The sequence below is a fragment of the Notamacropus eugenii genome, chromosome 2, assembly GCF_028372415.1.
Source record: "Notamacropus eugenii isolate mMacEug1 chromosome 2, mMacEug1.pri_v2, whole genome shotgun sequence".
In the NCBI taxonomy this organism is placed as follows: Eukaryota; Metazoa; Chordata; class Mammalia; order Diprotodontia; family Macropodidae; genus Notamacropus; species Notamacropus eugenii.
The window spans coordinates 4,438,807-4,510,895 of NC_092873.1; the positions used below are offsets into that span (position 1 = coordinate 4,438,807).

The 72,089-nt window shown below is 37.7% G+C and overlaps 2 protein-coding genes and 2 pseudogenes across 2 annotated transcripts; all 4 read right to left on the reverse strand.

The window, feature by feature from the left end:
- Positions 1 to 20,715: 20,715 nt before the first annotated feature.
- LOC140522064 (proline-rich nuclear receptor coactivator 1 pseudogene) lies at positions 20,716 to 21,724 on the reverse strand (annotated as a pseudogene).
- Positions 21,725 to 21,810: 86 nt separating this feature from the next.
- LOC140522065 (olfactory receptor 5B12-like) lies at positions 21,811 to 31,635 on the reverse strand (the record flags this gene model as incomplete). The annotated part of the gene is made up of 3 exons (XM_072637108.1): positions 21,811 to 21,897; positions 27,003 to 27,033; positions 30,716 to 31,635. Coding segments are annotated over 3 exons (1,038 nt in total), but the record flags the coding sequence as incomplete, so codon positions are not given.
- A 12,306-nt stretch (positions 31,636 to 43,941) lies between these two features.
- LOC140523353 (olfactory receptor 5B12-like) lies at positions 43,942 to 44,889 on the reverse strand (annotated as a pseudogene).
- Positions 44,890 to 56,238: 11,349 nt separating this feature from the next.
- On the reverse strand, positions 56,239 to 57,183 carry LOC140523354 (olfactory receptor 5B12-like). Its single transcript, XM_072638269.1, has one exon. It carries the CDS (start codon positions 57,181 to 57,183, stop codon positions 56,239 to 56,241), a length of 945 nt encoding a protein of 314 aa, XP_072494370.1.
- Positions 57,184 to 72,089: the final 14,906 nt, after the last annotated feature.

Here is a 72,089-nt window from a genome sequence, read left to right on the forward strand (position 1 = left end):
TATGAGGAGAATTCTTAATATCCTGAATATTAGCGCTATTCTTTTTTTAAAAATCTTCTCAGAGCTCCCATTTTACCTCCTAAACTTCCATCTGGTGCTGTCTCAATCTTCTTTGTACCTCTGATCCTTGAAGACACATGTCCTTAAGGTTCTTGCTCAATCTTGAAGGGAATGCCATAGTAATCATATTTTGAAGTTCAAGTAGAGCCTTTGACATGCTCCCTTTTAATATCCTCAACTTCAAGATGCAAAAAAAGACAGAAAAGAACACAGCATAAAAAATTCAGATTTTTTTGCATATACACAAGAATGATTCAATAGTGGCTCATTGTCAACTTGAAAGGTGATCTTTCCTTTGTCCTTGCTTTCTAGTAGCCACCCATACCGAAAAATCAGCTTTCATTCACTGTGTATATATGTTCTATTTCCTTTATATGTACATTTATTCTCATTCAATAAAATATGATTTCTCATGGACACACACACAAAATTCATTTCGTCTTATTATATTCATAACCTACCGTAGACCTTAATGAAAGTAGTGGCCTAACGAATTATTGTGGAATTCAACTGATTTGTCACTTACTTGGTAAAATCAGCATTGACATCCTTATCATATTCCCAGATGGAAATAATCCAGGAGGGAAAACTAACACACCGGGTGAGCTAATCAAGATTCAAAAATACCCCAGTGGGTCAGAATTTTTAGCTGAATCTAAAAAGATTAAATTTTGAAAGAAACATGCAAAATCCTACACTTTGGTTACTTGCTGTCCAATGCACACCCTCCCAGAAATTGCATGTTCTGTACTCAGATGATCAGGTTCAGGATATGTGGGTATGTTTGTGTGTTTGTGAGTGTGTGCATGTATATTTTATTTTATAACTACAGTCATAACTGCTGCCCCAAAATCCCATAATAAAAATGCATATTATTCAATTATGATTGTAAAATTCCAATTTTATTCTACCTACAATTCTTCATAAAATTATAAGTGCAAATTTATAAAACTTTAATTGATTCTTACAAATACTTTTAATGTGGCAAATTCTGGAAGCATTTTTTTAAAAAAGTAATGTAGGAAGAACTCAAATTTTTTCTCTTATCTATAAGATTTCGTGACAAATTTCTTTTCTCTCTACATTTTGTTGAATAAAAATTACATTTTAATAAATTACGTAACAAATAGTAGTATTTTCAACATTATATGGCATACATGCGCATTTGTGCATCTATGTAATTAACATTCAGTGCCAGACTTTTTAATGTGAAGAAAAGATTACAGTATTTACCTGAATATCTGACATGGTCTTAAACTTGATTCTGTATCAAATTTATGCCTGCTTTTTGATAAAAAAGAATAAAATAAAAATGCTTGCTCACATAAATATGAGATGTAATATGGTAGGAAAATTTTATAATTCAATTTTGTGAAGGAACTTTAAAAAAAAAATTAGCCACATAGCAATGACTGAAAATAACTAGTTATGACACGGACTATTTACTTTCCTACTTACTAAAAACCGGTAAGTCAATAAATATGTATTAAATACCCACTAGGTGCCAGACACTGTACTAAATAGTGGGAATACAAAAAGGACAAAAGACAGTGCCTGCCTTTAAGGACAAGAATAATGAATAAAAAATGAACTTGAAATTCAATTGTATATATTGCCTTTTTTAAAAACAAAATTTGAGTATATAGATTAACCTTATGAAGGAAATAATTTCTTCAGATATTACTTTGTTCTCTTAAAAGCTGCTTATTGGCGCAGTGGAGAATGTGAGTTCAAATGTACACAGACACACTAGTTATGTGACCTTGGGCAAGTCATTGAACCTTTGTTTGCTTCAGTTTCCTCAATTGTGAAAATAGGATAATAATAACACCTGTCTCCCAAACTTGTTGTGAGGATTCAATGTAAAGCTTTATGTAGAGCTTATATGTATAGCATTAGCTCAATTCCTGGAATACGGTAAAAGCAATATAACTGCGAGGTATCCTCCTCCTCATCATCATTGTTACCAACACCACTACCACCATCATTCTCATCATCATCCTTATCATAATTATACTAGTACTGTTACACTGGCTACACTCTCACAGAAACTCTATCGAATTTCTGACCAGTGTTACCAACCAAGTCATTTGAAAATTCACCAAATAGAAAAGTGTCATACGGAGAAAAATAGATTAAGTTGGCAAATTGCAACCTTAATACTGCAATGAGAGGCAATATAAGGTTTCTTTCTTTTTAAATTTTATATTGTTAGTCCCCCAATTACATAAAAAACCATTTTAACACTCCTTATTTTTTTTTTTTGAGTTGCAAATTCTGTCCCTTCGTTACTACACTCCTTCCCCACATTGAGAAAGCAAGCAATTTGATATAACTTATACGTGTTCAGTCATGGAAAACATATTCCCATGTTAGTCATGTGAAAAAATGCAGGTAAAAGAACAACAAAAATAAAGTAAAGAACAAGTATGTTTAGATCTGCATTCAGACTTCATCAATACTTTCTCTGGAGACGGATAACATTTTTCATCATAAACCATTCAGAACTATCTTGCATCATTGTATTGCTGAGAATGACTAAGCCAATCACAATTGATCATCTCACAATGTTGTTGTTACTGTTTACAATGGTCTCTAGGTTCTACTCTTTGCATCAGTTTTTGTCAGATATTCTAGGTTTTCCTAAGAGCATCCTGATTGACAATTCTTATAGCACAACCCTATCCCATTGCAGTTATGGACATCTCTTCAATTTCAAATTAATTAAGACCACTAAAAATGGCTATAAATATTTTTGAGTGTAAATGCCATATGTCTTTTTGGCATCTTTGGCATGCAGACCTCATAGTAGTACTGCTTGGTCAAAAAGCATCAAAGAATATACATAGTTTGTCCTTTTGACAGTTCCAAATTGCTCTTTGGAATGGCTGACTCAGTACACTACTTCACTAAGAAAGCACTAGTGCCTCCATTTTCCCACATGCCCTCCAACACTTAACATTTTCCTCTTCTCTCATGATAACCACACTAATAGGTGTGAGAAGGTAGTTCAGAGTTGTTTTCATGTGCAATTCTTTAATCAATAGGAATTTACAGCATTTTTTCATATGACTAATACATAACTTTTATTTCTTCTCTTGAAAACTGCTTGTTCATATCTTTTGATTATTTATCAATTGATGAATTATTCTAATTTCCATAGATTTCATTCAGTTCACTATATACTTCAGAAATGAGATCTTTATCAGAGAAACATGCTGTCAACTTTTTCCATGGTTATGATGGCTATATATTTTCCTCCATGCTACTTTTCCTCTGTTCATCCTACTCTCCCTCTCCCTCCGCCCATTATCAAAAGTGTTTTGCATATGGCATTAACCTCCCCTAGTCTTCTCTCCCTTCTGTCAGCACTCCCTTTTCTTATTGCCTTTGTCTCATATATTCTGGTATAGAAAGAAAGATTTCTATACTCAGCTGTGTGAGTTTGACATTATTCTCTTTTGAGCCAGTTCTGATGAGAATATGGTTCACATGACCCAGGGCTTCAACAGAAGTTCAAATATATGCAATGCAACTGAGTCCTGACTCTGCTGTCAGTAAAGGGACCTCTGCAATCTTCTTCTTTAAAAAATATATAACTTATTTATTTTTCAGTTCTAAACATTGCTTTCCACAAGAATTTGAATTCAAAATTTCCTCCCCATCTCTCCCCACCCCAAGAAGCCATGCACGCCATCCACGCCTTCATCCAGTCTGTCCTTCTTTCTATTAACTACCCTTCTTCCATCCACATTCCCCTCTATTTTCCTGTAGGGTAAAATAGATTTCTATGTCCATTGCTTTTATATCTTAATTGCCAGTTGCATGTTAAAACAATTTGTAACATATATTATTAAAGTTTTGAGTTCCGTATTCTCTCCCTCTCTCCCCACCCATCCTCCCTGAGAAAAACAAGCAATTAAGTATAGATCATACATGTGTAACAATACAAAGGATTTCCATAAAAATTATGTTGGAAAAGACTAACAACATTTCCCTCTGTCCTATCCGCCTACAATTTATTTCATTCTCTTTCTTGACTTTTTCTCCCACAGTATGTGCTTCTGACTATCTCTTTCCACAATTTGCTATTCCTTCTACTATCTTCCCTCTTTGATCCCCTTCTCCCTTGCCTTTTTGCCTGGTAAAATACATTTCCATATCCAATTGAGTATATTATTCCTCCTAAAGCCAAATCCCCTCCATTGTAAAAGTTCTTTCTTCTCTCTTTTATGTGAGATGATTTGCTACATTCTACCTCTCCCATTCTCATACTCCAAGTACATTCCATTCAACAGTAAATTTTATTTTTTTATTCTCCCTTCACGTTCATCTCACCCTGTGGCCTCTAAGTGTACACACACACACACACACACACACACACACACACACGTACACATACATGCACACATATGTATATTTATACGTGTATATATACATGCAAACATACAACCAAGTGCATATACATACCGACACATATGTGATGTGCACATGCATACATATCCATACACACTTACATATGCACCTACACATACATATGCATAGGCATATACATATGCATATACGTACATACATATATAGTACATATATGCATACATACATATACATATGAGCACATATATATGTGTGTATATTTTTAATATATACATATATATGTATATATATATATATATATATATATATATATATATGCTCTGTAACTGCACCAATACCGAGCAATGTCTCATGAGTTACAATTAACATATTTCCATGTAGGAATGTAAACAGTTGAACTTTAATGAGTTCCTTAAAGCTTCTCTTTTCTGTTTACTTTTATATATTTCTCTTGATTCTTATATTTGAAAGCCAAATTTTCTATTCAGCTCTAGTCTTTTCAACAAGAATGCCTGCAAATCCTTATCTCATTGAAATTCCATTTTCTCCCCTAAAGTATTATACTCAGTTTTTCTGGGCAGGTGATTCTTGATTGTAATCCTATCTCCTTTGACCTCTGGAATATCATACTGCAAGCCCTTAGATCCCTTAGAGTAGAAGCTGCTAAATCCTGTGTTATCCTAATTGTATTTCCCCAAAACTTGAATTGTTTCTTTCTGGCTGCTTGTAATATTTTCTCCTTGACCTCGGAACTCTGGGATTTGGCTACAATATTCCTAGCAGTTTTCCTTTTGGGATCTCTTTCAGGAAGTGATTGGTGAATTCTTTGCATTTTTATTTAACCCTCTGACTCTAGAATATCAGGACAGTTTTCCTAGATAATTTCTTGGAACATGATGTCAAGGCTCTTTTCTTGATCATGGTTTTCAGGTAGATCAATAATTTTTAAATTATTTCTCCTGGTTGTATTTCCCAGGCCAATTGTTTTTCCAATGAGATATTTCACATTGTCTTCTATTGTTTTCATTCTTTTGGTTTTATTTTATTATTTCTTGGTTTCTCATTAAGTCATTAGCTTCCATCTGTTCCATTCTAATTTTTAAAGAATTATTTTCTTCAGTTTGCTTTCAAATCTTCATTTCCATTTGGCCATTTCTGCATTTTAAAGCATTCTTCTCCACATGGACTTTTGGACCTCTTTTGCTATTTGGGTTACTCTGTTTTTAAAGGTGTTATTTTCTTCTGCATCTCTTTGAGTCTCCTTTAGCATGTGTTGACTTGCTTTTCGTGATTTTCTTTCATCGTTTTCATTTCTCTTTCCAATTTTTTTTTCCATCTCTTTTACTTGATTTTTAAAATTCCTTTTGAGCTCTTCCTACCTGAGACCATTGAGTGCATTTTTTGGAGGTTTTGGATGTAGAAGTCTTGACTTTTATGTCTTCCTCTGATGGTATACTTTGTTCTTCCTCATCTGAAAGGATGGAAAAAAATATACTTTCACAAATAAGGTAACATTTCATAGTCTTTTTATTCTCCTTTTTGGGCATTTTCTCAGTCAGTTGCTTGAATTTTGAGTCCTTTGTTAAGTAGAGGGTGTACTACCCTAGGCTTCAGAGTTTCTGTACAGCTGTTCTCGAAGATATCTCTAGGGACCTGTAAGTTCTCAGTTCCTGAAAAGTGGAATAATCAAGAGAGAGAGAGAAGTTTCCTACTGTCCTGGCCTGTGCTCTGGTCTGTGAGCGCCCACAAGCACTCTTTACTGCCCTGGAACTGTGAATAGGGATCCTTCTTCACAGCCACCACCAGTTCCACCAAGCCAGTTTTCCTACTCACCCTATGACTGCCACTCAAGTCTGAGACCCAGATCAACCACTCAATTTTCCCAAGGTCTTTAGGTCGAGGGCTCCAAATGTAGACAAAGTTGCCAGAGTGGCTACTGTCACCTTGGGGCCTTAGTTGGGGCTGGACCCAAGCTCCCTTCTCACCCAGGTGAGATAGCTTTCTTACTGACCTTTGAAGCTGTCTTTGGAGTTTTGGGGTTGAGAAATCTGGGAACTGAAACTGCTACCCATGATTCCGAGCCCTGAAGCCTGCTCTAGTCCTGTCTTTTCTGTGTGGCCCAGGCTGGACTTCACTCTGCTCCTAACACAGTGAGATAGACCCTTCCTGTAGGCCTTGCAGGTTGTCTCGGGCTGAAAACATACTTTTCTGTTGCTCTAGAATTTGTTTAGAGACATTTTTGCAAGTATTTTATGGGTTATGTGGGGAGAGCTAGAGCAGGTCTGTCCTTTTATTTTGCCATCTTGGCTCCACCTTCTGCAATCTCTTTTTTACCACTTGTTTGATCCTTTATTGTCTGTGGCCTCAGAGGTCCAGAAACCACCACTGCAGTCACTAATTGAATCACCCTCAAGACCTGCAGCATAGCCTGTGGTGGAATGCCCTTGACTCTTACCTTGGTGTTAAAAATCTTTTCTGTGTACCTTCTAAATTGTCTTTGGCTGGAAAATTGTTTCACTCCATCCCTCTGTGTGTTCTGCCACTGCAGAGGAAGTAAGAAAACCACAGATATAGCACCCAATTATCAAATGAGCACATATGCTGGATGTCATTAGGGTGGAGTAATGGAGGGGTTTACATACAATTACGTAGCGATCATAGGCCATTACAGCTAGAAGATATTTTTCAACAATGACTAAGCCCAGAAAGAACAACTGTGCAACACATTCGTTGTAGGAAATAATTTTGCAACCTGGGAGGAAACCAGCCATCACCTTTGGAGTAACAGCTGAGGAGTAGCCAAAATCTACCAGAGAGAGAGATTACTGAGGAAAAAGTACATGGTGTTGTGGAGATGAGTAGATGAGTATCCCAAGAGATCAGAGCTATCATCCCTAGGTTACCCACAAGTGTAATGAGGTAGATGATGGTGAAAACTATGAAAAGGGGCACCTGAAATTCAGAGACATCTGTTAGCCCAACAAGGAGGAACTCCTTCACCTCTGATCCATTTCTCATGGAGGATTTTAAGGATTTGGATGGTTCTCCTGGAAGAAAAAACAGTAGATGTAATCAATAATTTCCCTAGGTCATGGCAGCATGTATTTTACCAAATATGAAACTGTGAGTTTCTACTATGACAGTTTTACATTGATGAATTTAACACAATAATACCAGTTTTCCAATTATGAAATTTTTTAACACATGTTACAATAAGGAGCAGCCTCTTCCCCACTTTTAAATTCATTAATGAGCTTAGAGATGTTTATATACTTGATTGGGCCATTAGTCATAACTGTTTTACCCCCATGAATCAGAACTCTGAAATTCCTCTCTTTAATACCAATGTCTTGCTTTACATCACACTTTCTACCTCACCCCTCCTCAAAATAAACTGACTGCTTAGCCTCAATAAAGTTCTTACATCCCTCACTGTTTTGTAAGTCCATCAATGTTACTCTAATCTGTCTCCTTTACTTTCATAGTGTTGACCCCGTGTTTGGCTGATACAAAAATATTCTAATGACTGTATTAATATCCATGACACTTTGTGCTTTCATCAATCATTCCAACTCTAGATTATACCTACAATCCACATTTTCTGATCCTATTAATTTGCTACTGAGCAATCCCCATTACCCCGTTAACTGAGTTCACTATGAATTCATGTTATCTTTTCTCACTTGAGTCCTCATATGCCTACAGCAACCCACTTACTGATCTCCAACTAACTCCCAATGTTACCTTTCAAAATATAGTTTCTTCATGTATATTTCTGTCTTCTAAGTCTTCCTATGCTACTTCCTTCATCCTCCATCTTAGCAGAGCAAGATGCCTTCATTTGCATTCTCTCACATTAACTATTCCACACACTGATGTCACCTTCATAAATACGTATTCTCTCCTTTTACTTTATTTTCGGGGAAGAAATGGATCTTCTCCTTGCCATAGTTAACTTCACTTTTGTTCCTCTCTGAGTCCCCTCTCCTTTCTCCAATAACAATTTTGTTGTGGTTGTCCACTCACTTTTCATTCATATCTGACCCTTCCCCTTCATGACCTCATTTGAAGTTTTCTTGGTAAAGATTCTGTAGTGGTTTACAATTTTCTTCTCCATCTCATTTTAAGGATGAAAACACTGATGCAAAGAGGATTAAGGGATTTTTTTAAAGTCACAAAGCTAAATAAATATCTGAAGCCAGATTTGAACTCATTCTTTCTGACTCTAAGCCTGATGATCTACCTACTGGACCATTTAGTTGCCCTTTCCCCCTAAAAAAGCAATAGTCATTATGATAATGCTTCCAAATACTTCTTTTTAAAATAGTAGCTATTTTTATGTCCATGTTAATGTTGGGAGATAGACACTGTTATTATATCCATTTTACAAAGAAAAAAATTGTAACAGACAAAGTTTAAGCGATTTACCCAGAGTCACATACTAAATAAATGTCTGAAAACAAATTCAAAGTGTGGTCTGCCTGAGAACACTTGTAGCACAAAATGCACTTGAACATCTGACTTCCTCCAGGAATTTGTCCAACAATAATAACCCATATTTTATTGTTAGTCTCTCCTTTTCCACTTCCTCTTTCTCTACCATCTGGAATAATACACTTTCACCAGTTTTGAAAGAGGATCTTCCTTAAGAAAATGCACCTCCAATACAATTGTCTAGTATTCATGAAACACAGGTCTGCCTTGTTATTAAAATGCTACAGGACCTTCACTTTCACTGGATGCACACTATTTTGTGTGTGTGTGTGTGTGTGTGTGTGTGTGTGCAAGTGTGTCTGGCATGCCAAACCTTTTACATTTTCTCTTTACTTTATCTGTTCAGATGGATTTCAAATTTGTCCTGTCATGCATCCCACATTTCAGGCCCACTGATCTCACATATTTTGCTACTTGTAATCTCCCATCTTCAATCTATGGGCCTTTGTTTAAACTGTCCCTGAGGCATATTTTAACGTTTTAATTCCTTGGTATTTTCTCTGAGAATCCCTGATAGCCTTAAATATTCAAATGAGACAAGTCCTAAGCTCAGACCTTTCCTCTTCCTTCTGGGGTTAGTGACCCCATTTGAAGGATTTATATTGCCTTAGAATAGATGTTGGATTGACTTGCTTTACGAAACTTTCTCCAACTGGAATTTAAGCTGTTTGATGACTGGAATTGTTTGTGTTGGCCGAGGTGATCTTCTGATTACTGACGCTGTAGAACTTTCGTTTTGCTACTTTGAGATCTCTCTTCGGGTTTTTACCTCCTCAGGGGAGAGTCCCATACAAGCCAAAACCCGGATGTCATGATAAAACTCTGGCGCTGTGTCTGCTCCCAAATTCAGGTTGAGGGTGTCCCCAAAAAGGGATACAAATCCCAGACAAGCCCCTCAAACTGTGTGGGGTACAGAGACCCTTATCAATGAATCAGAGATTCAGAGATATTAGCAAAAAGAACAGTTCATTTGGTAACTTTCTTGAGAAAGGGTTCCCTCAGAGTGCCTGAAAGATGGAGCCAACTGAAGAGAGTGGAGCTGTGTTTAGCTCAACAGATTATGTAGGCCTTAACCACAATCTCCTCTCCCTATCCCCTTTACTCAGGGCTCATTGGTGCAAGCTCTGAGGATACAATCTATTCGCTGCACTCTATCCCAGCAACAAAAAACAAAACAAAACAAAAAAACAGTTTTACACATTAGTCCTAAAAAAAGAAGGGAGGGAGGTGTTATTCCTCCCTGCTATGTGCTTAAAAACAAGGTGAGGGGAAGGCTGGGAAAATACAGAAGGCAGTCTGGGGAAGTAAAGGAGTAATCTTGGGAAAATATAGCAAGTAGTCTGGAAAAGTACAGAATGTGTTGAAACATTTCTTCTACAAGGTCAGCCTTCAGAAAATGTTTTAAAAAGACAAGAAATAATTAAACACTTGAGGAGGCTACATTCTTTTTTTTTTAATTTATTTATTTCACATTCATTTTAACAAAATTTTGGGTTCCAAATTTTCTCCCCTTTTGTCCCCTCCCCTCCCCAAACACCGAGCATTCTAATTGCCCCTATCACCAATCTGCTCTCTCTTCTGTCATCCCTCTCTGCCCTTGTCTCCATCTTCTCTTTTGTCCTGTAGGGCCAGATAACTTTCTATACCCCTTTACCTGTATTTCTTATTTCCTAGTGGCAAGAACATTACTCAACAGTTGTTCCTAACACTTTGAGTTCCAACTTCTTTACCTCTCTCCCTCCCCACCCCTTCGCTTTGGAAGGCAAGCAATTCAATATAGGCCAAATCTGTGTAGTTTTGCAAATGACTTCCATAATAGTTGTGTTGTATAAGACTAACTATATTTCCCTCCATCCTATCCTGTCCCCCATTACTTCTATTCTCTTTTGATCCTGTCCCTCCCCATGAGTGTCGACCTCAAATTGCTCCCTCCTCCCCATGCCCTACCTTCCATCATCCCTCCCACCCTGCTTATCCCCTTATCCCCCACTTTCCTGTATTGTAAGATAGGTTTTCATACCAAAATGAGTGTGCATTTTTTTCCTTCCTATAGTGGGATGTGATGAGAGTAAACTTCATGTTTTTCTCTCACCTCCCCTTTTTATCCCTCCACTAATAAGTCTTTTGCTTGCCTCTTTTATGAGAGATAATCTGCCCCATTCCATTTCTCCCTTTCTCCTCCCAATATATTTCTCTCTCACTGCTTGATTTCATTTTTTAAAGATATGATCCCATCCTCTTCAATTCACTCTGTGCACTCTGTCTATATGTGTGTGTGTGTGTGTGTGCATGTGTGTGTGTGTAATCCCACCCAGTACCCAGATACTGAAAAGTTTCAAGAGTTACAAATATTGTCTTTCCATGTAGGAATGTAAACAGTTCAACTTTAGTAAGTCCCTTATGACTTCTCTTTGCTGTTCACCTTTTCCTGGTTCTCTTCATTCTTGTGTTTGAAAGTCAAATTTTCTTTTCAGCTCTGGTCTTTTCATCAAGAATGCTTGAAAGTGAGGGGGCGGAGCCAAGATGGCCGAGTAGAAAGACACACATACACATAGCTCCGAACCCACAACCCACAGAACGGCTAGAGGGGACCAACTCACGGTGAATTTTGCACCCAGAGGCCACGGAATATTGGAGAGAGGGAGATTTCTTTTCCGGAGAGACCTGCAAACCTCTCACGGGGGGTCCTTTGCGCTGCGGACTGGGCGCCGGGACTGGAAGCAGAGGGCAGCCCTGCAGCAGTCGCGACACCATGAGGAAAAGATCCGAGCGAGCTAGGGGGACGGGATCTCCAGCGGCCACTCGGGTCTCTCCACCCACAGAGGGACCTGCAAACCTCTCGCAAAAGGTCCGTCATGCTGCAGACGTGGAGCCCAGCCCAGACCTGCGGCGGGGCCAGCTCCGAGAGGTACAGATCCGAGCAGGCTTCAGGGACGGGATCTCCAGTGGCAGCACAAGCCCCTCCACCCACAGGTGACGGGGGTCAGTGAGAGAGTCTCTTTGGCGGGTCGAGAGAGGAGTGGGGTGCCCCCATGGCTAGGGCCCCCCCCCCCCCGGGAGATAGAAGCTGAGAGGATGCTGCAGACAGGGGCTCTCCAAGAGTGCAGAATCCTGGATCCATTGTGGAAGGTCTGTACATAAACCCCCTGAGGGAACTGAGCCTGAGAGGCGGCCCTGCCCCGACCTGACCACCTGAACTTAATTCTCACACTGAATAGCAGCCCTGCCCCCACCAAAAGCCCTAAGGCGGGAAGCAGCATTTGAATCTCAGTCCCCAAATGCTGGCTGGGAGGACCAGGAGGCGAGGTAGGTGTGAGGAGAATATTCAGAGGTCAAGTCACTGGCTGGGGAGAATGCCCAGAAAAGGGAAAAGAAATAAGACTATTGAAGGCTACTTTCTCAGAGAACAGACATTTCCTCCCTTCCTTTCTGATGAGGAAGAACAATGCTAACCATCAGGCAAAGACACAGGAATCAAGGATTCTGTGTCCCAGCCCACCCAATGGGCTCAGGCCATGGAAGAGCTCAAAAAGAATTTTGAAAATCAAGTTAGAGAGATGGAGGGAAAACTGGGAAGAGAAATGAGAGGGATGAAAGAAAAGCATGAAAAGCAGATCAGCTCCCTGCTAAAGGAGAACCAAAAAAATGTTGAAGAAATTAACACCTTGAAAACTAGCCTAACTCAATTGGCAAAAGAGGTTCAAAAAGCCAATGAGGAGAAGAATGCTTTCAAAAGCAGAATTAGCAAAATGGAAAAGGAGATTCAAAAGCTCACTGAAGAAAATAGTTCTTTCAAAACTAGAGTGGTACAGATGGACGCTAAGGACTTTGTGAGAAAGACAGATATCACAGAACATAGCGAGAAGATTGGAAAAATGGAAGATAATGTGAAATATCTTATTGGAAAAACAACTGACCTGGAAAATAGATTCCAGAGAGACAATGTAAAAATTTTGGGACCACCTGAAAACCATGATCAAAAGAAGAACCTAGACATCATCTTCCATGAAATTATCAAGGAAAACTGCCCTGAGATTCTAGAACCAGGGGGCAAAATAAATATTCAAGGAATCCACAGAATACCGCATGAAAGAGATCCAAAAAGAGAAACTCCTAGGAACATTGTGGCCAAATTCCAGAATTCCCAGGTGAAAGAGAAAATATTGCAAGCAGCTAGAAAGAAACAATTCAAGTATTGTGGAAATACAATCAGGATAACACAAGATCTAGCACCCTCTACATTAAGGGATCAAAGGGAATGGAATAGGATATTCCAGAAGTCAAAGGAACTAGGGCTAAAACCAAGAATCACCTACCCAGCAAAACTGAGCATAATACTTCAGGAGAAAAAATGGTCTTTCAATGAAATAGAGGATTTTCAAATTTTCTTGATGAAAAGACCAGAGCTGAAAAGAAAATTTGACTTTCAAACACAAGAATGAAGAGAACCAGGAAAAGGTGAACAGCAAAGAGAAGTCATAAGGGACTTACTAAAGTTGAACTGTTTACATTCCTACATGGAAAGACAATATTTGTAACTCTTGAAACATTTCAGTATCTGGGTACTGGGCGGGAGTACACACACATACATGCACACACGCACACATACATAGAGACAGAGTGCACAGAGTAAATTGAAGAGGATGGGATCATATCTTAAAAAAAAAATGAAATCAAGCAGTGAGAGAGAAATATTGGGAGGAGAAAGGGAGAAATTGAATGGGGCAAATTATCTCTCATAAAAGAGGCAAGCAAAAGACTTATTAGTGGAGAGATAAAGAGGGGAGGTGAGAGAAAAACATGAGGTCTACTCTCATCACATTCCACTAAAGGAAAGAACAAAATGCACACTCATTTTGATAGGAAAACCTATCTCACAATACAGGAGAGTGGGGGACAAGAGCACAAGCACCGTGGGGGGGAGGATAGAGGGGAGGGCATGGGGAGGAGAATGCAATCTGAGGTCGACACTCAGGGGGAGGGAAAGGATCATAAGAGAATAGAAGTAATGGGGGACAGGATAGGATGGAGGGAAATATAGTTAGTCCTATACAACACAACTAGTATGGAAATCATTTGCAAAACTACACAGATTTAGCGTATATTGAATTGCTTGTCTTCTAAAGGGAACGGGTGGAGAGGGAGGGAGCTAAAGAAGTTGGAACTCAAAGTGTTAGGATCAACTGTAATGTTCTTGCCACTAGGAAATAAGAAATACAGGTTAAGGGGTAAAGAAAGCTATCTGGCCGTACAGGACAAAAGAGAAGACGGAGACAAGGGCAGAGAGGGAGGATAGAAGAGAGAGCAGATGGGTCACAGGGACAATTAGAATGCTTGGGTTTGGGGGGGGGGAGGGGATAAAAGGGGAGAAAATTTGTAACCCAAAATTTTGTGAAAATAAATGTTAAAAGTTAAATAAAAAAAAAAATAAAAATAAAAAGAATGCTTGAAAGTCCTCAATTTCATTGAAAGACCATTTTTTCCCCTGAAGTACTATACTCAGTTTTGCTGGGTAGGTGATTCTTGGTTTTAGTCCTAGTTCCTTAGACTTCTGGAATATCCTATTCCATGCCCTTCGATCCCTTAATATAGAAGCTGCTAGATCTTGTGTTATCCTGATTGTATTTCCATAATACTTGAATTGTTTCTTTCTAGCTGCTTGAAATATTTTCTCCTTGACCTGGGAACTCTGGAATTTGGCCACAATGTTCCTAGGAGTTTCTCTTTTTGGATCTCTTTCAGGCGGTGTTCTGTGGATTCCTTGAATATTTATTTTGCCCTCCTGTTCTAGAATCTCAAGGCAGTTTTCCTTGATAATTTCATGAAAGATGATGTCTAGGCTTTTTTTGATCATGGCTTTCAGGTAGTCCCATAATTTTTAATTTGTCTCTCCTGGATCTATTTTCCAGGTCAGTTGTTTTTCCAATGAGATATTTCACATTCTCTTCCATTTTTTCATTCTTTTGGTTTTGTTTTGTGATTTCTTGGTTTCTCATCAAGTCATTAGCCTCCATCTGTTCCATTCTAATTTTGAAAGAACTATTTTCTTCAGTGAGCTTTTGAATCTCCTTTTCCATTTGGCTAATTCTGCTTTTGAAAGCATTCTTCTCCTCATTGGCTTTTTGAACCTCTTTTGCCAATTGAGTTAGCCTGTTTTTCAAGGTGTTATTTTCTTCAGCATTTTTTTGGGTCTCCTTTAGCAGGGTGCTGACCTGCTGTTCATGCTTTGACTGCATATCTCTCATTTCTCTTCCCAGCTTTTCCTCCACCTCTCTAACTTGATTTTCAAAATCCTTTTTGAGCTCTTCTATGGCCTGAGCCCACAGAATATTTAGTCTGGATGTTTGGGATACAGAGGCCTTGACTTCTTTGTCTTTGCCTGATGGTAAGCATTGTTCTTCCTCATCCGAAGGGAAGGGAGGAGATGCCTGTTCACCAAGAAAGTAACCTTCTATAGTCTTATTTTTTTCCCTTTTCTGGGCATTTTCCCAGCCAGTGACTTGACCTCTGAATATTCTCCTCACACCCACCTCGCCTCCTGATCCTCCCAGCCAGAGCTTGGGGTCTGAGATTCAAATGCTGCTTCCCAGCCTCATGGCTTCCACAGGGGCGGGGCTGCTATTCAGTGTGAGATTAAGTTCAAGTACTCAGGTCAGGGCAGGGCCGCCTCATGGGCTCAGTTCCCTCAGAGGGTTTATGCAGAGACCTTCAACAATGAATCCAGGCTCCTGCCTGCTTGGGGAGCCCTGGTCTGCCACTGCGTCAGCTACTGCCTCCCGAGGGGGCCTGAGTTATGGGGCCACCCCACTCCCCTCTCGACCTGCCAAGAAAACCCTCTCACTGACCCCCATCACCTGTGGGTGGAGGGACTCCCGTGGCCGCTGGAGATCCCGTCCCTGAAGCCTGCTCAGATCTGCTCCTCTCCGTGCCACAGCCGCGGCAGGGCTGGGCTGGGCTCCACATCCGCAGGGCGACGGACCTTTTGCGAGAGGTTTGCAGGTCCCTCTGGAACAGAAATCTCCTTTGCTCCACTGTGTTGTGGCCTCTACTACTCCAGAATTCACCGTGAGTTCCTTTTTACAGATGTTCTATGGGTTTTGGGTTCGGAGCTATGTGTATATGCGTCTTTCTACTCTGCTATCTTGGCTCTGCCCCCCTGGTATAATCTCTTTGCAAAAAAAATACAAGTAGATATTCTAACCAGCTAGGGTGACTAAATTGTTGCTTTTAGTATTTGTACACCCAAAACTTTCACTCAGAAAATATTTAGGGAATGATCATTTTTCTTCCTTTTGATTCTTCCTCAACCCCTATCATTTCCACAACATCTCAAATTTATTCCTTCTTAATCATTCGGTCACCTTTCTATTTCAAACGTTTATAAAGTCTTTTTTTTTGGAGGGAAAACTTAAGGCCCTTGATGTTAAGTGACCTTATCAATGTCACCCAGCTAGTAAGTGTCAAGTGTTTAAGACGAGTTTTGATGTCAGGCCCTCCCGACTTGAGGGCTGAAGCTCCATTTACTGTTGCCACTTAACTGCCCACATTCATAATCGTTGGTCTGAAATGTTACATTTGCCTACTCATTTGCCCTTTATTGTCAGTGTCTCCTCTTCAACCTCCAAAAAAGTTTTGAAATGGATTAGCTAAAGAGACTAGCCCAGATAAAAAGCTAAGAAAATTGAATCGAGTTGACAAGGTGTGGCTTCCAAGCATGGACCTTGGAAGCTTAATAATTAATAGCAATAGTTATAACTCACAGCAGCCACTATTTTTACTACAGTCAACATTTATTTTAAAATTCGATAACCTTCCATAACTTTGTCTATTGGTTTCCCAATCAGGCTAAACTTTTTCTGAAGTGAAATGGGGGAAGGGAGTAGCTAAAAACAAAAGGTCAAGCACATGGACACTATGGTCCCACCAGTATCGCCTTTCTTTTACATTTCAAATAAACTAAACCCTTAATTTCATCCAGCTTCTTTGTTCCTTTAAAATAGACCAGGAAGTTAAATTGCCTAACAGTTTACATTTCAAGAGAGCCACTTTTTTCTTTCAAGCCTCTGCAAAGAGCTTGTAACTTTTTACCAATTTTCAGCAGAGATCCTCCTTGTCTTTTTTCTTTCTTAGATCTTTCTTACTCTCGGTTGCCTGGGTTCTGATTCTCTATTAGTTCTAAAAGACCACTGGATATTTATTATTTAACTTTTAGTCTGGCATTCCAACTTGGTCAGTGTTGGAACGCAAAGGCAAGAATCTTAATCTTCCACTAAAAGTCTAAATTGGGGGTTCTCTCCCAATATATTTTTTCCCTAATTGCAGACCTTAGAAATCTCACCACAAAATATGAAACATTTCACAAACACACACAAAGACAAGACATTTGACAAAGCATTACAGAGTGCACATCAATCCTGAATTCAAATTCGGACTTGTCAAAAACTCAGAGTTCTCATTTACTCTGACTGGTCTTTAGCCAATTTCCTTTTCCCCCCTGAACTGGAAGCATCCTGCCAATATTTCAACATGTTCCCTGGAGGGGGAGGGGCTCTCTAGGTATGCTTTTCCTAGGGTTTCCTCTCCCCTCAGGCCTGAAATTCCTACCCCCCATTGCCCGAATCCACAGATTCCCAGGACTCTGAGTAGTCCAAGTTCACTTCTCAGCTTAAGGCTAGCATGGAATGAATTCCTGGACCAACAAATGGTCCTATGTATGACCAACAAAGAGGTTGCAATGCTGAACTTCACTCTCTGTTACTAAAAAACCGACCCAGAATGTAATTTCCTGCCCTATATCGGCTTGCATGGTCAGCCAACAGGTTTCCCTTTACCCCCAATTCCTCTTAACTCTGCCCATGGTCCGTGACAGCAGAGCTAAACAGAGCAGGTTAAGCCTACAGGGACATTTGAAATCAACAAAAGTTTGCCTTTCCAGTGGTATCTTATCTCATAATGCCCAAAGTCAGTGGGTCATGCCCCACATTAGACCCCAAAATTGTAAGAAACACACTTGACACTGGAAGGTATAATGGAAAATATATTAAAGTAGAATTCAGAGGAATTGAGCTCTTTGGCCACAGTGCACGCCACCTCTCTTTTTCAGGAGGAGGGAGAGCTGGATATATAAGTAAGGGCATTTTTATACTGTTAGCTCAGGACAGATGCTCCTATCAGAGGACAGATTAGTCCATTGCCCTTTTGTTCACAAACTTTGACATGCCCACTACACTTCACTCCTTCATGTGCTCCCCCTCCCAAAGATGTTTCAACATAGGACCCATGATCAGAAAATGGAGGGATAATTTCATGTAAGGTGTCCACTTATGTGCATAAGGTTCATTAGGAAAGCCCAGTTGGAATTGTAGCTCACCTTGTCATTGATTCCAACTGGTTTGAAATCCAGCAATCCTTATCTTCATACTGGATTTTTCTGAAAACCACTGAGCATTTTCTGATTGGTCATGGCCACCTGCAGTTTTCTATCAGCAACTTTAGGAGCTACCAACTTTTATGGACACTTTACTCTTTTCAGTCTCTTACAACATTCTGACCCTTTAACCTGACCATACTAGGTCACAACCCTGATTAATGACTCAAATCTGGGAGTTTTGACCCTGTGCAAACAGAACTCTTTCCTTTGTTTATTGCAAGTATGAGGAACAGTTTACAAATTCCCAGTATGAGAATTTCACCTTTCTGAAGTAAAAATAGAGATTATATTCATAAATCACAATGGAAAGAAAGGGAGGAAAGTAGATTGCAACCATTTTCCAGAACCAGAGTTGTTTCTCAAAACAAACCGACAAATGGAAGACAACACAGCAATTCTGGTGTCCTTTGGGAGCAATATTACATAAGTCTCTAGATTTTATTTTATGGTGAGTCAAAGGTATAGAATACTGTGATAGAAACAGGTTCTATAGTTTTTGCTTCATGAAGGTACACAGGCTCAACAGTGCTTGTCAGCATTGTTAAGGTTTTGGTTGATCATTCCAAGCTTCACTGGGAGCCTCAAATTCACAAGCTAGAAAAGGCAATTCTTTTTTTTCTGGCATTAAAGCAGTTAGAAATACTTTAAAATGACTGGATGTTAAACAAACACAAAGTTAACCTTGGTAAAAGTGGAAACAATAGTTCTTACCAATATGTGCAATCAGAAAGCAGAAATTTATTTTAGAGCAACACATAAACCCCATTATAAAATGATAGTGCCATCACCTACCCAGCAAAACTGAGTATAATACTTCAGGGGAAAAAATGGTCTTTCAATGAAATTGAGGACGTTCAAGAATTCTTGATGAAAAGACCAGAGTTGAAAAGAAAATTTGACTTTCAAACACAAGAATGAAGAGAACCAGGAAAAGGTGAACAGCAAAGAGAAGTCATAAGGGACTTACTAAAGTTGAACTGTTTACATTCCTACATGGAAAGACAATATTTGTAACTCTTGAAACTTTTCAGTATCTGGGTACTGGGTGGGATTACACACACACACATGCACACACGCACACACACATAGAGACAGAGTGCACAGAGTGAATTGAAGAGGATGGGATCATAGCTTTAAAAAAAATGAAATCAAGCAGTGAGAGAGAAATATATTGGGAGGAGAAAGGGAGAAATTGAATGGGGCAAATTATCTCTCATAAAAGAGGCAAGCAAAAGACTCATTAGTGGAGGGATAAAGAGGGGAGGTGAGAGAAAAACATGAAGTCTACTCTCATCACATTCCACTAAAGGAAAGAATAAAATGCACACTCATTTTGGTAGGAAAACCTATCTCACAATACAGGAAAGTGGGGGATAAAGGGATAAGCAGGGTGGGGGGGATGATGGAAGGGAGGGAATGGGGAGGAGGGTGCAATTTGAGGTCGACACTCATGGGGAGGGACAGGATCAAAGGAGAATAGAAGTAATGGGGGACAGGATAGGATGGAGGGAAATATAGTTAGTCTTATACAACACAACTATTATGGAAGTCATTTGCAAAACTACACAGATTTGGCCTATATTGAATTGCTTGCCTTCCAAAGGGAAGGGGAGGAGAAGGAGGGAGGTAAAGAAGTTGGAACTCAAAGTGTTAGGAACAACTGTTGAGTAATGTTCTTGCCACTAGGAAATAAGAAATACAGGTAAAGGGGTATAGAAAGCTATCTGGCCCTACAGGCCAAAAGAGAAGATGGAGACAAGGGCAGAGAGGGATGATAGAAGAGAGAGCAGATTGGTCACAGGGGCAATTAGAACGCTTGGTGTTTGGGGGGGAGGGGATAAAAGGGGAGAAAATTTGTAACCCAAAATTTTGTGAAAATGAATGTTAAAAGTTAAATAAATAAATTTAATATATAAAAAAAAGGAAAAAAAATAAAAATAAAAAAATAAAATAAAATAAAATGATAGTGCCACAGAGTTAAAATTTCAGCAGTTCATTTAGTAAATTGTTCACTTTTAGGTCTTCACCTTGAAATTAGATAGCTGTTTCTCCTGGAAAAGTTGTCAGAATACCTTGAACAAATGCATCAGTCATCCCTGTGCCTTAGCACACATAAAATTTTTCCATTTTGTATATACAAAACACCTGCCATTTAAGGTAGTGCAAAATGATTTCATAACAAAACTATAACATACCTCAAAGGATATGAACAATATACACATAGTATACAGTATTTACAAAATACAAAATTTGAATGACATTTTTAAAACTGTCTTTTGCACTTCTTTGATATTTGCACAAAAGGCAAATATCAGTCTCTGTACTGATTTTTCAAAGTACCCAGATACCTTGAAAAACTATGTACTTCTGTACGTAGTATGAATCTGGAGACTAAGCTTGAATTTTTTCAAATGTACTGCCATCAGCTCCTTGATTTGACTGGAATTTTCAAAAGTGCTCCCCATCCAATGACTTGGAGGTTTTGGAAGGACGATAGGAGATGGTGGATCACTAAACTTTGCCCCAGCATAATTTTCCTTGCTCAGTTCAATTTGAAAAGCTGATTTCCTCAGATTCATGTTTCTGATGTTCTCGGTATTTTTAAAAGGTTTCTTCTCCCGCTTCTGAATGATTTCCGATGAGACAGAATCCTGCCAAAAGTTATTTTCATTTCTTTTTGCAGAGTTTATGTTGGTTAGTGGTATGTTACATCTGCTTTTCTGTCTGTTAATCTTTGGTTGTTCACACAAATGTATAATGTAAACAAGTTGTCTAGGGGGATAGATAATCTTCTCAGACTTTCCCATCTTTGATTTGAAAACTTCCTTTCTGGCTGGCTGCCGGGGGCTCTGGCTTCAGGGGCACCAAGTAACAGGTTCTGCGAGTGGCAGCGGAGCTTGGCCCCTCGGCCGGTGCTCCCAGAGCAGGGCTGGGGGGGTGGGGTGGGGGTGGGGGGCGCGGGGCGCGGCAGGGGCGGGCGCAGGGGCTCTACTTGGGCTACCCCCACCCTCAAGACTCGGCCGGTGCTGCTAGTACTGGTGATAGAGGCCGGAGAGCTGTCCTGCCAGGCTGTGCAGGACCTTCTTCTTTTTTCTCTTCTAGCGAGCTGCCCGGGTTCCCGAGGGTTTCGGCTGCGGAGGCGGGATCCCTGGAGTGGGAGGCTGCGGGGTCGGACAGCGGCTGTCACCCAGAAAGTAGAAAAGGAGGTTGGGGGGCAGCACCCACTGGTCTGGGAACCCGGGAGAAGGGAGGCGGCGGGACCACAGTCATCACGGGGAAGTGTCCGAAGTAAGCCCGGAAACCTTGCGGAGCCAGGCGGCAGCCCTGGATAAACGGCTTCCCCTGCGGGACCCAGGAGACCATCATGGAGCTGGCAGGTGGCGGACAGTTAGAGGACGGAGGGAAAAGGAAAAAGGAGAAGAGAAAGACGGAAGAGAGTGGTAATTGCTGTCCTAGCGCTGGCTAAGTGAGTGCAGAACGAGCGCGCAGCATAGCTGTGGAAGGGAGAGCCTCGCGGGCGGCGGCGGTGGCGCAGCAACCTAGAAAAGACAATTCTTGAGAAGCATAATTATTAGTATATTATATACACATGTATATTGTTGATTATTACGAAAATCATAGTTCTTATCACATCAGGAACTGCCATGGAAAGAAAAGAATGCTCAACCTAAGTCAGAAGAATCAGACTTGGTGAAGGAAGAAGTGTAATCATGAGAAAATTCTGTCCCCTCTCTGAGTCTCAATGTATGTAAAATGGTATCAATAACATCTGTAGTACTTGGGTAATGGGGTTATGGTAAGGACCAAATGAGAGAATTCATGAAGAGCCATCAGTTCTATAGCAAGTATTAGGCCTTATACCTCCGATCTTAGATTGCATCTCTCTTCTTACAGTGTCATGTATCTGCCACTTCCCCTAATTCTTCTCTAACCTTCTAGTCCTCAAAGATCAATTATTTGACTCAAAGCATTTATCTTAGCTCAATTTATGTAATTATTCCCTCTTTTCATGTTGACAGAACCCTTGTTCTCAACTTGAACCTCATTTAAGTCTCAATATTGATGCCTACTTTTGAATCCTAAGATTTTGTGGATCATAACAATATGAGGGATGAAATTAATTATTTTATTTTCAATAATAATTAATGGTAAAACCTGACAAGGTGATAATCTTTTGTGGAACCTTTTATTTAACTCCTCATGGGAAAAGAAAATGTTTTACCAAATAGGTGAGACAAATGGGAAGAAAAATAGAATGATCCTTCTGGATTAGAAAGTCCCTAGGCAGAAAAGCAGCAAGTCAGCACTAGGTAGACTGCTACCTTGAGGAATCACATACTCTCTCCATGGACCTGACTGCAAAGAGAGGACTCATACAGCCTTTACAAATTCAGTTCTATCTATAATAAATAAGTAAATAAAGTACGGGGCTTGGAGTCAGGAAGGTTCATTTCTCTGAGTTGAAATCTGTCCTCAGACACTAACTGTGGGACTCTAGGTAAGTTACTTAACCGTGTTTGACTTAATTTCCTCATTGGTAAAATGAGCAAGAGAAGGAAGTAACAAAAAACTTTAACATATCTTTCAAGGAAACCCCAAATAGAATCACAAAAAATAGGGCGCGATTGAACAACAACACTCAAAGCTTTATATTCAATTCAATTCAATAAATATTTATTGAATATCTACTATGAGCCAGTCATTGTGATTGGAAAACATTGCTGGACTATACAAAAAGAGGCAAAAGATATTCCTTTCTCTCATAAAGCTTACAATCTAATGGGGAGAGAGACAATTTACAAAAAAAGTGTATGCAGGACACATAGAAAGTGATTAACAGTGGGAAGGCAATAAAGTTAAGACGGGATAAGAAAGACTTTCTAAAGAAGATTAGGGTTTTGGTGGGAAGTTAAAGGAGGCCAAGGATATCAGTAGTTGCAGCAGAAAAGTCAGTCTGCCAGGAATAAGGGACAACCAGATATAATCTTTGGAACTAAATAATGGAGTGTCTCATTTGTGAAAGAGTCAAGGGACCAGTGACAATGGATCAAAGAGGATACGTGGGGAATAACATGTAAGAAAATAGGAAAGATTGATAGGAGTTGGATTATGAGGGACTTTGAATGCCAAACTACGCATTTCAATTTTCCTCTTGGTGGAAATTGGAAGCCATTGGATTTTATTGAATGTCAGAGGAATGTTCAGACTTCCATTTTAGGAAAAACACTATAATAGCTATAGATGGAATGACATGAAGATTTACTTGAGGTAGAGGACATCCTGAGAAGAAAAGGAAAGGGGTGGTCTAGGAGTTGGTTTATTTGGGCATGAAACTAGAATGAATCCGTCTCCCGTATTAGAAGGGTGCTGTGCAAAAAGTTACCAAAGCAGCAGGGGCTAAAGTGTGTCCTAAAGAGTTCCCCCTCTCCACGGTCCTGACTGGTCAACCAGGAAAGCAATGGTTAGCATGATGTCATGAGGGTGGTATAATGGCGGGGCCTACATACAGCTGCATAGTGATCATAGCCCATTACAGCAAGAAGATAACTTTCTACAGTAGCTAAGCCAATAAAGAAGAACTTGGCGGAGCCAAGATGACAGAGTGAAAGCAACTACTCACCTAAGCACTTAGACAAATTCCCTCAGATACCTCTAAAAAGAGAATTTGACCAAATTTTGGAGGTACATATTCCAATAGGAGACAGAATGTGGCAGTTTCACAGCCCAGGACAGAGTGGAAGACCAGGGGGATGAATCTGTTCCATGAAAATGGAGGAGCATAAGGCACAGCGTCTCTCTCTTTCATCTATTCCATCCACTGGTGTCATCTACAATAACCCTTACTCTCTCTTTTAACTTCATGTTAGATGAAAAAGTGGGTGCTTTCCTTGACAATATCAGCTTCTTCATTTTTATTCCCCATTGAATCACCTCTTCTAACTTCTAAGAACAATTTTGTTGTGGATGTTCACTCACTTTTCAGTCTATCTGTCTCTAACCTTACAAGACCCCAAGTCGAGTTTTCTTGGCAGAGACTCTGGAGTTGTTTGCCATTTCCTTCTCCAACTCATTTTACAGATGAGGAAACTGAGGCAAGCAGAGTAAGGTGATTTCCACAGAGTTACAAAGCGAGTGAGTATATGAAGCCATATTTCAATTCTAGGTCTGGTGATCTATCCATTGTACAACCTAGCTGCCCCACAAAACAATAACAAACACCAGCACTGACACAGCATGATAATATTTTCAATTACTTTTGAAATATTAACTAATTTTATCTCCACAATAATGATGGGAGGTAAATTTTGCTATCACATCCATTTTTCTAAGGCAGAAACTGAAGCAGTCAAAGTTTGAATGATTCAAGGTTCAACACTAAATAAATGTCTGAAACCAAATTCGAAGTCTGGTCTTCCTGAGTACACGTTACACAAAGTCAGGCAGGACATGTGCATGCCTCCAGGAATTTGTGTAACAGTAATTCCCTATATTTTATTTGTATTCCCTCTGTTTCCACTTCCTCCTTCTCTACGATCTAAAATAAATCCCTGACTTCCACATGTTTTGAAAAAGGATTTTCCTTAAGAAAATGCACCTCCAGGGCAATTACCTAATATTCCTAAAGCACAGATCTGCTTTGTCAATATAATGCTCCAGGCCCTTCCCCTTCACTAGATACTCACTGCTTCCAAAGTCTGTGTTTGGGGTGGTGGTGGTGGTGGTGTTTGGGGGAGGTGATTGGCATTCCAATCCTTTTACCATTTCTCTCTACTTTATCTTTCCAGATGGATTTCACATTTTTCCACCCCAGTATTGTACATTCCCGAAACAATGATTTCATATAGATATATGAATCCCTCATCTTCAAATGAGCTCAAATGCTCTGTTTCCTTGACATTTGCTCTGAGAATGCTGGATGGCCTTAAATATTGAAATTATGTATCGACACCTGAACTTAAACATTTCCTGTTCCTCCCACTTGAATGTTAATGGCCCCACTTGAATGATTATTTCCTTGTAATAGTTGTTTCATTGACTTATTTCTGCACAGTTTGCTCCCAGTGGAGTGTAAGGTCTTTAATGGGAGGAATTATTTTGTTGTTTTATTCATTAATGTATCATCAGGGGCTAACATATTGCCTGGCACATAGTGGACACCTAATAAATACTCATTAAAACGAGCTATTTGAATGAATTTAATGGAATACACAAAAGGCATTAAATAGGGATCTCTGGCAAACAATAATGAAGTTTAAGAATGAAATCCAAAAGTTCTCATAGGATCCCCTAGATATAGAGCCAGAAATGTGAGAGTTCCTCTAGTGCTGGCAGGGGAAGCTGTGGCTCTGTAGGTCCTCCAGTGTAGCTCTTTGAATCCAAATGTCACAAAGCAAATCTTTGGGAATATTTTCTATGAAATTTGGGTTCAATGCAAGGGCCACATATGAGGACAAAAAGGTTCAAATGTGAACTCAAAGCCACAGGCTTCCCATCCCTTATTCTAGCTTAATCTCTTCATTTTAAAAACTACGTAACTTGGGCACAGACAGACTAAAATATTTGTCTAAGATCTAATGGCAGAACCAGTGTTTGAACGCCAGTACTCTAGTTCCTAATTCTTCACTCCTTAGGGAAGTCTGCTCTTGTGGAAATGCTAGTGGGTTTTGAGTTGGGAGAACTTGATTATATCCCTGCTACAACCACTAATTTACTCTCTTACTTTAGGCAAGCCCTTTTCTCACATTCTCAGAACCTTGGTGACTTCAGCAGTAAAACTGATAATTGACAAATCTTTTTCTGAATCAGTTCTATAGTCCACTGCTTTTCAGTTGGTTTGCTTGTACATTGTCAGAGAGTAACATGATGCTATAATGGAAAAATAAGGTGAAGTCTAGAAGAACTGAATTCCAATCCTGTCCCAGATGCTTAGGAACTATATATGAGCCTGCAATGCATTCAATCTCTCTCTACAAATCTACAAAATGTGGATGGTAATAAAAACCATCTCAAAATGGTTGTGTCAACGATAAAATGATTTCTTAAAAATTTAAGTTAGTTGGCCAAGATTAAAGTGCCAAATAATTACTATCTGGTTAATTACCATGATAAGCAAGAAATGATGCCTTGAAACTACCGTCACTTTGAAAAGAAGAACATTCTTTTACTTTTATGTGCAATTATCTGAGCAAATATCTCACTAGAGTTCTGATATCCAAGATTTCTCTGGTGACAAGACTCGAAGTAGAAGAACTGACCTAGCATCTTCACAAAATATCTTCAATGAGAACTCTAATACAGACAAGAAACAAGAGGAAAATACTAGGAGAAGATTTTCCCACTGTCTGAAGGTAATATTCAGTCTGTGAAAGCCTAAGAACACATTGGAAACAGTCTAGACCTTATCTCCTCCTACTTTATTGTAAGAAGTGAGTCATTTTTGACAGTAGTTATTTCGGGGTGGTTTCTAATCAAATGAAGTTGCAATGCAGACATGACAAACACTTTATCTCACTCCTCCTTTGAACTAAAGAGATGAAGGAACAATATCTTTCTCTCCATTAGGATCTTTAGAAGGTAATCTCTCAAACACTCGTGGCCCAGTTGTCTCCTGTGGACCAAGGCAGCAGAATGTTTCCCCTTTTACCCCGAAACCAGGAGACAATGCACTTTTTTCTTCCAACATCTGATTCTGTGATCTACAATTTTTAGAAACTCAAGAAGTCTTGATGTTTTCTCAAAAATTCAGCATTTCTTGGAGGACAATTTTTGAATTTTTTAAAATACTAAAACCTGTATATATTAACTATATACAAATACTTCTTTTTCTTTTGATTTTGTATGTGACTTGAATTGTATATCTCGGTAAAGCATGATATTAGAATTGCAATGTAGAAAGTCTATCTGTGTATTTCTCTGTGTGTGTATGTGTGTGCATATACATATATATGTACACATATAAATGTATATGTACATATATATGGTTGCACTACAAATGTTATAGATTTCAGTTCTTTCTCTGGATACAAAAATCATCTTTCTTCATGTGGACTTTATATTTATTTTAGGTATTTATTATAGTGAAAATTACTTATTCGTTCAAAGTCATTCTTATAACAATATTGCTATTACTGTATGCCATATTCTCTTGGTTCTGCCTGTTTTTCTCTTCCATATTTCATGCTTTCTGAAAAAAACTATAGATATCTCTGGGGAACAGGAAAAAGAGAAATTAGGTATGAAATGCTGGTCTGTCATAGGCAAGGTGAACGGAGTCTGGTGACTCACTTTCATTCAGTCTCTCTGGATAAAGAGACCCACGACTAAGAGGGATATTGCAAATCAAGCTCCACAGAGGGCTGAACAACTGTTCATATCGGGGTTTCACAATATAAAAAAGAATTTGACGAATTAAAGCTCATGCAAAAGGAAGGCAAGCAGTGTAGTGGAGGGCCTATAGTCCATTTGTTAAAAATTTTTTTTAACAGAATTGGGCATTTTTAACAAGGAGAACACAAGCATTGTTGAGGGAAGATGATCATTGACTGAGGATCTGAGGATCAATCAGATGTAGAATAAATACTCATTGTGTAGTTTGAGCCTGGAGTTGACAACTAAGAATAAGGGAGGAAATAAGAAATAAGGAAAGAAAAAGGGAAGAAAGTGGCAAATTTCGTTTTGGTATCACAAAAAATTCTTTCTATTAATAATGGCAAAAAGGAAATGAGAGACTTGAGAGACAATGGTTTTCCCATCCTTGAGATTCTTCATAGAGAAGCTGGATGATATCTTCTCAATAATTTCACACTAAACATGACTTTTTAAAATGTATTAGACTATGTCTCAATGGAGTTAAATGTAACACGAAAAACCAATATAAATAAAACCAATCCAAAGACCCTGCTTCCACATTTTGTTGATCTATGATTCTAATAGTAATAGTGAATATATTAAAGGTAACTATGAAGAAAATGTGAAGAAAATTTCTACATGTTTTGCATAAACGCCTATCCAGCTACATTAAAACCTTTTTTATTATCCAAAAACATGAAACTTTGTGACATAAATAATAGAGGATGGGTCTACATGCAAACTAAGGTGATAAAAATAAACATTTATAAAGTACTTTTTGCCACGTGAAATTTAAGCAAAAAAGGAAATAGACTCGTGTTGCTCCAAGCAATATAAAAATTTATTTTATTTTTTTTGAGGGGGGAGTGATTCTGTTATGTATTGATATCTTTTTGAAAAAGAAAAATGAAAAGGGAGGTGATGAGAAGTACACTGGGTGGGCGGGAGGGGAGGAGTGATGGAGAGGGAGACCGAGAGGATAATTAGGAAAAGTCATCACACAAACTTGGATGGAAAGATCAGGTGGCACTTGAACACCCCACCTCCGATTTGCACTGATCAAAGGAGGGAAGAATACAAATGTACATTTACACAGAGTTGACTACAGAAATACATTTCACTCAAAAGAGAAATGGGAGGAAAAAGGGAGAAGGGGCATTAGAGGAAGGATATAATAAGGGAAGGATTAGTTCTAAGCAAAACATATTAAGAATGTACAAAATTATTTAGAGGTCTTTTTTGTAGTGGCAAAGAATTGGAAACTCTGTTTGTGTCTTGGTTGGTTGGTTGGTTGGTTGTTGCCCTTTGTTCTTGAAGAGGACCAAAAGGCATCGCTATGCTAAAGTCAAGTTTCAACGTGTCCCACTGTGGCTGATCAGACCAATATGAGCTCAAGAGGCTCAACCACAGGTCGGGAACAAATAGTGCATAGGAGTATAAAGTTTTATTAACAGGGGTATATTAACTGGCAAAATAAGTCTCAGTGAGTATCTCAGTTTCTAGCCAAAGACCTCAAGCAAAAAGACAGCTCCCCTGCTATAGGTTTTGGGAAATACAGGAGAAAGTACAGAAGAGGGTAGGTGCTATGCGGGAATTAAGGGCAATATGATTGGATCCATGGCTGAGGCATGGGGAATATCGTAAGTGGCTAAAAACTTTTAATAAGGGACTAGCAACAAACTCTTCCTTCTCTCCTGAGACTAAGAAATGCTCCTTGTTTGAAAGGACTTGAAAGGACAAATATAAGGGATGAGACTTTTCAGGATCAAAATCAGACATCCTTATAGGATAGCTGAATAGTATAAAGATATTAGGCAAGACTCCAGCCTAGCAAACCACATCCCCCAATGTTAGCAGAATTTTTTCAGACAAGAATAGAGCAGTAATTAGCAAGGGGACTAGATTTCCAAACTGAACTCATTAGAGATCACCTGAACTATTAAGGACAAAATCAATTAACCACAAATAAGATCAGTAAAAATGATTCAAAGTAATTTTAAACTTCTCATATTGGATTGTAACCATGTTTAATTACTTTTATTTAATTGGTTTATTTGTCTCATCTTTAATCAGTCACTTCCATGACTTTTAAATTTTCTCCCTCTCCCTTCCCCCTCAATTTCTGAGACTGCATGCAATCGTATGCGGGTTCTCTACATACATTCTTGTTAAACACATTTTCACATTAATCATGTTACATACATGAATTAAAATGAATGGAAGAAATCATGAGAAAAAGCAAAACAAAACATACCATGTGTAATTAATTAAATCTCTCTGTCTGCTTCCTCACTTCCTGAAACTCACAAAAAATAGCAGTTGAAAAAATGAATAGACCATTTGTTAAACTTCTAAAACTAATCCTCAATAAAGGGATGCAGTTGTGAAAATCTTTCCAGACTGCTAAAATTTGCCAAAATTACAAATCACTTAATCAAATGAAGGAAAGCAACACTTGAACCTGAGTCCCAGGTTCTGGATTAAGAGGGAGGATTCAAATTGCCTGATCCATGTGAGAAATGGCATGTAGGGCATAGGGAATTTTTTTTTGTAAATGTTGTTATTCAGTCCTACAGTCTTTTTCCTTTCTTCATTACCCCACTGACCATAGTTCTCCAGGTCCTTCTATTCTCCACTATTTCCCACAGGTTGTCCAACTTCATGGTCAATGCTTCTAAGATTCTATCTGTTCATCTCATTCCCTGCTGTCCCCATTTACTCTTTCCTTCAATCTTTCTTGACATCCTGGTCTTTTACAATGAGTCCCGCATTCTCAATATGTGGCAAAAGTTTTTAAGTTTTAAGGGTGTGTGTGTGTGTGTGTGTGTGTGTGCGTGTGTGTGTGTGTGCATGCAGTGGACTTTAAAAACAAAAGTGGAACAGAAAAAAACTAAAAATTATTTTTTAAAATTTAAATCAATCTAAATTAAATTTTAATCTAAATTAAAATTTAAAATTAATTTTTAAAAAATTAATAAAAAAGAAAAAAATTATTATTTTCTCCCATCCATAAGTTTCTTGAAGGCACTTTTGACTTCTCTGTTCCTCAGGCTATAGACCAGAGGATTTAACATGGGGATTACCATAGTATAGAACACTGATGCAATTTTATCTGTGTCCATGGAATGACTAGAGCTGGGTTGTAAGTACATGAAGGTTGCTGATCCATAGAAGAGGGATACAGCTGTGAGATGAGATGCACAGGCGGAAAAGGTTTTCTGCCGGCCCCCAGCTGATTGCATCCTCAAGATGATGATAAAGATGGATAAATAGGATATCAAAATGACGAAAATGGTAAATAAGGCAGTAAGCAATATAATGAAGAAGACAACCATTTCATTTATGTCTATGTCGGAGCAGGACAGAGCCATGACTGGTGCAATATCACAGAAAAAGTGATGGATTACAGTAGACTTACAGAAGTGGAGGCTGAAAACGTTTCCTGTGTGAACGGAAGAAGTAAGAAAACCACAGAGGTAGCTCCCAAAAGCCAAACGGGCACAGATACTGGAGGTCATGAAGGTGGGGTAATGGAGGGGCTGACATACAGCTATGTAATGATCATAGGCCATTACAGCTAGAAGATAACTTTCAACAGTCCCTAAAGCCATAAAGAAGAATAACTGTGCAGCACATCCATTGTAGGAAATAATTTTGTCCCCTGGGAAGAAACCAGCCTTTACCTTTGGAGTAACAGATGAGGAGTAGCCAATATCTACCAAAGAGAGACTGCTGAGGAAAAAGTACATGGGGGTGTGAAGACGGGCATCCCACGAAATAAGGGCTATCATCCCCACATTCCCCACCAGTGTAATGAGGTAGATGATGGTAAAAACTATGAAGACAGGCACCTGAAACTCAGAGACATCTGTTAGCCCCACAAGGATGAATTCCTTCACCTCTGACCCATTTTCTATGAAGTACTCCAAAGATTTTAGTGCATTTAGGGTTAGGGTTAGGGTTAGGAAAGAAAAAAAAATAAGTTGTGACAATAATCAATATTTTATCTAAGTAATGCAGTCATAAATTTTATTAAAACATGAAATTTTGAGTTACTTGCATGGCAATTTTGTGTAGGTTAAACTTGACACGAGAATACCAATGCTACCATTAGGATTTTCTGTTATTTGTTTTCAGTTTTCTGCAGTCACTTTCATATACTTTGAACTTTCTTTCCCTCCTTCTCCCTTCCTTCCCACCGTCCTGCTCCCTCCTACCCTGAGAGGGCATGCACTCTTCTATAGGTTCTACCCAGACATTCTTATTAAATACATTTTCGACTTAGTCATGTTGCATAGAAGAATTAAAATGAATGGGAGAAAACATGAAAACAAAACAAAAGAAAACACAACATAAGGAAAAATGGCCTCCTTCATTCTATGATGCATTTCCATAGTTCTTTCTCTGGATGTGGAAGGCATTTTGCCTCAAGAGCCCATTGGGAATTTTTTAGGTCCTTGCATTGCTATGAAGGGCTAAGTCTACCAGAAAAATTCCTCACACACTGTGGTTGTTGCTGTGGAAAAATTTCTCCAGGTTCTGCTCCTTTCACTAAGCATCAGTTCATATAGTTCCTTCCAGACCTCCCTGAAGTCCTCCTGTTCATCATTTCTTATAGCACAATAATATCCCATTGAATTCACACACCACAACTTGTTCACCCATTTCCCATCGATGGGCATCCCCTCAATTTCCAGTTCTTGGTCACCACAAAGAGAGCAGTTATATGTATTTTTGTACATGTGGAACCCTTTCCTATCTTTATAATCTTTTCGGGATACAGTCCTAGTAGCAGTATTGCTGGTTTAAAGGGTATGGATATTTTTGTAGCCCTTTGGGCATAGTTCCAAATTGCTCTCCAGAATGTTTGGATCAGCTCACAGCTCCACCAACAATGAACTAGTGTTCAAACTCTCCCAAATCTTTTCTGACATTTAACATCTTGCTATTTTATCGTGCTAGTCAATCTGATAGGTGTGATGTTGTACATCAGAGCTGTTATGAATTGCATTTCTCTAATCAATAGTGATTTAGAGCACTTTTTGTGACTATAGATAGCTTTATTTTTTCCTCTGAAAACCCTCTGTTCATATCTCCGACCATTTATCAATTGGGGAATGACTAGTATTCTTGGGTACTTAATTCAGTTCTCGATATCGTTTAGAAATGATGCCTCTTTCACAGATATTATTTGCAAAAATTCTTTCCCAGTTTTCTGCTTCCCTCCTAATCTTGATTGCACTGAGTTTGTGCAAAAACGTTTCAATTTAATGTAATCAAAATTATCCATTTTGCATTTCACAATGTTCTTTACCTCGTCTCCAGTCAAAAATTTCTCCATTCTCCACAAATCTCACAAATACACTATTTCTTGCTCTCTTAATTTGTTTATAATATTAATCTTTATACCTAGATCATGTATGCAGTTGGACTTGATTCTTGTGTATGGTGCCAGGTATTTGTCTATGGCCAGTTTCTCCCACAGTATTATCCAGTTTTCCCAGCAATTTTTGTCAAACAGTGAGTTTTTATATCAGAAGCTGGGAACTTGGATTTATCAAAGATATTGAGATATTCATTGATGATTGTATCTTGAGTACCTAACCTATTCCACTGGTCTGACCTTCTGTTTTGAGCCAGTGCTAACTGGTTTTGGTAATTGCTGATTAATAATACAATTTGAGATCGGGTAGGACTAGGCCACCTTCCCTACATTTTCTTTTCATTATTTCCCTTGAAATACTTGACCTTTTCTTCTACCAGATGAATTTTGATATTCTTTTTTTCTAGCTCAAGAAAATAATTATCTGGTAGTTTGAATTGGTATGGTACTGAATAGCTAAATTAATTTAACTAGAATTGTCAATTTTATTATATTAGCTTCATCTGCCCTCGAACAACTGATGTTTTCCAACTTACTTAGATCTGACTTCATTTGTGTGAGAAGTGTTTTGTAATTTTGTTTATATACTCCCCGAGTTTGTTTTGGTAGGTAGATTCTCAGATATTTTATAGTGTCTACTGGAGCTTCAAAAGGAATTTCTCTTTCTGTCTCTTGCTGTTGGACTTGGTTAGTAATTTATCGAAATGCAGATGACTTTTGTGGGGGTTTTTTGTAACCTGCAACTTTGCCAAAGTTGTTTATTATCTCAAGTGGTTTTTTTATTTGATGCTTTGGGATCCTCTAAGTATATCATCTTATCATTTACAAAGAGTGATAACTTAGTTGGTTCTTTGCCTGTTCTTATTCTTCAATTTCTATTTCTTCTCTTATTGCAAAAGCTAACATTTCCAGTATCATTTTGAATAAGAGTGGTGACAATGGACATCCTTGTTTCACCCCGATCTTATTGGGAATTCATCAAGCTTACCCCCATTATATGTAATGCTTGCTGACAGTTTTAGGTAGATAGTGCTTATTATTTTATGGAAGACTCTATGTATTCCTATGGTCTGTAGTGTTTTCAGAAGGAATAGGGGTTGTATTTTGTTATCATGTGTTTGGGTTTGTCAAACATTGTCAAATATTTGTCAAAATATTGTTTTGTCAACAACATTTTTCTGCATCTGTTGAGATAATCATATAGTTTCTGTTAGTTTGGTGTTGATGTGATCACTAATGCTGCTACTTTTCCTAATATTGAACCAGCCCTGCATTCCTGATATAAATCCTACCTGATCATAATGTATTATTCTCGTGTTAAGTTCCTGTATTGTTTTGTGTAATATCTTATTTAAAAATTTTACATCTATATTCATACAGAAATTGGTCTATAATTTCCTTTGTCTGTTTGGCACTTCCTGGTTTAGGTATGAAAAACATATTTGTATCATAACAAGAATTAGGTAGGACTCCTTTTTCAGCGATTTTCCCAAATTGTCTATATAGTTTTAGAATTAACTGTTTTTTAAATGTTAGGTAGAATTCACTTGTTAGTCCATGTGGCCCTGTAGATTTCTCCTAAGGAGTACATTGATGGCTTGTTCAATTTCTTTTTCTGAGATGGAGTTAGTTAAGTATTCAACTACTTCTTCTCTTAATCTGTGAAATATATATATATATATGTATATATTAGATAGATACATATATAGATAGATAGATATTAGATAGATACATATATAGATATATATGATATTCATCCATCTCATTTAGATTGTCAAATTTATGGGCATACAGTTGGGAAAAGTAATTTCTAATTTTTGTTTTAATATCTTAAAGTACTTTCTAATTTTTGTTTTAATATCTTCCTCATTGAAGGTGAGTTCACACTGTCATTTTTGATAGTGGTAATTTGGTTTTATTTCTTTTTTAAATCAAAGTGACCAAAGCTTTATGAATTTTATGGGTTTGTTCATAAAAGGAACCCTTTGTTTTTTGTATTAGTTCAATACTTTTCTCAATTTCAGTTTTGCTAATCTCTCCTTTGGTTTTCATTATTTCTAATTTGGTATTTGCTTGAGGATTTTCAGTTTGTACTTTGTCTGGCTTTTACAGCTGCATGACCAAATAATTGATCTCCTCTTTCTCTACTTTATTCATATAGGCATTCAATGATATAAAACTTCCCCTAAGAACTGCTTTTTCTGTATCCCATAAGTTTTGGTATGTTGTCTCATTATTGTCATTCCCTTGAATGTACTTCTTCATTCTTTCTATGATTTGTTGTTTAGCATTAGGTTGCTTAATTTCCAATTAATTTTGGTTCATCATTCCATGGCCTTTTATTACATATGATTTTCATTGCATTATGATCTGAAAAGGATGCATTGACTATCTCAGCCTTTCTGCACTGGATTTTTTGACCTAGTAAATGGTCAGTTTTTATATATGTGCCTTATATCGCTGAGAAAAATGTATATTCTTTTCTACCCCATTCAGTTTTTCCAGAGATCTATCATATCTACCTTATTCAGATTTTTATTCACTTCCTTAATTTCTTTCTTGCTTTTTGAGATTAGATTTATGAAGTTCAGAAAGGGGGAGATTGAGGTCCCCCACTAGTATAATTTTGCTGTCTATTTCTTCCTGTAAATCTCTTAACTTCTCCTCCAAAATTTTCGATGCCATACCACTTGGGGCATATATGTTTAGTAATAATATTTCTTCATTGTCTATGGGGCTTCTTAGTAGGATATAGTTTTCTTCTTTATCTCCTTTGATTAGATCAATTTCTCCTTTTGCTTTGTCTGACATTAGGATTTCTACCCCTGCTTGTTTTACATCAGCTGAATCACAATATACTCTGCTCCAGCCTTTTACCTTTACCCTGTATGTATCTCCCCATTTCAAATTTGTTTCTTGTAAACAACATATTGTTGGATTGTGGTTGTTAATTCATTCTGCTATCCGCCTACGTTTTATATGAGAATTCAACCCACTCGCATTCACAGCTATGATTACCATTTGAGTCTTTCCCTCCATCCTCTTTCTCCCCATTTATTCTTTTAGTTCTTCCATCTGCCTTTCTCTCCACAATAGATTCTTAATTTTTGACCACCATCTCCCTCAGTCTTCCCCTCCTTTTTTTCAGCTTCCTTCCCTTTTACTCCCCTTTTCTCTTACTACGTCTTCCCTCTCTTTTATCCTCCCTTCCCTTTTCTATCTCCTTTCCCCTCCTACTACCTATCGACCTATTTAGATTTCTATTCTTAACTGAGTTTGTAGTTCCCTCCTTAAAACAAATCAGATGAGTGAATCTCAAATTGTGCTCATCTCCTCTTTCCCTCTATTGTGATGTGTATTTATGCCTTTTGCTGTAATGCAAATTATTTTTTTCTGCATTATCCTTTTCATATCTCCAGTTACATTCCTTCACAACATTAAGCCACATTTTTACCATCACATTTAATTTATACCTGCTCACTTTATGTAGATTTATTTCAAAAATCATGATAAATATAAAATTATCAAGATGAACAAGTATCATTTTCCCCTATAGGGATATAAATAGTTTGCCCATTTTGAATTACAAGTTTTTTTAAAAATTTTCCCAGTTTACCTTTTTATGCCTCACTTGAAACTTGTGTTTGAAGATCCAGTTTTCTATTGAGCTCTGGCCTTTTCATCAGGAAGGTCTGGAAATTCCTGATTTCATTGAATGCCTATCCCCTTGCCTGAAATATTATTCTCAAGTTTACTTGATACTTTTAGTAGTTGTAGTCTTAGCTCTTGGTTGTAGTCTTAGCTCTTTTGCCTTACAGAATATCATATTCCAATCCTTCAAATCTTTTAATGTAGAAGATGCAAGGTCCTATGTGATCCTTATTGTAATTCTGCAACTTTTGAATTGTTTCTTTCTGGCTGCCTGTGGTATTTTCTCCTTCACTTGATAGTTCTGGAATTTGGCAACAATTTTGCATGGTATTTTCAGTTTGAGATCCAATTCAGGAGGTGAACAGTGGATTCTTTCAGTGATTAATTTGTCCTCTGGATCCAGGACCCGTGGGCAATTTTCCTTGATAAATTCTTGGAAGATATTGTCCAGGATCCTTTTTATCATAGCTTTCTGGTAGACCAATAATTTTCAGATTTTCTCTCCTGGATATTTTTTCAGGTCAGTAGTTTTTCCAATGAGATAGTTTATATGTTCTTCTCTCTTTTCATTCTTTAAATTCTGTTTAACTGATTCTTGTTGTCTCATAGAGCCATTAGTATCAACTTGCACAATTTTGATTTTTAACAAAATGTTTTCTTCAGTTAACTTTTGCATTTCCTTACCTATCTGTCCAACTGATTCTTGCAAGGAGTTATTTTCTCCAGTTTGTCCAATTTTCCTTTTAAATTCTTCTGTGATTTCTTTTTCTATATATTTTCTATATATTTTTAAATCATTGGCCAGTTTTTCTTCTACTTCCCTAATTTGGCTTTTAAACTCCTTCTTGGGCTCTTCTAAGAATGCTCTGTGGGCTTGAGACTATTTCATCTTCCCTTCTGAACTTTCTGATGGCAGTACAGTCTCTATGCTGACCTCTTGGGTACTCATCTTTTGGTCCTTGTCCCTATAGAAATATTATATGGTTTGATCTTTTCTGATTTGCTTCTTGCTTATGATAATCACCCTTTTCCTGGCTTTTAAAGTGGGTCTCTGCTTCTGGGACATAGGGGGCTCTGTCCCACGGTTCTTGTGAATAGAATTTGAGGCTTTGTGTATTTTGACCTCTATTTCTGTCAGGCAAAAGATAGAATGCTGTAGCTTACCTGGTGTTAAGCTGGCTGGTGTGCTAAAACAAAGGTCAGGTGAAGTTTTTCTGAGTTTCCCAGAGTTACCCTTGTATGGTTGTCTGGCCACAGGAGGTCTCCTCTTCTGACCACAGGCAAGTTCAGTGGCTGGTGAACCCTGTTTGTGCTACTGTCTTCCCTATTCCCCTGGCTGTGTTGAGGCAGGCCTGGTGTCTTAGTGTAGATGATTATGGGCCATACCCTCCCCCCTACCCCGACACTCAGGATCTCCTCCTTGGTGCTCAGATGGAGCTGTCTGGTATAGCTCTGGTCCTGCTCTCCTCCTCTTCAGCTACAGCAAGCGGTACCCCCCTTTGTGATTTTCCAACCCTCAAGTGTTAAGAGACTGTTTACCCATTTGGCTGATCTCACTGTTCCAGGATAGTTCCTGGGGAACTCTGGGTTTTTCAAGGTCAACAAGGAGCGGGGTAGAGAATTTACAGATCACTCTGCCATCTTGATTCTCAAAAGTTCAAGTAGGTAACTTACAGACATGTAATCTATAGGCTGGTAGTCTCAGGAGAGGCTGTTGCAGTTATCTGGGGTTCTGCAGTTCTCTCTTGCTCAGTTCATCTGGACTCCTGTCCTGGGCTGATATGTTTGAGATTCTGCAGTGCTGTTGCTGCTTCAGACTGCATGGGGTTTCCTGTTGGGCTTTGCTATGGTGGAGTCTGTGCTGGTACATCCTGTGTGCTGTGCGTTCCACCAGCCCCTTGCAGCACATCCTTTCTTTCAACCCTCTAGTCTGTCCTGGTTTGGAAATGTTCCACACTATCTCCTATTGGATTCTACCACTCTATGATTTGTTCAGATTCTCTTTTTAGAGGTGTCTGGAGAAGGTTGTCTTAGAGCTTGGGTGAGTAGTTGCTCTCACTCCACCATCTTGGCTCCTCCCCCTATGATTTTTTTTCAAGACACGTTACAATAAAGAAAATCCCTTTCCACACTTTTAAACTCATTAGTGAACTTATGTGACTGAAACCAAACCTCGTCAATTTCTGTAACCTTGATGTTTATGAAATATTTGCATGCTTGATTGGACCATTATTCGTAATTGTTCTACCTCCATGATTCAGAACGCTGAAATTCCTCTCCTCCATAACAATGTTCCATCTTCCCATAACATATTTTGCCTTACCACTTCTGATAACAAATTAGTCCTTAACCTGAACACCATTTGCTACATTCCTCATTGTTGGGAAGTTCATCAACCTTGTGCTGAGCTGTCTCCTTTACATTCATATTCTTGACCCTGTGCTTGGCCAATATGCAAATATTTTAATGGCTCTTAGTATCACTGACACTTTATACTTTCACCAATCATTCCAATTCTAGGTTATACCTACCGTCCACATTTTCTGGTCTTACTCATGTGCGTATGAAAAATTCCCATTAATCCATTGACTGAGTTTACTACAAATTCATGTGTTCTTCTCTCACTTGAGTCCTCACATCCCTATAGTAATCCACTTATTCATCTCCATCTAACTCCCAATTTCACCTTCAAAAGTATAATATTCTCAAATTTTTTTCTGTCTCCTCAGATTTCTTATGTTAATTTATTCATCCTCCATCTTAGCAGATAAAGATGTTTTATTTCTTTAATTCTCTCTTTCATCTATTCCACACACTGAGGCCATCTTCATTAACCCACATTCTTTTCTTGTACTTTATGTTAGGTAAAATAAAATGTGTCTTCTCCTTGCCAATGCTAACTTCATCATTTCTATTCCCCATTGAATCATCTCTTCTTATGTCTCATAACAATTGTGTTGTGGTTGTTCACCCACTTTTCTTGGCGGAGATTCTAGAGTAATTTTGCATTTCCTACTCAAGTTCATTTTACAGATGAGGAAACTGAAGCAAACAGGGTAAAGTGACTATTCCAAATTTTAAAAGTTATTAAGTATCTGAAGCCAGATTTCAACTCAGTTTTCCTGATTCTGGGCCTGTGATCTATCCACTCTACCATCTAGCTGCCCCCCAAAACAATAACAAACAGCAGGATTGATACAGAATGATATTGTTTTCAAATATTTTAAATATTAGCTACTTTGATCTCCATGATAATGCTGGGAGGTTGGTGTTGTTATTGTATCCATTTTATAAGGGAGAAAACTGAAGCAGGTAAAGTTGAAGTGACTCAGGGTTACACACTAAATAAACCTCTAAAGCCAAATTTGAAATCTGTCTTCCTGAGAACACATGTAATACAAAATGATACAGGACATCTGCCTGCCTCCAGGACTCTGTCCAACAATCATTCCCCATATATTAATTTTATTCCCTCTCTTTCCACTTTTTTATCTATGATCTAAAATAATGCCCTGACTTCCACATCTTTTGAGAAAGGATGTTCCTTAAGAAAATGCACCTCCAGTGCAATTGCCTATTATTCCTAAAACACAGATCTGCCTAGTCATTGTAATGCTGTAGAACCTTTACCATCACTGGATGTCCACTGGTTCCAAAATATGTGTTGGGGAGGGGGAGTTTTGGTGCTGATGTATGGGGGGAGAGTGTTTGGCATTCCATTTTTCTCTACTTTCTCTTTTCAGATAGATTTCTCACTTGTCCACTCATGTATTGCGCATTCCAGAAACAATGATTTCATATATTTTGCTCCTCAAGATCTCCCATCTTCAATCTATGTGCGTGTAAGTGAAAGCACTCCACCTTCCCCCCAGTCTCCTGACTCAAAGTCTCTGTTTCCTTGATATTTGTTCTGAGAATCCTGAATGGACTTAAATATTTGAATTAGATACCAACTCTTAACTCAAACAATTCCTGTTCCTCCTGGGGTTGGTGCTACCACTTGAATAATTTGTATTTCCTTGGAATATATGTTGTATTGACTTATTTGTGCACAGTTTTCTCTCAGTGGAACATAAGGTCTTGGATGGCAAGAATTCTTTTGTTGTTTTATTCATTTGCGTATCATCAGAAGCTAACACAATGCCTGGCACATAGTGGGCACCTAATAAATCCATATTGAAGTGAATTACTTGAATGAATTAAATGGAATATGCAAAAGGCATGGAATAGGAAGGTCTGGCCAACAAAAACGAAAATTAAGAATGAAGTTCAAGAGTTCTCATAGGATCCTAGATGTAGAACTAGAACTGGTAGAGTTCATCTAGAGCAGGGGTGAGAAGCCCGTGATCCTGTGGGTCATGAAGTGTGGGCCTTTAAATCAAAATGTAACAGAATGAATCCTGCAGAACAAAGAACATTGGACTAGAAATCAGGAGATGTGAACACTTGCTTTAGCTTAGTCACTAATTTCCCTTGGGCAAATCACAACTTTTATATTCCTTAGTTTCCTCATCTTTGCTAAAATGGAATTTGACTAGATTTCTATAAGCTGTCATTTCATATGTCTATGATCAATGTGTTTTTAGGCAAATGATATAGGACAGAAAAAAAAGTCCAGGACCATATGTGCTTGAGAGTAAGTGAAGTGATGTCCCCAGTTATGAAACTTTCATTTTAAAATATTGGTGAGATGATCCAGCTTCAGTTTTCTCCTAAAGACTTATATGGGTGACCTAGTTAATCAAAACTTCTCTTAGCTAAAAAGGTAGTTAAACATTTCAAGCCAACACAGTGAACTAGTCCTTACAAGCTACCACCCCCCCCCCCCCGTACTCTTTCCTTGCTCCATATAAAGTCAATAACCTTTCCAAAAAAGGTCCAATCTAAAAAGACATATAATTCCTATCTTCACAAACAGAGCTACAACTACAGAGGTTTTATCTAACTCCTAGTCTATTCCAACAAGCAAGTCCAATGTAACTTATCACAATTCCAACTACTGAGACCAATACAAGATTCAAATTAGCTCAAATCTGACATTATAAACCGCACTTAATCGGCAGTTTTATCCCATAGAGATTCCATTCTCTCCCATCCCCTAAAACAGAGAGGTATCCTGAGAAGCAAAATAGCTTTGGTGCCAAGAAAGGGGTCTATCACCCTAGTTATTCAAAACCTCCACAGGTTCCATTGTAACACATTCCACTTAGTAAACAAAAGGTGTTCCTACTTCCATAAACTTATCTCAATTATGCTGGTATGAAGTACTATAGCTAAAAACTAGGCCAACCCAAGCACAGTAAAGTGAAAGACACACACCAAACAGATTTACCTGTTGGATAGTCTAGCCTCCTTTCCTCAATAGAGTGGAAAAGTTATAATAAATAGCGACAAAGCCATTCCCATGTAAAATCACAAAGAAAAACAGATAAGATAAAGCAGTCAAAAAAAAGTTAAGACTTTTAAACTGCTACTATTATAAGTCTCTAGAATTTCCCTTTGACATTTTTCATCACAAAAATAGTTTTGTACTTTTTCTATCAGCATCCTAACATCTTTCTCACCAATATATTCTTTGTAAATACGTTTGCAGGGCACATAAGCTTAAAAGTTAATGAATGGATATTAATGGTACAAAAAATATTTGAGAGAGTATAATGTGATGACCAGACAAGAAATACACCAGGCTGATATTACAAACTTTGAAATAAGCTTAAACGATTTAGCAAATTAGTTTGTCTTTTAAGAGCAATCTTAATGGTATATTACCATTATATTTTTAGGAAAAGTATAGTCATCCATATATTTTTGAGTAATCACACTTTTGTAAAAAGTTAAAAAAAAGTGTTTGTTTTTTTTTAATGAATGCTCCCTTACAAAATTGTGACCTAAGAAAAGTTCCCTTCTCAGCTAAACTTCCTCTTGAACCAAATACAAAACTGGCTGCTGGTATACTACATGAAATACTTTTCAATATACATAACCAAAAATGTCCATTTAAAAAATTTTTTGAAACTAATATGTAGAGACACTTTAGTTTTTTCTGAGTTGTTCTAAACATTTCTGCTTTTTTTTGCATATAGAAGAATATAATCCTCAAACACCTAAATGGAGAATTCTAACAAATTTCACTATATAGAAACTTATAAGAATAAACACTAATCCACTTGCTCCCTTAGCCTTTTGCAATTTTGGCATGCCTATTTCAATTTGCTACATAACGTATTTATAATCCCATGTTTATAATACTACAAATGTAACATTCCTCATTATTCTTCTTCCCCTACATACCCTATCCCTTCCCACAGGTCTAACTTATTTTTCACCACTACCTTGTTCTCCTATTTGTTACCACCCAAGTGTCCCTCCTTTATCCTCTCCCCCACTCTTCTATTTCTTAATCTACACACCTTCTGTTATTCTATTCTCTAACCTTCTTATTACTTTATGGATTTAGAAGTCTTTTCTACCCTTCAAGATGTATATGTTGTTCCCTCTTTAACTCATTGCTGATGAGAGTAAGCATTTAGTACTTTACTCACTTATTTCTTCTGTATCAGATCTTCCTTACATAACTAATTTGTATGAGATAATTGCTCCTTTTGATCTCTCTGCAACCAGTTTTGTTTTCTTAGAATCACCCTGTTATACTCAATTCAGCTACAGACTTTCTTTCAAAATATCCAAGAATGGCAGTCTTAAGACTACTGATAACATTTTCACATCTAAGAAGCAAATAGTTTGGCTTACCACTAAATTTTTCAACAAAACAATGAGAATGGTGATACCATGAGGGTTACTATCCTCAGCCAAGTCACTTAAAAATAGCTTGCCAAGGTTCACATGAAAAGGAAATGGCAGTCTCACAAAGGCTGATGTGTTCAACATGTCATAACTTTCTGTGGTAAAGGAATTTGATTAAAGCACCTGTGAAAAGATTAATAGATATTAAATCTTCAAAAGTATTTTTAAACTAAAATTTTAAATATAAACATATCCAAACTCTCCCAATTTCTAAAATTGTCACTCATAGAGTGAGATTCTGGAAGCCAGTGAAGGGAGATGTTTTTCAAATTCATGCTGGAAAGAGAGAAGTTATCATCTATAATGCACGGATAATAAATACTATGTCAGTCTAGGATAGGATATATTTTGAAGAGCATAGGGTAGAAGAAAAACAGTTGAATGCTTTTCTCCTTAGTTAAAAGGAGATGCCTAATGAAGGCATGGTCTTCTTTATGATTTTCCTAAAAGCATTACCGACTTGCTTATTCCTCAGACTACAGACCAGAAGATTCAACATGGGAATCACCATGGTATAGAACACTGAAACCATTTTGTCCATGTCCATGGAATGCCTGGAGCTGGGTTGTAAGTACATGAAGATTATGGTCCCATAGAATATGGACACAGCTGTGATATGGGAAGAACAAGTTGAGAAGGCTTTCTGGCGGGCCTCAGCTGAATGTATCCTCAAAATGGCAACGAAAATTAAAAAGTAGGATTACAGGATGAAAAATAAGGAAAAGGATACATTGAATCCTAAAGCAAAGAAAACAATCACTTCATTAATGTATGAGACAGAATAGGAGAGAACCATGAGGGGTGGAACATCACAGAAAAAGTGATGGATCATTTTGGATTTGCAAAAGAAGAGGCTAAAGATGTTTCCTGTATGAATGGAGGCGAAAAGGAAACCACAGATATGGGAACTAACAGTCAGACAAGAACACATATTGGATGTCATGGTGATGGTGTAATGGAGGGGCTTACACACAGCAACCTGGCGATCATAGGCCATAGCAGCCAGGAGATAACTTTCGACTGTGACAAAATATGCAAAGAAAAACATTTGTGCAGCACATCCATTAAAGGAGATGGCTTTGTTCCGTGGGAGGAATCCAGCCATCACTTTAGGAGTAATGGATGAAGAGTACCCCAAGTCTGCCAGAGATAGGTTACAGAGGAAAAAGTACATGGGTGTGTGGAGGTGGGAGTCCCACAATATCAGAACTACCAATCCCAGATTCCCCACCAGGGTGATAATGTAGATAGTGGTGAATATGATGAAGAGGGGGACCTGAAGGTAAGGGGAATCTGTTAATCCCACAAGGATGAACTCCTTCACCCCAGAACAATTCTCCATAAATATCTTGAAGAGATTTGGATGATTCACCTTTGATGACTGAAAGACAATAAGCAAAAGAAATCATTACATTTATGACTCTTTTTTGAGGGCTGTAGATTCATATTTAGTGTAATACGAAGCTACAAAGTTTTGTTAAATAAAAGTTGTGGGATATTGATGAATGATAAATTAACATCATACTAATATTGCAATTATGATTTTTCAGTACCATTATAATAAGTCCCCTTATACATATTAAGATCATTACTGAACAGGTCCTCAACACCTACAACTCTCATGACCTCCATCTTTTCTGTTCTTCAGTCATACATATTGTGGTCATACTGGTGAAGTCTAGAAGTACTGGGAATCCTGATATGCAAGGATACAGAGCATAGATCTGCCTGGAAATAATTCTACCACTCAAGCTTTCTTTCAGTCCAAGTAGAGAGTTTATTACGCTGCTTGAGATCTGAGTTTAGGGGGTTTGGCGTTCAGATTCCAAAGACAAGGTCTTTTTCTTTTAAGCATTCATCTTTAGTACAGCACCAATACTGGAAGGATGATATTGATCATCTCTTCAACTTCACGATCCGGAACTCTTAAATTCCTTTTAAGCACCATCCTACCATCAGTCCTTAATATAGTCTGTCTTACTTTTCACCTCTCTCAATGTACTCTTTATCATAAACACCTGCTTCTACAACCCTACCATGTTTCCAAATTTATTTCCCGTACTTTGGCCTCAGTCTTTCGCCTTCACAGTTTGAAGTGATGATTGAGTGTTTCATCAAGTGTCTCTCAGCTACCTGAAAATATCTTGGTCAATTGTCTTTCATCAGACATTCCAATTTTTAATTATGGTCACTGTAGAGTTTTAATGCTCCTACAAACATGGAACAGGACAAGGTCCATAAATATACTGAGTGGGTTCTCTATAGAAATGTTATCCTCTTGTCACTTGTACCCTCCCCAGGCCAAATGAACCCAGTTAATCTTCTCCCATTAATTCTCTACCCAATTTTCCTGTACCATTTTCTTCCTCTTGCATCAGCAAAGAGAGATGTCATCACCCTTGTTTCCTTACTCAACCCTTCAAACCCCTCTCCATTATTCCCTATTCCTCCTGCTTTGTCCCTATATTAGAGGAAGAGTTAGATTTTCTCACTATCAAGGTTAATCTCTCTGTGTATGGTCTTCTCATCTATCCTATCTCCTCAAAAAATGCAAATAGATATAATTTAGGTAACACTATTTGTTTAGGAAAGTGATTTATTAATATTATCTCATTTGATCTTCACAACAAACCACATAAATTTTACAGAGGAAGGAAGAAAAGCTGACAGATAAAAGACTTGGTAAGAGTTACATAGTAAGCATCTGGTGTCTAATTTGAACTCAAGTTTCTCTGACTCCAGGTACCATACTATATCCACCTTCAAGAATACAACCTTCCATCATTGTTTTAGTTTATTTTCTTCCCCTTATTCAATTTCTGGGTCCCTATTGTTTACAAAAACACCTATATTTTTAAATATTTTTAAAAAATCATCATTTTAAAAATGCATCTTCCACACAGCTACAATTTGAGATTACTAAAGTACAGATACAGTTTCTCTCTTTGATACTCAGTGGTATTCAATAAATCACTAATATTTCTCATATAAAATATGAATTCCTTGGTTTAACACTTAAAATCCTTTACAAATTTTCTCCATCCTATCTTCCTAGAATGATTTCACATCATTCCCCATTTCACTTGTCCCACATGTCTGGCAAATGCATATACATTCATTTCTCCCTCCTTGATCTCCCATCAATGTGCGTTTGTACAAATTGTCCTTCATGCCTCTCAAGCTCTCTCTTCAACACTTCTTCTTAGAATCCCAGACTTCCTGAAATAACCAGTTCAATAGTCACAACCATTCCTGTTCTTCTTATTTTTTACATTACCTTGGTGCATATTTTCTATTCATTTCCCTGTGCAAAAATTGAAGATCACTGAGGGTGAGAAATATTTGTGCTTGATTTGCATGCGTGTGTTTGTGGTGGGAGGTGGGAGGATTCTCAGAGAAAAGCACAGTACCTTGTACAGAGTCCACACTAAATACAGGGGTGTTGAATTAATTTCATGGATAAAATTGAACACATGAGAACTATTGGACAGGAACATAAGACAATAGTAAAGATTAAAAATTTCTACTTAATTCTCAATGAATCTTAATAGATAGATTCACTTTAAAATAACGGAGATCGTATAGATCATCTGGTCCAATCCCTTCATTTATAAGTGACCTGCCCAAAACCTACATGGTTAGTCCCAAGATTTGAACCATGGTACTCTGATCCCAGATTTTTCCTTCATTAAGGAGGCCTGATGAGGGAGAAAGACTAGAGCGCTCTTAGTTTAGAAAGTTGGATTCCAGTCCTGTTACTGACAGTACCTTACTCTAGAACTTTAGACACATCACCTTCCCACCCTGGGTCTCACTTACATCACCTGCAGGCCAAGGGAGAAAGGTCATATGACCTTAAAAAAAAAGCTTAAAAAGTCATATGACCTTAAAAGCTACAAAGGAATCTAGGCAATTACAACTCTTTACATCACAAAGCCTCTGAAAAGAAGATTTTTGCTACTAAAACAAAAGCATTATCTCTTGTAGTAGCTGGGGGAGATTTTTTTAAATTCAGAGTTCACAGTTCTTCATGAAGTGCTTTGAAATACTTAGGTGAACAATAAAAAATATATGAAAAAATAATGATTAGTGTTATGGCAAGACCATTCTTTTTAGGGTGAGAAACCCAACTTTGAATTCCAGTTTTGCTCTTTATTACATGTGTCACCTCAGCCTACTCTCCTTCCAACTCAGCGTGTCAGTTTCTTCACCTATAAAACTGGAAAATCCATAAAGTCTTTACCCATTCGATCTGAAGATCTAGTAGGCAAAGAAGTAGCAAAGAGGACACAGTGAAGGATGTGAAATCTGAAGAAAGTGAGTTTAAATTCTAAGAAACTTGTCACTTATATGACCCTAGACAAGTCACTTAACAGATACCTGCCTCAAGTTTCCTCATCTCTAAATCTACCTCACAGGGCTCTTGTGAGGATCAAACAAGATTTTAGAAGTACAGTGATTTGTGAACCTTGAAGTTCCCAATAAATGCTCTAGCTACCATTAGCACGAATTAAAATATAAAAACATGAAACATTATGAAAATAGCAGTTCCAAATCCTTGATTTTGAACCCTCTACGTTCTCATACTTTGAAGACAAAGATATTATTTTTCATTCATGTAACTCTCATATTGGAGAATTGGGTAGAACCTGTCACTACCTGGGTCCTTTAGGATGGTGACAAGACTCCAAGAGGGAGAACTTTTCGATGGCCTGCATTTAATGTTGTCTTCTATTAGATGCTTAATAGGAAGAGAAGAAGAATTGTAGAAACTGTGCCTAGTATCTGGTGCTAAAAACTCAGAGTTTTCCATGTCATGATCTGTCATTCTCAGCCACTGTTGCTCCGTGGATCAAGCTGACAGTCAGGTCACTAGATGAACTAAAACAATGTTTCTGATCTTATTAATAAATGAAGAATGACAACAACCAAAACCAGGCTTGTTCAATGGACATGGGTCCAAACTGAGATATAAAAAGCTTTCTGGGGATTTTGGTCACAAACTTGCAGTAGAGTTTTACAAGAATGGACATATTGGTGCTATTAAGGGCCAAAGGCTCCTCTGAGGACACCCAGAACTACACAGTGTGCATCTCTGAAAAGCACATAACAGTTTATCCAACGCTGTGGGGACTCAATCACAATAACTAAGGGAAGTCATGGGTATACTCAGATGTTGTTGTCAGGACTTCTCTACGGTGCACAGAGAGCAAGGCTACTCTCCAGAGACACTAGAAATCAGGATCATGACTTCCCTAGGCATCAACCTGATGGAACCTCCACATGGACAATAGAGAAATAGTCATGAAATGAGACAAGTCCCTTAGAGCCCAGGCCCAGTGTCTCTAACAGTTCAGGTTCCATTCTTTTATCTCCTTGAAGAAAAGTGTCTCTTGGGGAGGGATGATATATCACCATAGATTTAGGGTTTGAATAGGTAATGAAAATGATGCAAGAAAAAAGAAAAGAAATAAAAGAGAACCAGTGAATCCTTTTAAAAATACACAGAAAATAAGGGAAAGAATTTCAAATGGCAACATCAGTAAATAGTACAGTTTTATTATTGATATAATAGTAAAATTTTATTAATGATATATTAAGCATTTAAAACATGTCCATAATGAAATTCAACAGTTTCACAGATGAATTTCTTTTATTCCTTGTGCATTGAAATGATAATATCTATTACTGCTTATTCACTTCATAATAAAAAAGGCAAGTTTAGAAAAGGAAACATTTGCCTGCATATGTTCCAAGTACCTTCAGTGTTTTTTCACTCATTTCTGACTTTCCATAACCTCATTTGGATACTTTAATGATTTGCTATTTTCTTTTCCAGCACAAGTGAGGAAACTGATTCAAATAGGGCTAAGTGACTTGACTGGGTTCAAAGAATCAGTTAGTGTCTTAGACCAGATTTGAACTCAGGTCTTTCCAACTCTACTCCCAGCACTCGAGCCACTGCTGCACCTTGTTGCCATGTCTCAAGTAGCCAGTCCCTCAATATAATACTTATGTGCCAGGTGGAAAATGACAACGTAGCATAGCCTCCTCTCTCCACTCCTCTGCATTTCTTTGGTAGTTCCCCTAATCCAACCAACCAAGCCTCAGAGACAGCAACTATCCCTATTGTAAATAATCTCCAAGTTCACTATTTATTCCTTGAAGTGATAGGTCAGTCAATTGTAAGGCCAGTGAATCCCAATTCTGGCAACTTAGGATGGAATTTGATCAGTTGAAGGGCTACACATTTTTATTATCCAATTCTTTCTTACATATCCTCTGGCTTCTATAGATCTTCCATAAAAGCTATGCTAAAACATTCAGTTTCAGAATCAGATACTCAGATATATAAGAGACCTCAGAGTACATTGAGTCTTGCCCATAAAATAACAAGAATTCTTTTTCTCCTATGTAGGGGTGTTAATATAGATAGAATCAGCTGTCAACTGTTAGTCTAATCACAGTGTGGTGAGAAGACATTGCCTAACCAAAACCAAAATGGTTGGGAAGAATGTTAATAATGCTTCCTATAGTATTAAAGAATTATCATGCCCAATTCACTTAATAGAAAACTTAGGTTACTTGCACAAATTCATATAAAGAGCAAGTGGCATAGGTACATGGGCAATTTCCAGGACTCAACATCTTTCCCCTTTATGCTCTGAGAGATGACCTAAAGGCTCCTCAAAAAGATGAAATGAAAGTTTCTAAACTTCAAAAACTCATGCCCTGAGGACTTAAATTATGCCAAAAGGTTCAAATTCTTCAAACTTCTATAAACTACTTATCAGCATTGGAAATACGGATTTAATCATTGGAAAGTTTCGAGGGTATGATGCTTCTGAGGTCAGGAAAAAAAGATGAATCCAACTCTTGAGTTATATGGAGATGAAACAGGCTGTGGGTCTTGGAGAATTTGTGCACTAAGAGAATATAAATACAAAGAAAACAATATCTTAGGTATACTCCTTATTTAAAAGGATAAACCTAGTGATGACTTTGCCCCTGGAAATTCTAATGAAAAGGCATCTTTATTCTTCAGACTATACATGAGAAGGCTCAGCAATCATGAGCTGAAAACTGATACCACTTTCTTCGTGTGTGTGTGTGTGTGTGTGTGTGTGTGTGTTCGCCCTTCATTGCCAAAGAAGACCATGACATCAGAGAAATAATGACGTGACTTACACTTGACTTTGTTTTGAGTGAAGGAGAGCTGTGCAAGGTCACCAGCCTCACTTCTTCTCCAAAGCCATCTGAATCCAGTGACCAGATATTCATCAGGATGACTGGAGATAACCCAGGATGACGAAACTGGAGTTAAGTGATTTGCCCAAGGTCACACAGCTAGTGAGTGTCAAGTGTCTAAGGTGAGATTTGAATCAGGTCCTCCTGACTCCTGCACTGGTGCTCTATCCACTGCACCACCTAGCTGCCCCAGTTTCTCTGTAGCCATGGAATGAGTATAACAGAGCTATAAATACAAGAGGATTCCTGTCCCACAGAATATGAACTGCCAGGCCTAGAGGCCTGAGGGCTACCCGAGTCTTACCTTACCTATCGCAGGTCTTCGGCTGGCCAAACCGGATAAACGTATGAGAGAAGAGACTTTCCAGTGTCGAACAAGGGTTAGGCTTTATTCAGGGTCTTCGTTACATGTGCAGGGGGAACTCTTCCTTAGGAGAGAGAGAAATCTCCCAAGGAGGCAAAGATCTTACAGTAAGAGAATGAAAGCAGAAGTGGAAGTGGGGAGAGAGGGGAGAGGGAAGAAAGAAGAGAGGAGAGAAGGAAGACGGGCCTTCTGTCCTCTAAGGGCCCCTCAGCGCTAAGAGTGCCTTCAGGCTTTCCTGACCCTACTTAAGCTCTTCTGCCACATAGTTTGCACCTGAATACCGTGCCTGTTAGATAACAATAGGTGTGCTCAGATCTGGGCCAATCGAGAGGGCAGGGATGCTCTCTCCCAGCACTTTTCTCACGGGAAGAGGCGGAAATGCACGAGATAGCTCGGTCTCACACCTCAATTCCCTGCTGTTCCTTGGGGGGCCTCATGAGAACTCTAAGGTTTAGAAGTCCTCACCTTTACCCGCCCGAGACTGTCCACATGGAACTGAGCTTACACCCCCAACAATGAACATTGTTATGAGATGGCAAATACAGATGAAGAAGTAATGCTGGTAGCTTTCAGCAAGACAGAGTCTCATGATGATTTTGAAGATGTATAAGAAGACTAGTAAGAAGACAAAATGAGGTTCGGGAGATATCAAATTATACAATATATAAAACTGGTTCAGTGTGGTATGTCTCAGAGTGGGAGAGAGCTTCAAGTGCAGGAAACTCACAGAAAAAGTAATTAACCACATTGAAGTTATAGAAGTCGAAAGTGAAGAAATTGTCTCTGTAAATGGAGGAATTCAGAAGGCCACAAAAAGAGGTACTGATAGTCTAACTCCCATTTGTGCTAGATGTCATGGAAGTGCTATAATGGAAGGTCTCATATAAAGCTACATTTAGATTATTGGCCAAGAGAAAATTTGGGAGAGTGAAAAAAGTACACAGAAAATAAAATAAAAAAAAACAACTGCAATAGATCTATTTTAGTAGATGATAGTGGAAAACCCAGCCCTCATTCATGCAGTAGTAGCTAAAGAGTAGATAAAATCCATGAAAGATGTTTCTGTTTGGTGATGCAGGACCCAGGATATAAAGACTGGCACTTGAGCTGAGGTGAATTCAAAAGGAATTAGCTAACCAGGACAATCTTTGGTGTTTGAGCTCTTTCTGGACCAAATGACATTGGAAAAAGAGGAGATTCTGAGATTTTTTTTAGTAGGAATGGTCATTGAACCTTTCTCCTCCACTCTGATCCTACATCAAGTTAAGAATGCAAAGTTCTTCTCTGCTCTCCTCATTTCCCATTTCATACTAGGGGACTTCAACGCACAAATTGATGCTCCTTCAACTCCCCTAAATTTCATACTTTTCTACTTATTCATCTCCCATGACATATTCTTGCATTTTACTTCATTGGCACAGAAAAATAGACCTACCCGTGATCTTGTCACAACCCACTAATGCTGCAGTTATGACCACTGAAATCTCCTTACGTAATTACAATTTGTCATTACATCTCTCTATACTGACAATTTCAAACTTTGTTATTTATCTGTGACTGTCTGTCACTATGGGTAATTAAATTCTCAGTTCTCCCACACAGCTCTCTAAGAATAAGCATTAGGCAGTTTACCAATTTGTATCAGCAGAGGGATTTGCCATAGGAGGTCTATACACCAACTTTCTCCATTTGGCACCATCCAAATGCAAAAGTTTAAGGGGAATAATAGGTGTTTTTCTACTGGATTTTTGTTGATATTGATATCTTATTAATTTTTAATATAAATACAAAAAGAGAAGAAATAGTATTTCCACATACACAACAAAATATAAAAGAAAGACTCAATCTAAAGTCATGAATCTTCTTTAAAGACTTGTTACTTGAAAATAAACTATGCAAAAAGTTGTATGCACTGTTCTCAATGCTACCTGCTTTTCTGTGTTTCCTTCAAAGTTTTCTTTTATTCTCTGCCATGCTCTTTTTATTTATATTATAAATATTTATTTATATTTCATTCTATCTACTTTTTCTCTCCCTCCCCACCCCATCCTAGAGAAGGCTACAATTAAACACACACACACACACACATATAGGTGTGTATGTGTCTGTGTTAGGGTGTGTGTGTGTGTGTGTGTGTGTGTGTGTGTATACAGAGACATATATATGCAAATATATGTGTAAAACCATACTATATATATATATATGATGTATTATATATACTGTATGTTATACTATATATCATACTGTACATACATACACATACATACACACATACATACATATACATTATATATATGTGTGTGTGTATATATATATATGTGTATATATATATATATATATATATGTATATACGTATATCATTTCTTTCTCTGGAGGGGGATAACATCTTCCCTCATAGGTCCTGTGTAGTTGCTTTGAGTGTTTATGTTACTCAGCATGAATTAGTCATTCAAAGATGTTCTTAGAAAAATATTTCTGTTACTCTCAAAGTTATTTTGATGTGCATTTCTCTAATCAATAATGCTTTAGAGTATTCGTTCATATGATTATATGTATATGTGGATGTACAGTTTTATTTCTTTATGGAAAGAATTTTGAAATTGAAAGTTTTTTATTGAAAAACTGCCTGTTCATAACCTTTGACCATTTATCAATTGTACTACTCATATGATTATAAATTTGACAAAATTATTTATGTATTAAAGAAATGAGACCTTTATCTGAAAGACATTCTGTGAAGAATTTCCCTAATTTTCTGCTTTCCTTCTAATCTTGTCTACATTACTTTTATTTGCACTAAACCTATTTAATATAATCAAAATCATCCATTTTAAACCTCAAAATTCGATTTCTTGTTTATTCATAAATCACTCTCCTATCCACAAATCTGATAGGAAATATTTTCCATGTCCTTATAATTCTCTTATGATATCTCCCTTTATATCTATCCCAGGCATCCATTTCGACCTTGGTAAACGACTGAAGATACTGGTCAATGCAAAATTTCTCTCACACTGCTTTCCAGCTTTCCCAACAGTTTTTACCAAACAAGGAATTCTTATACCCAAAACTTAAATTCTTACATTCATCAGACACAAAGTTAATATAATCTTCCTTGTATGCCTACACTGTTCCTCTGATCACTCTTTGTGTTCCTTAACTAGTACCAGAGAGTTTTGATAGCTACTGCCTTATAATATATTTTAAGATCTGGTACTGCTAAACCATCTTCCTTTAATTTTTTTGTTATAATTAATTTTGAAATTCTTGACCATTTGTTCCTTCAAATCAATTTTGTTAAACGTTATAACATTTAATAATTTGTATGTGATGGCATCGAATAAATAGGCAGATTAGGTAAAATTGTCATTTTGATTATATCCATTTTGCCTACACATGAAAAGTGATACTATTTCAATGCCTTAAATCTGCCTTCATTTGTATGAAGAATAAGTTTTATAACGCATTCGTGAATTCACTGGGTCCATTTTGTCAGTTATACTCTCAGGTGCATTATATTGTCTGCAGTTATTTTAAAGGGAGTATCTCTTACTAATTCCTCTTGCAAGGTTTTGTTGGTGATATCTAAAATTGCTGATGCTTTAATGGGTTTATTTTCCATCCTACCACTTTGCTAAAATTATTAATTGGTTCAATTAACTTTTAATTGTATCTTTATGACTTTCCAAATATATCATCATATTGTCTACATACTTCATTTCCCACTCTGATTTTTTCAGTTTTTTTCTTCTCTTCTTATGATTGGTAGCACTTCTAAAACAATATTGAGCAGTATTTCTGATATAGTGTAGTTTCTCTCTTTTACCTTTTAATAACAAACACATTTTAGCTTTAAGTTTGTTGGAGATGATGATTGGTGCCCCTGCTTTTTTTTTTTTATATCAGTTGATTCATAATAAATTCTACTTTAGGCATTTATTTTAACTCTCTGTGTATCTCTCATTTGTATTTCATTTCTTACATTGTTGAATACAGATTTTTAATCAATTCTGCTTTTTCCATTTTGGGGGGAAAATTCATCCTATTTGCTTTCATAGTTATTACTAATTGGGTATTTCCATTCATCCTATATTTCCTAGTTATTCGTCTCACACTGTTTACCCTGTCTGTCCTCACAAGTGTAATTTATTGTGAACCACTATCTTGCTCTCTTATTTGTTAATCTACCAACCCATCTAAAGGTCCCTCTCTTATTCTCTCACTCCCACTCACTGCTTTAATCTAACTACCACCTAAAAGTCCCTGATTTATCCTCTCCCCTACACTTCTAATTCTTAATCTACACCTCTTCTAAAAGTCCCTCCCTCATCCCATTCCCTCATGTTCTTGTTTCTTTATAGATTTAGAAGACTGTTATGTCTTTCTAGATCTATATGTTGTTTTCTTTTTAGCCTATTTCTGATGAGAGGAAGCTTTTAGCACTAGCAGCACTCTACCCCACTTCCTTCTTTTGTATCAGTTGTTCCTTTCACAACTCATTTGCATGAGAAAAAAATCATTTCTTTTGACCTCTCCCAACGCAATTGTTTTAGAATCACCCGTCATACGTGGCTTAGCCTCAACTTTTCTTTCAAAATACCCAAATAATGATGACAGTCTTAACATTACTGATAGTATTTTCACAAGTAAGAAGCAAACAGTTTGATTTTTTACTAGATTTTTCAGTAAAATATTGAGAATGATGATAGAATGATGATGACTATTCCTTCCCACTTCACTTAATAACACCTTGCCCAGATTCAAATGAAAAGAAAATGGCAGACTTGTAAAAACTGATGACATCTCATAACTTTCTATGGCAAAGGAATATTTTTAAAGTTCCTGTTAAAAGATGAACAGATATTAAATCTTCAAAGTATCTTCAACTAAGATTTTAAATATGAAACATTCAGTTTCTCCAAATTGCAAAAAATTATGCATCATAGATTCAGATACTAGATGCCAGTTAGGGATGATGTCAAGCAAATTCAGGATGGAAAGAGAGAAGTTACCACACATGATGCATGAATAATAAAAATTTCATACCACAGAAGAAAAATCCTGGAATACTTTTCTCCCTAGTTAAAAAAAGATTCCTAAAGAAGACTTTGTCTTACTCATAATTTTCTTAAATGCACCACTGACTTCCTTATTCCTCAGACTATAGACCAGAGGATTCAACATGGGGATGACCATGGTGTAGAAAACTGAAGCCATTTTGTCTGTGTCCATGGAATGCCTGGAACTGGGTTGGAAGTACATGAACATGATTGTCCCATAGAATATGGACACAGCTGTGAGATGGGAAGCACAGGTGGAGAAGGCCTTCTGACGGCCCTTGACTGAGTGCATCCTCAGAATGGCAAGGAAAATTAAAAAATAGGATTTCAAGATGAAAAAAAGGGCAAAGAATACATTGAATCCAACAGCAAAGAAAACAACCACTTCATTGATATATGAGACAGAGTAGGAGAGAACCAAGAGGGGTGGAACATCACAGAAAAAGTGATGAATCATATTGGAATTGCAAAGAAAGAGGCTGAAGATGTTTTCTGTGTGAATGGAGGCAAAAAGGAAACCACAGATATGGGAACTAATGGTCAGACAAGCACACACACTGGATGTCATTGTGGTGGTATAATGTAGGGGCTTACACACAGCCACCTGGCGATCATAGGCCATATCAGCCAGGAGATAACTTTCAGCAGTGGCAAAGTAGACAAAGAAAAACATTTGTGCAGCACAGCCATTATAGGAGATGACTTTGTCCCCTGGGAGGAATCCAGCCGTTACTTTGGGAGTAATGGCTGAAGAGTAGCCCAAATCTATCAGAGAGAGGTTACAGAGGAAAAAGTACATGGGTGTGTGGAGGCAAGAGTCACACAATATCAGAAATACCAGACCCAGGTTTCCTATCAAAGCAATGAGGTAAATGATAGTGAATATTATGAAGAGAGGAACATGAAGTTCAGGGGAATCTGTTAATCCCACAAGGATGAATTCCTTCACCACTGAACAATTCTCCATGAATATCTTGTAGGGATTTGGATGGTTCACCTGAAACAAGGAAAACACAAAAACAACAAATCATGGTATTGGTCATTCTTTTCTGAATGGAATCATATTTACTATATAAAAAAAACATAAAATTATGTTACATAAAAATTGTGGGATTTTGGTGCAATTATGATTCCTCAGCACACATAATAAGTCCCCTTATAATCATTAAGATGATTACTGAACAGGTTCTCAACATCCACAGTTCCCATGACCTTCATCTTCACTCTGCATCAATCACTTACACTGTGTTCATACTATTGAATTGATCATTCCTCCAGCTCCATGACTCAGAACTCTGAAATTCCTCTTGATTACATCCTACTATCTCTCAATTACATATTCTTCCTTATGTTTCATCTTTCTAGATTTGCTCCTTCTCATAAACACCAGTTTCTACATCCCTACCATGTTTCCAATTTTCTTTCCCCTTCAAAGGATTGAACTGATGATTGAGTGTTCCAGTAATAGTCCCTCAGTTACCCAAGATTTTCTTGCTCTGTTGTCTTTCAGCACATTCCAACTTAGAATTATGCTCACTATGTACCTTTAATGGTACCACAAAGAGAGGGCAGAATGAGGTCCATAAATATGCTGCATGAGTTCCCTATAGATACATATTACTCTCTTGTCACTTGTACTCTCCCTGGTCCAAAGGAACCCAGTTATTCTTCCACCATTAACACTTTCCCACTCTCTTATACCACTTTTTTCCCCTTGCATCAGAAAAGATAGATGTCAACACTCTTGGTTTCTTTCATTCCGTACTCAACCCTTGAAACTCCTCTTCATTTTTCCCTGTTCCCTTCTCCTTTCTCTCATATCTCAGAGGAAGAGGTGAATCTTCTCACTGCCACTATAAATCTATCTGTGTATTCTCTTATTCTCATCTCCTCCTATCTCCTCCAAAAATAATCTTCACAACGAACCTGGTATGTAGGTGATATCCATTTTACAAAGGAGGAGGCAGAAGCAGACAGGGATAAGATACTTGGCAAGGGTCACCTACTAAGTGCGTGAGGCCCAATTTGAACTCAGGTTTCTCTGACTCTAGGTTCATTCCATATCCACCTTGAAGCTTCCAAGAATCCAATCCCTCCATCATTGTTTTAGTTTATTTTTATTTGTTTGTTTGTTTATTCTTTTGTAATTTCTCACTAATTATTTACAGCAATGACTAGATTCTGCCGCTTAAAAATTCATTATTTTAAATATGATTCTTTCAAACAGTTGCAATTTGCTGTTCTTAAAGCACAGGTGTACTTTGTCTGGTATTCAGTGGTATTCAGTGGGTAACTACTGTTTCTAGTATAAAATATGAATGCCTCTTTTTCACATTTAAAATATTTCACAATTTCTCTGCATCCTATCTTCCTAGATTTACTAGATTAATTTCTTCTTTACCCATGGCAAGCAGATGGATGGACATTCATTTCTCCATCCTTCGTCTCCCATCTGCCCTCCATATGCCTTTGTACAAACTGTCCTCCATGCCTGTGAAGCTCTATCTCTTCAACATCTCATCTTAGACTCTCTAGCTCTTTTAAATGTGCCACCTCCAATACTCAGGAGTTTTCCTTTTCCTCTTACGGATTGTGCCCCCCATTTAAACAGCATATATTTCCTTGGTGTGTAGTTCCTATTGATTTTTCTGTGTAAAAAAAAAGTGTTTTCTACCTGTACACTATAAGATAATTGAGGGTGGGAAATATTTGTGTTTTATTGCCTGTTTGCATTTGTGGTGAGGAATGGGTGAATTTGAACTCAAGTCTCTCTGACTCCAGGTTCCATAATGTATCCATCTAGAAGCCTCCAAGAATCCAACCCTCCATCATTGTTTTAGTTTATTTTCTCCATCTTATACAATTTCCCATTCCATATTATTTACAATAATGCCCACATTCTGCCATTTTTTTCTGAGAGAAAAGCACATCAGGTAGAGAATCCACAATAAACATGCTATTGAATTGAATTAATTTCATGAATAATATTAAACACATGAAAACTGTTGGCTAAGAAAACATAAAAAATAATAATAAAGATCAAATTTTCTACATGAAGTCTTACTGAATTTGTTCATTGAAAACTGCCAGTGACCTTAACGTTTATCTGGTCCAGTTCCTTCATTTATAAATAATTTGCCCAAAGCCTGCATGGCTGACCCAGGATTGAACCACAGTAGTATGATTCCAAATTCTTCCCTCATTAAGGAATCCTTGTGTCAGGGAAAGACTAGAGTGCTCTGAGTTTAGAGTTGGGTTCTTGTCCTGCTACTTCCACTAATTTTCTCTGGAGCTTTAGGCAAGTCACTTCCCCAATCTGGGGTTCAGTTATATGACCTTCAGGCTAAGGGAATAAGGCCACATGGAAATTTTTTATCCAAAATATATTGTGTGATTCTAGGCATTTGCAACTCTTTAAATAATGGACAAAACAGTAAGGAGGATTTTTACTACTAAAATAAAAACACCATCTCTTTCAATAGGTTGAAGATATTTTTAGATATTCAGAATCCATAGTTCTTTATGAAGTGCTTTGAAATACTTAGGTGAACAAATAATAAGTATATGAAATAATGACAATAGGTGGCATGACAAGACTATTTGATTTAAGTGAGATGACCTGGTTTTTAATTCCAGTTCTTCTCTTTATTATGTGTCAACTCAAGCAAGGTCCCTACTACTTCAGAGTCTCAGTTTTCTCAGCTGTAAAACTGGATGATCTTAAGATCTAGGAGGCAACTAAGTGGCAAAAATGGTAGAAGAAGGATATAGAAACTGGATGAAGGGAGCTCAAACTCTAACACACTTGTTACTCTGGACAAGTCATTAAACTTCTCTCAAGTGTCAGTTTTCTCATCTCTAAAATGGAGGTCATAATGACACCTACCTCACAGGGCTGCTGTGAGGATCACATGAGATTTTGAAAGTACAATGATTTGTGAACCGTTTGGTTCCCAATAAATACTAGCTAGCATTAGCATCTATTTGAATATAATAACACGAAACATTATGAAAATGGCAGTTCCAAATCTGTGACTTTTGAGTCCTCTGTCTCCTCATAGCTTGAAAACAAGAATGCTATTTTTCATTCGTGTGGCACTTATATCATAGTATTGAGTAGAACCTGTCACTAGTATTCTAATAGCTGGGACTTACCTGTCCTTTGGATAGTGACAATACTCCAAGAGAGAAGACTTTTTGAGTACCTTCCCCTAAGGCTGTCTTCTATTAGATGCTCAATCTGAAGAGAAGAAGATTTCTAGAAGCTGTGCCTGGCATCTACTACTAAAAGCTTAGAGTTTTCCATGCCATGGTCTATCATCCTCAGCCACTGTTGATCCTTGGATCTTGCTGACAGCAAGGTCACTAGATGAACTAAAACGGTGTTTCTGATTTTATGAATAAATGAAGGATAACAGCCACTAAAGTCAGGCTTATCTAATGGACATTGGTCCAAAGCGAGACAAAAAAGGCTTTCTGTGACTTTTGGTCACAAATGTCCGGCAGAATTTTACAAGAATGGGTATATTGACACTCTTAAGGGACTAAGGTTCATCTGAGGACACCCAGGGCTACTTAGTGTGCACCTCTGAAAAGCACATAGTGGCTTACCCAGCTCTGTGGGGACCCAATCAAAATTACTAAGGGAAGTCATGAGTGTATTCAGATGTTATTGTCAGGACTTCTCCATGGTGCATGGAGAACATGACTGCCCTCAGAAGAGAAGAAATCAGAACCTTGAGCTCATTAGGCCTAGACCCGAAGGAGCCACCACATGGACAACAGGAAAATAGTCAGGGGATGAGACAAACCCTTTAGGCCCGAGAAACAGTACCTTCAAATAGTACACCTTCCATTCATTTGTCTCTTTGAAGAAAAATCTCTAATGGAGGAGGGATGATGTATCCAGAGATTTAGGCAAGAAAAAGAAAAGAAATAAAAGTAACATGTTAATTATTTTTTCTTAAATTTCACAGAAAACAGCAGAAGGAATTTCAAAAGGAGACACAGACAAGCAGTACAGTTTTACTACTGACTAAATATAATAAAGACTTAAATGCATATAATGAAAATTAACAGCCTCGTTGTGATTTTCTTCTATTATTTGTGTTTTGAAATGATCTTTTGCAGTAAGAAGGCCCACACCTTTTGTTAATGAGGCATTGATCCTCAAGGGTTGTGATGCTCACTGGCTCTACAAAATGTGTAAATACCCTGAGGGTGAGGTTTTACTTTGGGGTTTAGTTTTTGGAAAAAGCTTTGTGTGCCAGATGAGGCTCTGGGAAGCTGCTAAACAGCCCCCTGGTATTGAAAACTCACATGTTGGTGCTTCCTTCTCTGGTAACTATATATGTATGGTCAGGCAGTTGCATGTGTCGATTTGTGATACATATATTGCTTCCTGTCAGACAGTTTAGAAGTAGTATCTATTGATTTAGATTTCTTTGTATTTTCTCTCAAGTTCAGGGTGCTGTCTTTTTCCCCCAGAGTCAGTGAATGATGACTTTTTCTTTTGAACTAAATGAATGATATTTGCTTGATTAAAATGATTTTTGACTCCTCAAAAATCGCCTTTTATTTTATAAATGCAGATCTAAGGACATGTGATAGCAGGCCCCCCTATGTATGTCAGAGTGCTTACTGATACATGATGTCTGGTAATGCTTACTGGGTTCATAATAAAAAAAAACCAACAAAGCAAAACATGTAAGTTCAAAAAATGAAGAAAAATCTGCCGTGTATGTTCCAAACAGTCAGTTCCCAAATAAGCTAGTTAGGTGCCACGTGAAAGATGATAACACAGCACAGCTTCCTTTCTTCACTCTACTGAAGTCTTCATTAGTTTACCAAATCCACCTACCAAAACAGAGAGTCACTGACCGTGTTGGAAACTATCTCCAAGTTTTCTCATTATGCCTTAAAGTTATAGACCAGTTAATTCTAAGACCAATGACTTGGAATTCTAGTAACTCTTGTTGGATTTGATGAGAGGAAGAGCTATTCAAGTTTTCTTCATTCAGTCTGTCTGGCTTCTATAGATCTTTCATAAGAGCTAAGTTCAGACATTCACATTTGTGATAAGGAGCAGAACCAGAATCTGAACTCATATCCTCTCACCCCCAATTAAATGTTTTAAAGCAAATTACAGTCTGAATTTAACTCTCTTAAACTCTTTCCCTTAATTGTTTAAAGGCTCCTATCTCATTTTATTGCAAAAAATCTTATCAAATTGTTATGTGATATAAATAGTTTTAAATATATAAGACATATAATGTTAAATACAGATTATAATATTTAAATCTACTTCATAATTTTATAAGTGAATCATTGATGTCAAAAGAGGGAAAGGAACCTCAAACATCAATGGGTAGAACCAGGACAATTACTGTGGTTTCCTAACACTCAGCTCAATGGTATTTTCACCCCGTCAAAAAAATACTTAAACAGTGTTGAAATCAGAGTACCTTATTATTTGTTTATAATCCTAATTTTACAAGTGAGGAACCTAATGCTAAGATAAACTGACTGAACTAGAGCAAGATCGAAAGTGAATGTCGAGGACAAAGTTGGAAATTATTTTTCTTGGCTCCAATTTCTTTTCCCTCTTCACTCTACTGGTTAAGAGTAAATTGTACAATTGGGTTGGGAAGAAGTCCTTGAGGTAAACTTGGAAGGAGCCATGGGTTTCCAAGAATCAGTTCCACCTGGTTTGTGCTAAATTTTCAATGTGAGCATTTATACCTTGAAAGCTAGCAAATGCTACAAATCAGGGATTGATTACTGCATTATTGAGATCAATATTGACAAGAGGAAGACATACTTTTCCCTCTGAAATAGGAGCAAAGGAGGAGAAAATAGGGGATAAAGAAGACTTACGGTTGAGGGCCAGGATGGAGTGCAGTTGATAAGTTCAGGATAGACCTTCAGGGAAACTGTTCTTTGAGACTGTGCTCATTATCATCTGGAATGGCTCTCCATGCCCCCTAGATGTTACTGTCTCTGTGAGATAGAGAAGAGAACTACAGAATACAAGGGATATGTAAGATAGATGCCCTCTAGGCTAACAGTCTTTAAGACAATAAGACTGGCCAAATCACTAGGAAAGGAGACGAGCAGTATGTCACGTAGACTTGCAGTTTCTGTCTATAAATATCCTGACCCTTGGATCAATAAACGAACTTGGCCTATTTACTCCTGCCTGCCTGTGTGTCTTTCTTCTTCACTGTTGTCACCAAGCCACGTGGGGACACAGGCTGTCCACCACAAACGGCACCTCAAACAGGGACCTGACCCAGGAAAGAGACTCATCTTTCGATGATAGTGGCCCCCTTGGAAAGGAATTCCGAGTTGTGACAAAGCAACTAAGGTAAGGGGAAATCTCGAAGAACCCCTGCAGGGTCATTTCACTTTATCCGAGGTTCATGCAGGCACAGTAAAATCTCAGCAATTACAGGCTTATGGGGAGAATTTGCTGTGTTAACAGAATCAAAAAGCAGATTCTGTTCATAAGAAATCAAAACTGACAGGTAAATAGCAAAAGTAAGGTTAACAATGGGTCAAATACTTTTTAAAGGCAGAAACACTCAGGTAGGGGCAGATGTGGAGAAGGAGGAAGTGGGGGGAAGAGGTGGACTCCTGGTCAGAGGAAGCCTCAGCACCCCTGGAACCCTTGGCTCCCACAGAGATGCTGCCATTCTATACTTTTCCAGAAACCCCAGATCCCATTAACCAGGAGGAGTTGCAAGAGAATTCACCCCTCTGGATTCTAAATTTTTAAAGGAATTAAAACAAGGGGCAATCAATTATGGACCAAGTAATCCTTACATTCTGTGTCTTCTAGACAGCATTTCTCAGACAGCTCTGTGCCCCACTGATTGGTGTAATTTACATAAAACCACTCTTGAAGGAGATTACTTAATATGGAAATTTGAATTTCATAAAGTATGTTTGGAACAAAGTAAAAGAAATCAAGCCATAGGTCTAATTTGTGCACAGGATTTCTGACAATCTTTTCTCGGTTTTTTGAATTCTTTTTTATTGTCTGCATATGTATTCTATCTCTATGTTCTGTGTGAGTGCATTTGTGTGTTAATCTCTTTTCCATATTTTCTCTTTCCTTCCCCCTTGTGCTTTCTGATGACTGCAGCATCAGGGAGAAGAATGAGAGAAAGAAACAGAGAAACTAATCTTATATTGCTAAAGGCACTTTCAGATAAGGTATACAAGGAAATAACGTTATGTGCAGTTTTAAAGAAAGCATAAAAGTTTTGGAAAGTTGTTGGTAAAATTCTCTCTTTCTACCTTCTAACCTTGGCCAGGTTGGGAAAGTGGAGAGAAAGACAAGAAGAAATCAGGGAAGCTTTATGCCTCATATCAGAGAGGCAAGCTGACTAGTATTTTAATTATCTCATGCCTCACCTAAAACAGAAACGTTTTTGTATAATGTGAAATAGCCAAAAAGTAGTTATTCTGGTCATATTTTAAGTGAAACATGTCACTCTTAATTGGATGTTTAAGACAGGTCAAAATTTGTTATATTATTTATCACTAAGGCAAATTGGAAAAATGTATAGATCTGAAAAAGAGACACCTCAGCAGACATAAAGCTTTTGAACTCTCCAGTAGAACGGAGGGGACTTGGCGCCACTGAATAGTTGTTCAGAAGTCCACTTTACTTCAGCTGATAGATTCAAAAGCCCTTTCTTTCAAAGAAGTTCTTAAGAAGTGGACACAGAAGTAAAATTTACTTGAGTAAAGGTTAGAACCATTAAGATTTTTTTTTTTGCCCTGCAATCCCAACTCATCATCCAGTTAGGACTACAGTGAATTATAACTCTTATCATCCCAGATTAGATCAAGGGAAGAGAATGCTAAAGAATAGTAGGGAATTTAATTTACCCTCCCCAAGAGTAGGGGTTGGGCCACAGCAGTATGAGATCACAAGCCAACCAGCCCCTACATTTAATAAGTCCTGTCTTCTATTAATATTTATATGTGATGGTTTGGAAATGTAATTAATGACACCTGAGGTTCACTATTTGTGTTGCTGTTGTGCTCCTAAAGTGTTATAGTCTTGTATTGTAAAAATTGAGTAACCCCTGTAATCCAGAAACAGTGTTAGAGAAACCAATTTCTAATCTGAATTTTGTTGAAACTAAAAGATGTTGGGAAAATTGTGTAAAACCAGTTAAGTTATTTCTTATCAGTCCTGCTAACCTTGTCTTATAATATTTTGGTTTTTGTAATTGTCATTTAGAAAACCAGGTATTTTCACCTTTGCCTGTTAAAGAAGTTTCAGTTAAAACAATTTGGCTGTCGCTTTAAAATTGTAGGATTGTAACAAGTTATTAGGAGTTATTGTTTTAATGCTAAACCTAAAATTGTTAATTGATTTCTGTGTGTAGAAAGAAAGAAAGAAATTGAATGAAAACTTTATTTAGATTAGTTCTGCCCATTCAGAACAGTCCTCCTATATGCTTGGGGGTTGGTGGGCTTAGGTGTGATACCAGTCTCCTTTATTTTGTAAAATTGCTAAGGCCCCTGGAAACCATTCCTGTAGGTACCATCATCAACACTAAGAAAGAGCAAATTATTTGGCTTAATTTATTAAATTTATTAAAATTATTTGGATTAAGCAAATTATAAACAATGAATAGGACTTGCTCAGAAGTTGTAATAAATGGAGAGGATTTTTGGCAATTGGCTTTTACATCTGGACAAGTTTTAAACTTGAAAAGGAAAAATCGTATATGGAATTCCCTTATGCATATGAGTCCTGGTAAATCTTTATTGCTTATTGTAACTCCATGAGAATAGGAATGACTATCTGGCTCTGGGTTGATTAGTGAATTTTGCTGTTTAAGGCGAAAGACATTTGAGACCATAAATACTTTTGTTTGAGTTTAAATCTGAGTGTGGTTGTTTGCAATCAGTATCTGAGAGAAATACATGAGCTACTCAAAGGGAATATTTCCCACCTGACTATTCCTGAGTCTGGCTATGAAACAGATACTACATGATTGGAGAATTTTACGCTTACCTGAATTCAAAGTCAAGGATTTTTATCCTGTCATATTTGCTATGTCACATGTCCCTGCTTCCTCTTTCTATACAGCAAATTTCTATGATCAATAGTAAGTGACCAACAAAACATGTGAGCCCTTTTTGTGTAATCTTACTGGGAAATCCAATATTATTTGTATCTGAAATTAGAACATATTCAGCAATCTAAGTAAATTCAGCAATCTACTTAAGACTCACCTAATATGTCTGCATTGTTTTAAAGGATTTTATAAGCAGCAGTGTTTTTCTGTAATCAGTCTCTTACTGTTGTGAGATTATATTGCACCTTTTTGACTAAAGCATTTTTTGTTATCTAGGAATTCTGTGATAATTAAGAATTTGATTTGTTCTAATACTTTGGGCATTCATATCACTTAAGGACATTTTCAAACCAACTAAGCTTTAATGGATTTATATTTTAAAGGTTTATTTTTGTTTTACAGTAAAAAGAGAACCATCATTTTAAAGGTTTTCAACTAATTTTCTTTATAACAGTTTAGTGACTGTTAACATCAGGACAAATTTTAAACTGTTTCAAAATAAAAGAAAACACTTTTAGAAGAAATATTTTAAGACAATCTCTTGTAAAGGCTACTAAGTTTTCATTTTCAAGACAATGTATTGATAAATTAATATATAATGATCTATAAAGCAGAAAAGATCTTTCTATTTTAATCTGAATTTGTAGCCATTCCATGGCCTAAGCAAAAGTTAAAATTAGTGTTTGAACTTATTAATAAGTTTTTCTTCCAGAGTAAATGTAATCAGAGAAGGAGAAACTAGTCTGTGAAACAACAATGTACATCTATTCAGTTGGAAGATTCAAATTTGAAGTCTCTTTTAAGACAATACAGTTATGCTAGTGAAGAGTGATAACTTATAAACTATCTTGTCTATGGTAGAAATATGAAGAAGAGTGGAGCAGTCTGAAGGATGGGGTTCAGATTTTGGCAACCTCCCAGAACTCCCCTTGAATCTTGCCACTTAACCTGGCTTTTCATACTCAAATTTGTAGCCAGGTGTTCCTGAATCTTCCCATTTAATCTGGCCTTTCATATTCAAATCTGTTGCCTTTGGCCTAGCCTGGCCTTCTTTTGTCTGTTATGCCAGGGAAATTGTCTTTTATATTCCTTTTGTGCTTGTTTGGTCCTTATCTAACCTCCATGCCAGGTTTGTCTTTTCCAGAGTGCAAGCCATCAACTTCCAGATAACTGCTCAGGTTATGTATCCCCTGAATAGAACCCATTGAGGCAGGGACAGCCCTACATCCAATCTCAGCAGAAAGCAGTTTCAGAAGCTGAGACCTTCATCTCTTACCCAAAAAGATCTTGGGTCTCATCTCATACACAACTGCCAGGGCCTGTTTTAGAGGGAAATGGACAAGCAGACAGCTTGCCCGCACTGACAGTTTTAGAAGCACAGCATTCTCACAACCAATTTCATCAGTCAGCTCCATGCTTCGTGGGCAATTTCATATTACTAGGGAGCAAGCAAGAAGCATTGGAGTAAAGTCTTGTCCACATTGCATTCCATTTTTGCCAACTTTATCAAATACATCCATCAATCCTTGAGGATGCAATCCTCTTGAAATATGGCAAATGGATGTTACACACATCCCAGAATTTGGAAGGAATAAATACTTTCATGTGACTAGACACATATTCAGGTTATACTATTGCCACCCCACTGACTGGGGAATCAACAACACTTGTTATTGATCATCTGTTTAGGTGTTTTGCAACTCTAGGTATTCCACAAATTATAAAAACAGATAATGGTCCAGCTTAAATTAGTCAAGCATTTACTAAGTTCTGTCTGTCATACAGAATATAGCATAGAACTGGCATCCCATATAATCCTACTGGTCAGGCTATTGTAGAACATCACAATCATGACATAAAAACTCTTCTCCAAAAACAAAAGAAAGGGGGAGAAGAAGGCAAAAGAATAAGGAGAAGAGTTGACATGGTGTTGTATACCTGAGGCCAGATAGAGAGAAGCTTATACCTGCTCAAAAATGTTTCAGAAAGGCAAAATACACCTCACTGATTGGGAAAAAGTGAAGGTGAAATGGAATAACTCAAGGACAGGCCCTGTGTTAACATGGGGGCTAGGGTATGCTTGTATTTCCACAGGAAATGGTGATGAAACAATCTGGATACTGGAAAGAAACATCTGACCTGCCATACACTGGAGAAGATATGGATTGAGGAAAAAGAAGAAGCCATGATCATCGGACTGACAAGACAATGAAGACACTCATTCTGCTTCTGGGCACTCTCCAGCTGACCACTGCAGCAGAAGGAACTGATCAAGAGGGAGATAGATGGACTTTTTGTACATAATCTGCCTTGGGTGAGAATGGTGACATGGGGAGAGAAGATAGAGGAGGTAATTATGGTAGGATATGGGTCAAAGGTTTTTGGGAAACAAATTGATATAGATAGAATTTTTGCTTTTATGATTGGGAAATAACATGCTTTAATTGTACTATCACTGAACACATTGGCTTTCATATAGCTAACACTAGCATTATATCTGTAATTATGTATCCAAGTTTTTCTTTAATGCCTGCCAAAAGTAAAGGCTGGTATATGTGTGTATCTGATCAAAGTTTTAATCCATTAATGTTGAAAGTAAGACAGAAAAGATGTACAAGTTTCATTATTTTAGGAATTGTAAGCTTTGTGGCAGCATTGGCTTCTTCTGTATCAATTGGTTTGTCTGTACATACCACTTAATGGATGCTTAAAGGGAAATTATTGTGGTGGGAAATGAAGTTGATGGTCTTGAAACAAGATTGTCCATGAGATGAGAGTACCAGTTCATTTCTATTTGTTACTTTTGTCTATTATAATAGCTCTCTATATAACTGGACTAAGATTAGAAATCATTTGAATGGGTTATAGGGAATAGCAGTCTTGCTTTGTTTATTGAAGATCTTAATCACATTGTTAATAATATAGATCGGGCCTCCAAGGAAAATCTTGACCCCGATGAAGCTGAGGTGTGATTTGGAATTATTTTGGTAATACAAATCCCTTTGTGTCCTTGTTCCATTGGCTTATGTCTATATTACCTCTATCCCTTTGTTTCTCTGAACTGGCCACCTATTCATAGGTGCCTTCTCTCTCATGGGAAAGGTCTTCAAACCCAAGTACCTTATCTCTGGTTACAACAAAAGAAAGGAGGAATTGTTGAGGGCCAGGATGGAGTGTGGTTGACAAGTTCAGGACAGACTTTCAGGGAAACTGTTCTTTGAGACTGTGCTCATTATCATCTGGAATGGCTCTCCATGCCCCCTAGATGTTACTGTCTCTGTGAGATAGAGAAGAGAACTACAGAATACAAGGGATATGTAAGATAGATGCCCTCTAGGCTAACAGTCTTTAAGACAATAAGACTGGCCAGATCACTAGGACAGGAGATGAGCAGTAGACTTTCAGTTTCTGTCTATAAATACCCAGACCCTCGGATCAATAAACGGAGTTGACCCATCTACTCCCGCCTGCCCATGTGTCTTTCTTCTTCACTGCTGTCACCGAGCCACATGGGGACACAGGCCATCTGCCACAACTTACAGGGGTCATGGAGTTGGGAGAAGAGGAAGCCCCAAAGACATAATATCTAGATCTGCTCAGATGGATGGGGGAAGTGACATAATATATTTTAGAAGACAAACATGATTTAAATAGTCTCTTGGATTGTGTGATAGTGTTAATTATGGAAGAAAAAAGATTGCTTTGGGACACTGAGAGGTCAAATAAGGTAATCTAATATAGATTTCTAGTGATCTCAGTCAGTGTGGTTTTGTGATTTGCTCAGTAGCACATGAGTAGAGTTTAAGTATAGATGTAATGCAGAATTTGAGTGACTTGAGAAAGTACAAAGGTGGTATGCAATTCTAGGGTAGCTTATTGATAAAGATGAAGCAGTCAACTACAGGGTCAGATCTATGAAGGGAAAAGAGATAGGTTACAGTAGAAGAGATGCACTTTGAAAATGGGGAGGGTTGTAGAAATCAGTGTTTGCAGTTAAAAAAAGAAAATATTCTGCATGCTGCTGTTGCATACGAGTTCCTCCTATAAACCTCTCCGTTATAACACTACTATGATCCAATGTGGTTCCTACATCTATAATTTTCTTACTTCCTCCATTCACACAGGAAATACCTTCAGCCTCCACTTTGTAGTTCCAGTGTGATTCATCACTTTTTCTGTAATATTTTACCCTTCCTGGCACTCTTCTGTTCTTATACATACAACAATGAATTAGTTGTTATCTTCTTTTGAAGGATTCAGTGTCTTTTTGACCTCTTTTCATTTTGAAATCATACTCAGTCATCTGTGTTGCCATTCTGAAGATTGCAAGAAAGCATATTCTCAAAGTAGTATCCTTATTTATAGGACAATAATCTTTATGTATTTACAATTTGCCTTGAATTATTCCATGGATGCAAAAATGGCTTCAGTGTTCCGCACTATGACCATCCCCAACTTGAATCTTTCAGTTGACAGCGTAAGAAATGGAGATATCAACAGAGATCTTAGGGATGTTCTTGAAGGGACAAATTCTTCATTGGGCCTCTCCTTTTAACTGGGAAAATCTTGTAAGTATTTTCTTCCCGTCTTTGAACTTTCAGACCCACATTCTAAATCAAGGCTGGAGAACCTGTGGCTTTGAGGCTATGTGTGGCCCTCTAAATCCTCAAGTGCAACTCTTTGACTGCATCTGTTTTATTTCCCATGAAGGAGAGTTGAATTCTCCCACTCCATTCTGAGAATGGAAATTTTAGCATTCATTGTTTTAAGCATCTGGTTTTGAAATATGCCACTTTTAGAAATGAGAGGAAGTTGAGTTTTTCCTCAAAATTCCCCTTCTCAACTGAGGATGCTGTTTGAAGTTTGTAGATAATCAATTCGTCTTTTCAAAAGGAATTTAACCAAAATTTCATAGCAGAGAGAGAAGTGTGATATTCTTCAGTAGAAATAGCCCTTGTGTGCCTGCAATTTGCTCTTTGTATGATTCTAGGCAAATCACTGTTATGTGACTTAGGGGACATATGTAATCCATGAATTCTCCACAGTGTTCCTGAAGAGTGCAATAGAAAATCATGCTATTATTGTCCCTAAGCCTCATAGTTGGGGATGGTGGCTTGGGAAGGAGTTTGTGTATATTCTCCCTAATGTGATAACTCCCTCTAGTGATGTACATTGGGAATATCCGAGTAATTTATATTCTTTGAATATTTCCTAGAGTGAACTGAGAGATTAAATTAATTACATGTGGTTACACAACCAGTCATAGACAGGACCTAGCACAGTCCCCAGTACAGAGTAAGAACTTTCAAAATATTTGTTCACTGGTTGACTACCTTGCAAGCAATCTTTTGTCCATTTTGTCTTGTGGTCTCAAGTTTTTGTACAATAGAAAAAAAGTCTTATTTCCACTGGGAAGGCCTCTATATACAAATATTCAAGGCTTTTCTGTGTGTTTTCACTTTTTCTAGCATGTATTTACTGATAAATTCCCTACCATATGATATTAAACTCTCAGAAATGGAGTCAGAAACTACCTCAGTAACCACGCAGTTTAACCTTTACCAAAGAGGAATGCCCACTGTAACATTTCTGAGGAAGCATTATCCAGCCTATGGTTAATGGCTTCCAAGGAGCATGAAGCTACTTCCTTTCAAAGTAACACATTCCAATTTTCTCCAGCTCTAATGGCTACAAAGTTTTTTTTTTCCCACTTATATTACACTTTAATGTGCTTCTTTATATTTTCCATCCATTTCTCTTGATTCTATCT

Excerpts from the sequence above, each read along its gene's own strand:
- LOC140523354 (XM_072638269.1), bottom strand. The coding sequence starts at position 57,183 with ATGGAGAATTGTTCAGTGGTGAAGGAATTCATCCTTGTGGGATTAACA.